The 72,089-nt window shown below is 36.7% G+C and overlaps 4 protein-coding genes and 2 long non-coding RNA genes across 10 annotated transcripts; 3 read left to right on the forward strand and 3 right to left on the reverse strand.

Annotated features, from left to right (window-relative positions):
- Positions 1-18,414: 18,414 nt before the first annotated feature.
- LOC148937052 (uncharacterized) lies at positions 18,415-21,551 on the reverse strand. Its single transcript, XM_089074393.1, has 4 exons — positions 21,378-21,551; positions 21,101-21,215; positions 18,805-20,886; positions 18,415-18,707 (listed from the first exon to the last, which is right to left on the reverse strand). The coding sequence occupies exons 1-4, from the start codon at positions 21,549-21,551 to the stop codon at positions 18,415-18,417; spliced, it is 2,664 nt and encodes an 887-aa protein (XP_088930519.1).
- Positions 21,552-22,153: 602 nt separating this feature from the next.
- Positions 22,154-23,421, reverse strand: LOC105422235 (uncharacterized). The gene has a single exon (XM_011631536.2). It carries the CDS (start codon positions 23,348-23,350, stop codon positions 22,154-22,156), a length of 1,197 nt encoding a protein of 398 aa, XP_011629838.2. The 5' UTR covers positions 23,351-23,421.
- Positions 23,422-48,833: 25,412 nt separating this feature from the next.
- LOC105431050 (uncharacterized) lies at positions 48,834-51,251 on the forward strand. Of its 3 annotated transcripts, none has more exons than XM_011644987.3 (8): positions 48,834-48,955; positions 49,122-49,262; positions 49,322-49,439; positions 49,693-49,854; positions 49,944-50,177; positions 50,237-50,368; positions 50,489-50,661; positions 50,739-51,251. In XM_011644987.3, exons 2-8 carry the CDS (start codon positions 49,126-49,128, stop codon positions 50,818-50,820), a joined length of 1,038 nt encoding a protein of 345 aa, XP_011643289.2. In that variant the 5' UTR covers positions 48,834-48,955; positions 49,122-49,125; the 3' UTR covers positions 50,821-51,251. The 3 variants fall into 3 exon arrangements, with proteins under 3 accessions (XP_011643289.2, XP_011643287.2, XP_011643288.2); XM_011644985.3 differs by having other exon boundaries at positions 48,887-49,041; XM_011644986.3 differs by having other exon boundaries at positions 48,912-49,047.
- LOC105431052 (N-acetyltransferase family 8 member 3) lies at positions 50,816-52,240 on the reverse strand. Of its 3 annotated transcripts, none has more exons than XM_089074305.1 (3): positions 52,129-52,240; positions 51,705-52,009; positions 50,816-51,627 (listed from the first exon to the last, which is right to left on the reverse strand). In XM_089074305.1, the coding sequence occupies exons 2-3, from the start codon at positions 52,001-52,003 to the stop codon at positions 51,120-51,122; spliced, it is 807 nt and encodes a 268-aa protein (XP_088930431.1). In that variant the 5' UTR covers positions 52,004-52,009; positions 52,129-52,240; the 3' UTR covers positions 50,816-51,119. The 3 variants fall into 3 exon arrangements, with proteins under 3 accessions (XP_088930431.1, XP_088930430.1, XP_011643290.1); XM_089074304.1 differs by having other exon boundaries at positions 52,083-52,222; XM_011644988.2 differs by having other exon boundaries at positions 51,705-52,138.
- Positions 52,241-53,381: 1,141 nt separating this feature from the next.
- On the forward strand, positions 53,382-54,082 carry LOC148937053 (uncharacterized). The gene is made up of 2 exons (XR_016138698.1): positions 53,382-53,685; positions 53,779-54,082. It is a non-coding gene; the product is annotated as an uncharacterized LOC148937053 (long non-coding RNA).
- A 466-nt stretch (positions 54,083-54,548) lies between these two features.
- Positions 54,549-56,057, forward strand: LOC148937054 (uncharacterized). The gene is made up of 2 exons (XR_016138721.1): positions 54,549-55,006; positions 55,267-56,057. It is a non-coding gene; the product is annotated as an uncharacterized LOC148937054 (long non-coding RNA).
- Positions 56,058-72,089: the final 16,032 nt, after the last annotated feature.

The raw sequence follows: 72,089 nt of genomic DNA on the forward strand, positions 1-72,089 counted from the left end.
TCGCTGATTTTTCGCTGGTTTCCCATCCCGCTATCGATTCCTCGTACCCCGCTTTTGCGCGCCTATTAAATCGGTGCCATCGCGCCATCGCATGGAAGTTACGCGGCCCATCCGCGAGCGGTTAACGCTCTATCACGTCCGCTTCATTTCGGAAGGTATTTAGGATGCACTCGCGTGCCGCGGCGCGGTGAATCACGCGCCGGTTGTCTGATAGCGTAACGGACATCGCGGCTTCGCTTAAGTTTCGCCACACGCTTCGCGTTCCACGACGGAACTCGACCCTGGTATCTGGCCCGGCGCGTCACACTTCAGCTTTAGTAACGCGACCGACCGCTCTCTCCGGAAGTTGTCCTTGCGTGCACACAGCCCCGACAGACCGCTCGGAAATTAACGGTTCAGTATCCGACAACACGGTGTCTAAGTTGCGGTGCTTTCCGTTCAATGGGAAACGGAGCAACGACCCCTTCTTCGTTACATGGACACGATTGAACGAAATCAATTAACACTTCCTCGGGACTTCCCCGAGACGCCGAGTCTTAAATTCCTCGCGTGATAAAGAGCTCGAGAAATATCGCAATATATATCTTTTCTTTTCTGCTAAGCGCATTTTAAATCCACCACTATCCATCCTCGTCTCTTAACGTTGTTAATGCAACCGTTATTCTGAGAAGTTGTAGTTGCGTACACGCCTTTCATCGTGATGGAACTTCTGCTCGTCGTTCAAAGCTTTAATTTTCACGGACGGGGAAAGAACCTTTATTCCGCGATCAAAAGAAACACTTTTCGTGACCGGCTGATTCAATTATCGTAAACTCGTCCACAAAAGTCTCGACACGATTCGTTCCAATAATAGGCATAAATCTGTACAAGCCTTTTTCTCACTTACGTCATTTTATTTATCGATTGCTACCTTTAATCCTACTCGTTCATATTTTTACTTGTTATCTCGCATTTTAATCCCTAAATTGGCAATTTCTCAATACAACCGTTGAATTATTCACAGAAAAAAATCGTCCTAACTTCAACGACATACTCTAACTGCACTATGACGTGGGTGCTAGAAAAGCACTGCACTCTAGACTAATTGCTTTTCTAGACACTCGGACAATTTGAGTGAACGTTTTAACGAGTAGCATCGTTTTGCAAGTTTAAAAGCTACATTCGCGAACATGTACAAAAAATTAGTACAAACGACACTGTATACGTAACGAGAAAAATTGATGTCATTGTTTAATAGAAAAGAAGATTAAATAAGAAGATTAGTTAAAGATTAATTAAATTCCGCTTTTGATAATTTAATAATTTTTCTATCTTGTAGATGCTTAGAAGATTCACATTTTTCAGCAAAGAAATTAAAATTACGCCGTGCTTAAGAAGTCCCGGATACATTTGCTATAGAAAGAACTGCTTCGAAATAACTGACGTGACTCATCATAGAAATGGTTTCTACATCGCTGATTTCACGATTGTACATCTTAATAGAGGACGACTGTAAAAGGTTTCTTAAAGCGTGATGTATTACTATGCACGTATGAGAAGAATCTGTAAAATGAGATACGTACATACGTTTTCTTGCTATTCTCTCTTGCTATTCTCTCTCTAAAAACGAAGCCATTGCACTTCGCATTTTTTGCGAGTATGCTTAAGGATACCATTCACATCTATTCTTAGTCTTATTTTTATTATAATAAAAAGTTATACATTATTTTACATCGCATTTAATAAAAGTTATACGTAAAAATACGTAAAATTTACGTAAAATTTTGTGGCGGTTTAAAATTAGATAAAAATTATAAAAATATAAAGTAAGAATGTGCTTTAATAATACTATAATTAAAAAGTGATAAAAATTTCAATTTTGTTACATATTCAAGATGATTTATGTAAAATTTTATTGCAATGCGAAGTTAGTTCTTGTGTTCTGATCAGTTCTGTAAATAAAAATTTAATTTTATTTGTACCATCCGTTCCGTTTATACTCTTAATAAAAATTTAATTTTTATTTACAGAACAACTAATTTCTACAATAAAACTTTACATAAATCATCTCAAACATCAAAAATGTTTAAAATAATTATATAAAAAAATTAAAATTATCGTCATTATTTCTTAATTACATTTTCATTAGAGCACATTTTTATTTATTTACTTAAATAGCTTTTTATCTAAATTCTAAACTTGCGTTAAACTTTTTTATATTATTTTTAAATGCGGTTTAGAATAATCTGTATGTTTTTTTATTTTTTATTGTAAATGTAAGAATCACAAAAATAAATATAACATCCTTAATGTGTGAATAACAGTAGCCAATCGTTATTTAAAGAAAAAAAAGGAAAAAACGAAACATTAGCGTTTCCAGGAACTCTTTTGTGGCTGATTTGCACACTTTACGTGACAAACACACTTCCTTGGCGATGCCTACAGCAACCGTGTGTTATTTTTAAAGATAAAAAATATATACAGTATATATATATATATATATATATATATATATATATATATACATACATACAAGAAAAAATAAAAATAAAACCCAACCTATTACATTTACATGAATTAAAAAAGAAAATTCTTGCATCTATTTACTTTTGATGAAACCTATTTACTTTTAATCAAAATGTAATGCAAAAGACGTGTGTAATGCAATAAACGACGGTCGACCCAAGGGGGTTGTCCTATGGACATTAGGGTTGTATTTCACTCGTTGATGTAGCTCGCATTATTCATTCCGCTATATATAACCGTTATCATATATTATCTTATATACGATCTATATTACATCAACTATATCTGCTATCTTTGCATATGGGCAAAACTTTTTTAAACGTAACATTTATAAAATTATGATGCACGTGCAAGTTTTCTAATCAAACAAGATACACCGATTTCTGTAGTAATATGAAATGATTTCGCAATGGTGAAAATAATGAATCACTATCCATCTATGTTTTGCCATTTTTTTCATTCTTATTCTATCTATATAAGAAAATACAGACTGCTCGTAAAAATTAAAGATAAATAGGCGAGTGCTTTTCCAATTTTATTTTGATTTAATTATTATTATAAGTGCATAAAGTATGATAAATATTTATATGGCAAATTTTATCTTAATTTGTTCGGTGAAATTAGCCTCGGATTATTATTTTTTAAGATCAGTATTTTGATTCTTTATTTTTAAAGATAAAAAATATATACAGTATATATATATATATATATATATATATATATACATACATACAAGAAAAAATAAAAATAAAACCCAACCTATTACATTTACATGAATTAAAAAAGAAAATTCTTGCATCTATTTACTTTTGATGAAACCTATTTACTTTTAATCAAAATGTAATGCAAAAGACGTGTGTACAGTGGATTAAATAATAGGACTATTATATATTATTGACAACGGAGAAATCAAATAATACAACAATGAGCCTAATATCCGGCATCACAAGATCCAACTTGATTGCTAGACATTCGTAAGCAAGCGATATAATGGCGACGTCGTAGGACAAATGGCTATTCATTCGAGGACAACAGAGCCGCCTGGGTCAAGGCTTAAGTGATATCGTGTGATAAATCGCATTGCGATTAATCACCGGATATTTTTTGCCGATAATTAATTGACCGAACAGGAGTAATGAACCGGTTAAGAATTTTCAGAGATGATGCGCGATTATTTTTTAATTGCCAAGCCACAATTTGCTAACTCATTTGAATATATGTTTTTTGATTTTTTGTCGAATGAAAGGAGCGAAATAAAGAAATAAAAAACTCCCTTACCGAGTTTACGAAAAGTGAAGAAGCTTATGGATCGATGGAGCCCCTGCCTATACCTCTGACGAGATAGAATCAACACAAATGTAAACTGTAACGTTGTATATAATATACCCTCGTCCTCGGCACCTTTCTGGTATCTTTCATACGCAATCTTCCCTCAATTCGATTATTAAATTCTCGAATCGTCTTTATCAGTCATTTGGCTTCGCAGTTATTTGACTATATTAGGAAAACCGCTCTCTTTAATACAAAACACAATTATATAGATAAATTAATTATTTTGTAATTGCGTATAGAAAGGTAATTTTTAATTATATTATTATTATTATTATTTAAATAAAAAATAATTTCTTACTATAATTTCTTATTTTAAAAGAAATATAACTACGTCATACTACGTCATCACTACGTCGAATGATTCTAAATAATAAAGAACGAAATAAAGTCGCGTTAATCTGTACATGTTTCACCATAAGTTATCATCTCGGACATATACAGCTTCGAGATGAACATGCATTATGATACGACGTTGAAGGACATACCATTACTCCCTGTCTCGATTCCTTGCAACTACGTACGCTCGGCTTCTTATCGTTCGCAGCACGTTCTGTCACTTCGTATGCCCGCACATTTCCAGCAAATTAATTACTTGTTTGTATTATTCAAAATTTACGCAGTTGTAGCAAAAGTAATTTTCCTTTCTCCACAATGGGGACAGTGGATTAAATAATATATATAATAGGGATAAAGAATCGTAAATTACAAGCGTCTCAAGTCACACAAAAATCAACCGTATACTGTAGAATCCTGTTGTAAAAAGAGATCGCAATTGAAGAAATTCGTCGAAAGCTTTCTCTCGTAGCTTTTGACGATTTAACTCAACTCACATCGCTCGTTTGATTGATATCCACATCATTTATAACGCAAAAATCAAATTAATTAATTTGTCAAATGATGAACAAAAATTATAGCATATTCTGTATATAATATTTTTTTGCAAAAACAACAAACATGATACACAGTATCAGGCTGCTTCTCGCCCTGATGAAGTGAATTGCAACGTTCACGAAACATTGGTATTCATCAATGACATGAATAATACCAGTAAAAATATTAACTTTTTTGAAAATAGTAATAGTGAAAGCATTATTAAACACGATAGAATTATTTCAGTTGATTGTTATCATTATGCAAAAGAAATTCTTCAGTTTTTCTTCTTACTTTTACCTTTTTATAACGTGTCTTGTTTCCTCCTCTTTTCTTTGCCGTAAAATGCCTTTTACTGTCTGCCGAGTGTACTCTCACAAACTCATCATCTGTAACATAAGAAATCGGAATATACAATACCGCGTTTATAAATATAAGAAGTCATTATTATGCAAAGAGAGTTATTTAAAGAACTGTAATATTTGCATAAAAAGAAAAAGAGAGAGAGGGAGAAGGAAAGAGAATCTTAAACATTTTTTAATATCACAGTGAAATAAAAATTTTGTATAGTTATCATTATTATTATTCATAGCGCTTGCTACGTGCACAGAAAGTTAATTACTGATCTATTTGACTCAAGGTTGAAGACTGGCATGAAGGCAAGACGGGAAGCGCGGTTAAGATGCGTTCAGTAGTGCAGCAGTATGATTAAGCGGGCGTATCATAATGCTTCGCGAAGTAAATCATTGCCCGTAGATTGAACTTGATATATAGACATACCGTGTACCTGTCTATTTTTAAGCAGCAAGCCCGCAGACCCGCGGCGAAACGAGATCGATTATCGCGTCGGTCGGCAGGCATGCGAGGTAACCATTCGAGCCCTTCCTTCGGCATCAGGACCTTCGTCCCGATCGTGAGACGATAATTTCTAAATTAAGCTGCCATATCGCCACCCTGGCATTCATAGAGCGCACCTTTCGGTATCGTCACGTTATTAACGTTATATCCTGCCCATGTACCGACTATGATACGGCTCAAATTGCGAGCTATATTTGCGCGCCATTTGTCTGGCTTTCATCGATACTTTTTAGGATCGACAAATTGCACTGCATTGTCGTGAACAACAAGAGAACTACATGTCGATAAGAATTTCGCATCAAATATTATAAATCATAATATTTATATAAAGTCATGAAAATATTACAGTTATGCGTAATGGTTTAGTGCATTAGATTAAAATAATTTAAATAATTGGATTATCAATACAAAAGAAATTTTTTTAATAAATAAATTTACATAGATTTTCTTCGAATATACAATTATTTATGATTCATAAGGTAATATTTTATCCAAGAAAACACGAGAGTCATTTGAAGTCATTCGAAGAGAAACACGAGATACGAGACGACGAATTTATAATGGAACATTAATGAAAGTGCGCGCAACTTTCAATGTGCATTAAAATGCAACGACGTGTCGTTAAAAAAAACGTTCGTACAGAGAAACGCTTTCTCGACAAATGGATCGTGCTGAAGTAGAAACCTCGATTGAGAGAGTTAATACATATCGATCAGAGAAGTGATACATTCTTCCTCTCATAAAGTCAGAGAACAAAAGATATACGAAATATTACGTAATATATGTGAAATTCTCGGTAAAATTAATGATTATTACAAAATAAATTCAAGAATTTAACGTAAAATAATTTTGACAAAATTTAATACTAAAAATTTCTGTTTTATAGAAAAAAATCGTTTGTTTTGACGATAATTTTGACGATAATTTCATAATTTTCTAAGCAAAAAGACTTAACGAAAACTTTTAAGGAGAATATTAGAAATAGGAATTATTCACATTTTAATAAATGCAATCGTGCAATAAATTGAATGGCAATATTATTGAATGTTATTTTATTATCGACTTTCGTAATATGTCGCAAAATTAATGAAGCAAAATTTAATTAATGGAAACTAATTAATTGGACGATATTAATATTATTAAACGAAGCAAAATTTACTTAACGTTGGTTTAATGAAAGTTTTTATTGTCAGTCTAATAAAGTTTGATAAAAAAAATATATTTGTAATAAAAAAAGCAATATTTAATAAATGGTTAACTGATTGGTTACTTTAAAATTATTAAATTAATATAAATAAATTATTAACTTCTATAATTATTATATAAAAGATTATGATCTTTTTTTTATTCGAAAACACTTTGATAAAATGTTTTTAATTAAATTATTTTTTGTTTATTTGCCTGTTTTATTTATCTTTGCTATTTGCCTTATTAGATCGAATTTCATCAAACGGGAAATGAACGATGTTAAAGATCATAGTTTGGTGAAAAATGATAAAATGTCATCTATTTCGGTCAACATTATTCTAAGTGTTGATATACTATTTAACCTTTAATGTTCGCGTGCGTATGTTCCTTTAAATATTTAATATATCTCTCTGGCGTACTATATCAAACCTTGCAAGTTAAAAATTACTAACAAATTTGAAAAAGAACTTTAAGATTCATTAATACTTAAAAACATTGCAAATTCTGTCTTCTGGAATGACTGATTGTGCGCGATAATGATATTATCACTTGATGAGAAATTGATGAGACTCTTCTTAGATTTAATCTTTCAGATAATGACACGTCATCTCGACGCGATAAGAGCTGCTTTGGATATTTTCGAAGAAGAAAAAAATGCAAAAATAATCACGTCAGATTATGTTCAAAATATAAAATGAATCAATAATAATTAACATCTTTTTTAAATTTCATGAAAATAAACAAATTTGTATCAAATAAAAAATTGCATAACAATGAAAATGATAATAATCAAGATGCATAATAATAATCAAGATTTATTATTTTCGATTGCTTTCTATCGGGAACCGCTGCGATTAACACCATTGTTTAAATAATTCATATTATGTATTATTGTGTATTTACATTTTTGATTATAAGCTGTCAATTAATTTAAATATATCATACGAAATACATTAATATAAACTTTTTGACGAAAAGTATACATGTATATATATTATCATATGTTTTGATATACGCGGATTATGAGATAAAAATATGTTTGTGTTCTATAAGACCGAAAAAGAATCTTGTCACACACGATTCAATTGAAGTTTCTTACGCTCTTGTGAAATTTTTATCAAATTCTTATAAAATCGTTAATTACAATCTTTCGTCTTTCATTCTAGTTTGCATATGATAATCTACCGTGGCCTTACGAAAAATGATCTTTTTACACTTTACTCTCCCTCCTTCCCTCCCTTCCTCTCTCCCTTCTCTTTTCTCTTTCCCTCCCCCGCTCACCTCTTTTTTCTTTTTTTTCTCTATTTCTCCTTTTCTGCTAAAAATGGTAAATCATCAAAAATAGACGGCGTGCGCAAAGAAAAAAATATGTCGATACCATCTCCTTTTATTATAATCCGGAATATTGTAATCATACGCGACCTTGGCTTACACGATAATAGATCTTATCGTACACACAAAAAAAGAATCTTAATATGATTTAAAGCGAAATTATGTGTAAGCATGTACATATACATTCATATAATGCATACACATATATTATAATGTCAAATGTTGATAAGTAAATTTAAAAGATAAATTATTTATTTTCTTTTACTTTTTTCTATTTTTCTCATTAATTCTTAATTCAGAGAAAAGTTGTAGTATACAATCTTTGTATTTCTCTATTTACGTTAATTGATATAAACTAATAAATATAAAATAATGTAAAATATGTAACGCAATGCAATAAAACCGTTTAAATAAAAATATTTATATACATGTACTTTCAAAAAGTTATATACTATCTTTTTAAATTATTCTAGTTGATCATATATTTCATGATATTAACATAATAATAATTATAATTAAAATTATAAATATTCATATCGTGATTCCAATCTAGTTAATTGTCTCTTTTTCTTTTCTGCTTATATTTTCAAAGAGACCGATAATATTTTTTATTGCAATAATTGGAAATTCCTTTATACGCGTCGCTAAAGTTCAAAGCATCATCGTCGGCTTCATTATTTTTCTCTCTTGACGAAAGAAAATCAGCTGACTCACCACCGTCATACCGGAAGACTGTTGCAAATTTTTATGTCAGCATGTATGTATATACATATGCAACTGTTTCGCTTGTCTAATGATTTACGTCTTAATAATGCTAATTTAAACGATGGCGAAATAGCATTTACTATTTTGTTAATCTTGAATAAAAATGTCAATTGATATGCTATTTCATGTAACAAGAATTGTCGATAAACAAATCATTTTTATGAATCTCTTAACATAAAAAAAAGTATAATTTTCATAGCCATAATAATAAAATATATATAAAACCCTTTATAACTCTCAAAGTAATATTCAAAAAAATGATAAAACTATGTTTGGTAGAAAATTTTAATAACTTTTGAAAAACTTATTTGTGTGTACAAAAATGATTCAATAACCTGTTTGTGTTTTCTATTTTCAAATGTTAATAAAATATTAAATAAAAATATTAAAATATTAAATATTAAATAAAATTATGTGTACATGTTTGTACGTGTGCTTGTTGTGTGCGTATGCATGTGCGTATAAGTATGTAATATTAAATTCAAAAATAAAAGATTTGCTTTTTCTTAAATGTGATAATTTTAAGATAATAAGTGCAAACAAGATTCAATGTAAACAAAAAATCTAAGTCAAATAGTTAGATTCGACACCAGATTTTCCAAGCGAATATAGAATGGAAAGAATTTAAACGCAAATTATTAGGTGTACAAAAAAGTTCTGAGCTTTAGATTTCATACAACCGAAATAACAATTTATATATCTTCCCGCTCTTTTGCGGTTTTAAAGCGTTGACATTTGGCTTCTAAAATGCCATACGGTTTAGGCTGAGGTTTGATGGCATAACCTCAAAAATCAGTAATATTCACGATGGCAATAACAAAAGAGCATATTCGATTTTCCATCCATTTCGCGTTTCATCTGAAGAAAAATACTGCTGAAGCCACAATAATTTGTGCTGCATATGGAGAGAATGCTGTAAGTCATATTACATGTAAAAGATGGTATCAAAAATTTCGCCAAGGAGATTTCAGTCTTGAAGATGAACCGCGTGCTGGACGCAAAAGATTGAAACGGACGAATTGCAAGCACTGCTGGATATAAACTCTGCGCAAACTGAAAAGGAGCTTGCAGAACAGCTTGGCGTTACGCAGCAAACCATTTTCGTACGTTTACATACGATGGGAAAGGTTCAGAAGGAAGGCAGATGGGTTCCGCATGAATTGTCCGAAAACAACAAAAATCGTCGGCGTGACACTGCACTCACTTTGCTTTCAAAGTTCCGGAAAAAAGATTTTCTACACAAAATCATTACAGGCGATGAAAAGTGAATTCTTTATGATAATCCTAAACGTAGAAAATCATGGATTGACCCTGGTCAACCTTCGACATCGACGCCAAAGTCCAATATCCACGTCAAAAAGGTTTTGCTCTGTATCTGATGGGATTGGAAAGGTGTGTTGTATTACGAGTTGTTACAACCGGGTGAAACAATCATGGCAAACTGCTACTAACAACAATTGACCAATTTGAGCGATGCATTAGAAGAAAAGAGAGCCATTTATTGGCTAAGAACGTCGTAAAGTGATCTTGCTTCATGACAATGCTCGACCATATGTTGCGAAAGCGACTCAGGACCATATCTTTGCGTTAGGCTGGGAACTTCTCCCGCACGCGGCGTATAGCCCAGACATGGCGCCTTCTGATTACTACCTATTCCGGTCGCTGCAGCATCATTTAGCTGATACACATTTCGTGAGATTTGAAGAGATACGAAAATGCATTGATGACTTTATCGCTTCGAAGCCGATGAGCTTCTATCGTCAAGGAATTCGCAAGCTACCCGAAAGAGGGCAAAAGGTCGTTGATGCAAACGGGGAATATTTCACTTTATATATTTCGCTTATTAATATTTTTTTGTTTGTTTTTGAATAAAGATTGAATTTTACAAAAAAAAGCTCAGAACTTTTTTGTACACCTAATATATAATAGATAAACGATGTATCTTGCTGACGAAGTAGCTTGTCCAAGCGGAGCAGGACCTCGTCTTTACTTTCATGAAGACTTCCAAGTAGATCCATATACATATCCGCTGCAACGATTCAGTCCGCGAACCATTGCTCGCCTTTCTTTGTCAGCATAATACCCGGAAATTATGTATGGAAATCTAAAGTAAATTCAATATTAGTCAGGACTAATTATACAGAACGAAAAGCATCTTCTTAAAACGTCTCTATCTCCGCGTCGAGCGAGTTTTGCAGGATAGCGTCGGTCGGATATGGTCAGGATTCGGTACGAGAAATAAAATATCGTGTCTCTTTATATAGCTAGGTTTATATTTACAATGCCGACTGGCTGTGGTTTTTGTATGTACAGTATTTACATGTACCTTTCGGTATTTCGCCGTTGGTACGGCGAAAAGACGCGCGGTTTCTAAGTATTATATATAATCGCTTGCTCGCGGTCGGTTCTCTGAATTCGACGCGTTCCTTGATAGGCGCGGCGCGGGCGCGAAGGGGCGCGGGGGGTTCGGCCGTCTTGTTTTGACGGATCAACTGTGTGTAGTGCTATGACGGATCAGCTGTGTGTAGTGTTATGACAGCTCGAATGCAGGAAGCTCCCTGCTTCTCGATCGTCAGAGGAAAATGTGCACAAGGACTTTCTTTGTGGAGCCCAGGTTGAGGAGCTCCTCTGTGAATACTTGTGCGCTGGTGGATTTAGAGGAGCGATCGGCCAGAAGCTCCTGGCATGAGGTAGCACCCTAGATCGCTTTTGGAGATGACTGGAAATCGAGAGCAGTACTGGACTGGTTACTGTCTCGCCGGAGATAGATCTCGATTATCTCCCGGAATCGCCTAATATACCCGAGCCGGCCATCGGTCGGGAGTCGTCGGGTGCGGGTCGGCCGAACTCGGGTCGGGGTAGTTCCGGGGGATGTCTTTGTCGGAATCCTCGCGATAATTCGCCGAATGCGCTCGGGAATTCCGCGAGGATGTTCGGTGGCGCGGTCTGTAGCGGGGCCGGCGGCGGTGGCCTTACCGTGTGCGTGTTGTTCCACGCGGCGCGCACGTGAAGCCGCGTGATCTTCGGTTTGCCGCGTCCGCTGTTCGACGGGCTTTTCGCGACGATGGAATCGCGGAAGAATCGCCGTGTCGGCGCCCCGACGGTTGATCGGTCGGGGACGTATTAACATTGTTAATAATTGAGGGGGGTGAGTCGGATGTCGTTATATCACCCCCTCCTTTACGTGCCCGAATTTTGGGGCATATTCTAACATACTCTGCGCCATGTGCGCAGGCGACCCTCGTGGTCGAATCGCAATACGTATTTTTCGTCACCGCGGCGGGCCCGATATTTACGCCCGATATGTGCCGCGAAGTACGGTACCGTGAATCTGAGGCCTGGCGCTAACTCGACCTCCATGGGTGGTGGTCCGGCTGGTCCGAAAGGGACTCCCAGACCCTGGTCGTCGGCTGTTGCACGTCCGATGGTGGCGTCGATTGTTGGCACCGGGGTGTTATTATTATAATCCGGAACGATCGTTGGCTTGCGGGCCTGGGCGATTAGTCTTTGCGGGGCGGCCGCGTTTCCTGGCCGCCGGCGCACCGGAGGCGGTGGTGGCGGTGTCATCAACGCTAGCATCTTCTTGCACTGCTGGACATCGGATCGTTGGATAAGCGTTCCTACTCGGGGCACTGTCCGTGGGGGTTGACTGGTTCGGCGGAGGCTCGTCGTGCTTGTTGCCGCTAGTTCCGCTGTCCCTGCTGGGTTGTGTGCACGCTTTGTAGGAGCGACTGCTTTTTCGGGGCCTTTCCCGCTTTCGGCCTGTCCGGTCGGTGTTCTCGAGCTGCTGCTTTTCGGCATCAGAAGTCGATTCCAAAACTCGTCGAGTCCTGGTCTGATAGGATCGTATTCGGGCGGATCTGCGCATTCCAAGAGGTGATCGATGTCTTCTAAGATATCTGGTAGGATCGTATCCAGGCGGATCTGCGCATTCCAAGAGGTGATCGATGTCTTCTAAGATATCGTCCATGGTGATTATCGATTTCTCGACTGACTGGTCCTGTCGTCTTAGTCGGTGGTCTCGCCGTCTGGATCCTCCCTCTCCTGGGCTGATTCCCCCGTCGCGCCGGCGCGTTATCGTGATCGGGGATGCCTTCGTTGTCCTCCGGGGTTAGTTCGTCAACGTTCGGCTCGATCGCGGACTCGCGTTCTGCGTGAGATGGCTTTAAGTTCTGCAGGTGCGTATGGCGGTGCCACTTTCCCCGAGGATCTCGGAGATCGAAAATTACCGGGGAAATAGTTCTGCGCATCTCCACGGGACCGATAAATTTCGGCGCTAATTTTGCATTAAATGCAATACTTTTGTTGGAGAGGGGATGGTACCGCTTCCATACTCACTCTCCTACTTTCGGTCGCCAGGCACGGCGGCGCAAATTAAAATATTTTGCTTATTTTTGAAACGCTCGCGCTAGATTTATTCGTACAAGCTCGTATGCGTCTTGCAAGCGGCGGTATACGGCGCTAGGCTTGTCGGGTGCGGTGGAGCGGCGGGTGATGATGGTGCGGGGAGGCTGGATTTCGCGGCCGTATATCAGGAATGCCGGCGTGTAACCCGTCGCTTCATGGACTGCCGAATTATCTGCGAATCGCAGCTCGTTTAAATGTTCGTCCCAGCGTTTATGCTCGCGTCCCACATATTGTGAGATCATCGTTTTGATTGTACGGTTCGTCCGTTCCGTCGGGTTACAGTGCGGTGCGTAGGGGAGTGTGAACCGCTGTCTAACGCCGAGAGCTTGTAAAAGACGCATGACGGGCGCGGAATGGAACTGTGTTCCATTGTCGGACAACTTCCGTTGTCGGAGAGGATTTCGTCGAGGCACCCGTGTCGGTAAAAGATATTTTCGGCTAGGCTTTGCGCGATCGCTTCGCCGGTGGCTTTTCGCAGAGGACACATTTCCACCCATTTTGAAAACCGGTCCTGCATGTTTAATAGCCACGTATATCCGCGATTCGAACGTGGCAGTGGTCCCACCAAGTCTACTGTGATCTGCTGCCATGGTCGATTTATCGCGGTGGCGTGCATCATTCCCGGCGGTTTACTCTGTTCTACTTTGTAGGCTTGACAGTTCTTGCAATTTCGGACGAAGCGCGCGATGTCGCGAAACATTCCGGGCCAGTAGAATTCTCGGGCGGCCCGTGCGATGGTTTTCGCGATTCCAAGATGTCCGGCGGTAGGTTCTTCGTGCACGCGCCTCATTACCCCGGTGCGTTCCTGGGAGGGGACGCATTGTTTCCATTGTTCCTGAGGCGAGGTTTCGTGGAAATTTAAATCGTGGAGTACGTGGTGGAGCTTGATGCTTTCGGTTTCGCCGCATTATCTAGCGGGCCGGCGTGAGGTCTTTCCCCTTACCGAATCGCGGTGGCATAAGCTTTATATATTTGATTTTCCCCACAGATCTACCCCGATGAGCACTTCGCTTTCTAATTCTGGATGTGGAAGCGATGCTTAATAATTTGTCCTTCGATTCGTACTGGAAACTTGACGATGCCTGGTATTTCTACGGGTGAGCCGTCCGCGAGTTTGGCCTGACTCGCGGTGTCGTCGGGTACGAAACGGAGTTCCTGCATACGACATGCAGTATCCCGATTGATGAACGAAATTTCGGATCCGGTATCTACCAACGCGATTACTAATTGATTGCAGATCTTGATTTGGAGGTGCGGTCGTGGCGTGAATGTTACTTGCGGGGCCAAGGTTCGTTCGCGTTTGTCCCGGCCCCGGCGGCTTTTCCCGCCGGAGGGTGACATTCTCGAGTAAAAACTCCGTCCCGTCCGCATTGTGAGCAGAATTTGCGCGGCGGGCGCTGACAATTAAAGCGCGTATGTCCGCGTTGCTTGCACCGCCAGCAGTATTCGGCTCGGTTATATACGGCGGTGGTGATTGGTTTCGTGAGTGCAGGGGTGTTGTGTTTCGCGGTTGTCGTCGTTGTTTTTCGTTGCCGTAAGATATCTTCAAAATCCGCCGCTAATTCTTGGAGTGTCTCGAGATCGGTAGTGTCTTGCCGGCGGATATACATTTTGTACTCGGGATGCATATTTTCGTAAATTTGCTCCGTCTGTGCGGCCGTTGTAAACCCCCCGGCGCGACGCATCATGGTTTCTACTTCACTGCGTACTTATGAAATTTTTCGTCGGGTTTTTGTGCGCGACCGGCGATATCTTTCAATAATTGATTGCGGTAACGGCGTGGACAATATTGTATTCGAAAGGCATCGCAAAATTGTTCCCACGTACTCCACTTGTGTCGCCGATTTCGATACCACGAGAGTGCTTCCCCTCTCAGTAGTTCTGGTAAGCCGAGTATAAGATGCTGACCGTTGTATCCATACGCGAGACTTAATTCCTCGACTCGTTCTAAAAAAAGCCCACGGGTCCTTGCCATCGAAGTGGCAGCCCCACTTTCTAATTTGATTAATGGTTTTCGCGATGGCTTGCCCCGAATCGTTCTCGGTCATTTTGACTACGGACGCGGCGGCTGGTATGTCGAAAGATTTCGCCGTGCTGGCCGCGTTTTCCGCTTTTACTAGCTCTCGTAATCGATGGCGCAAAATTTCTACTGTCCCTTCGGTTTCGGCGTGACGGTGCGTAAGTTCGATCTCTAGCTCTTCTTTTTTAAGACGGTGCACCCAGTCAGTCGTCGGCATTTTCCTCGATATTTTATTTCTCTGTCACGGTCCCTGTTCGGGCGCCATAAAACGTCTCTATCTCCGCGTCGAGCGAGTTTTGCAGGATAGCGTCGGTCGGATATGGTCAGGATTCGGTACGAGAAATAAAATATCGTGTCTCTTTATATAGCTAGGTTTATATTTACAATGCCGACTGGCTGTGGTTTTTGTATGTACAGTATTTACATGTACCTTTCGGTATTTCGCCGTTGGTACGGCGAAAAGACGCGCGGTTTCTAAGTATTATATATAATCGCTTGCTCGCGATCGGTTCTCTGAATTCGACGCGTTCCTTGATAGGCGCGGCGCGGGCGCGAAGGGGCGCGGAGGGTTCGGCCGTCTTGTTTTGACGGATCAACTGTGTGTAGTGCTATGACGGATCGGTTGTGTGTAGTGCTATGATGGCTCGAATGCAGGAAGCTCCCTGCTTCTCGATCGTCAGAGGAAAATGTGCACAAGGGCTTTCTTTGTGGAGCCCAGATTGAGGAGCTCCTCAATCTGTGAATACTTGTGCGCTGGTGGATTTAGAGGAGCGATCGGCCAGAAGCTCCTGGCACGATAGGTAGCACCCTAGATCGCTTTTGGAGATGACTGGGAATATCGAGAGCAGTACTGGACTGGTTACTGTCTCGCCGGAGATAGGTCTCGATTATCTCCCGGAATCGCCTAATATACCCGAGCTGGCCATCAGTCGGGAGTCGTCGGGTGCGGGTCGGCCGAACTCGGGTCGGGGTAGTTCCGGGGGATGTCTTCGTCGGAATCCTCGCGATAATTCGCCGAACGCGCTCGGGAATTCCGCGAGGATGTTCGGTGGCGCGGTCTGTAGCGGGGCTGGCGGCGATGGCCTTACCGTGTGCGTGTTGTTCCACGCGGCGCGCACGTGAAGCCGCGTGATCTTCGGTTTGCCGCGTCCGCTGTTCGACGGGCTTTTCGCGATGATGGGATCGCGGAAGGATCGCCGTGTCGGCGCCCCGGTTGATCGATCGGGGAGTATTAACATTGTTAATAATTGAGGGGGGTGAGTCGGATGTCGTTATATTCTAATGAATGTAAATTGAAGCTAGGTAAATTGAAATTGTTACTTTTTGTCTTCGGAGATGCCTTTGTGACAAAATTAGGATTTTTCTCCATAGTAAAATAATTATTAATTTATTTATACTATAATATATATATATATATATGCACAAATACGCTCACGCTCAATGATAATTATGTTATTAAATATTGATCTTAAATACAAATTGAAGCTTAATTAAATTATTATTTATATTAATTTTAAATATATTCTATAATATTTAGTCGTAACAAAGCAATTTTTTTTTTAATATGTAAAAATTGCAAGAAGAGGTATTCATATTTATGCTATATATTTAATGCCTTTATGACTAAAGTAATAAATATAAATTTATGATTCTCGTGAGAAATAAAACCGACTCCACTAATTGTGAAAATAGTATAAAAAAGATTAGTTAAATACCAATATTTTTCTCTTTTATATCGTAACGGTGCATCTTTTTCGGCGTCGTGGAATAACTCGCTAATGATGCCAGTGACAGGATTCTGGAGAAGGAGGAAATCTGAACTTGCGATACCATTTCTTTGTAACAAATATCATTTGTAATAGATATGTAACACTCAAGAATATTTACAAACTGGAGCGTACAACAATAGTTGATGCAGTATATGGAACGACCATATTTATTTACATTAAGGGACACAGCTCCGATGATCTTGATCTTGATGTATGTTATAAAGGTGAGGGTACTGATCAACTTTTCCTTATAAATTAATCGGCGATCTCATTTAGTTTTCGAGATATACTTACATAAAGTTTAATTTTGAAATGTTATTATTCTGTTTATATAACACCTTATATATGAATGATAGTATACATACATACATATATATGTCATTTCAAGATAGTATTTATATTTTGATGGTATCTTTCAGTTTATTTTAGTTTATTTATTAGGTATTAATCGTGCGTCGTTTGTATCGTCAACATGCGTCTTCACGAGTTTCTCAACGTTATCGATGATAAAGATAAATTGCTAAAATATTTAATTGATCTATGATACAGATTGAGTTAGGTTAGATCTTTTAGTAATAGAGTCCCCCCGTAGGGGGCGGGGGCAGAACTGTTTCCAAGCATACATTTCAATGCGAATCGAGGTTCCACATGAGTTTACTTTCTGCACGAAGTTTAATTCAAATCTATATGTTGATACACTGATAAAAATTAACATATTTTTCAAATTTTTTCAGTATATAACTTTTTAATAAACAATAACTGTCGCGCCCAACAATTCGTTGCAGGCACGTTTGTAGACGGGAGGTTGCCCCGAATACTTTCTGAATATATTATTCTCACATGGTAATGATCGAGGACTCGGCCTCGCTTGATACTGAAATGTCTGAGGACTCGGCCTCACAGACTATCTCTTATCGCACGGATCCGTGTACCACGCTCATCAAATTCGATCTGCCCGTATTCAGATGCGAGCTTATATATATAACAAAATCGGAAACTGCAATCCAGCCAATCACAGCCCGATCCTGTGGCGGCGTTCTGTCTTTGTCGCGAAGTTCCTCGAGCTGCGAAACGTAGTGGTAACGATATAAACAAGGGCAAAAATACAAAGAGAGCCACGACATGTGTATTTTTGAGATACGTCTGCGTCTTGTGATATGATTCTAGCCGCTATTCCGTCGCAACATACTCCCCCGTTGAGAGGATACCGATCAAATACATTCAATCGTGAAACGTTCGTGATTCGCGACAGTCATGATCTTATGATTTGATAGGAAGTGGACACAGACACTTCACTGTTCTCTGCATTGTTTCAGTTGTCGTTTTCACAGTAGCGGCTCGCGTTATTCCGTCTTCGCCGGGGTGGACTTATATGATTCGTCCCAGTGCCCACTGTGTGCACGGGAGGCCTTTGTCTTTGATGAGTACAATCGCTCCGACGTCGATTTTGTTGCCGTCCTTAGTCCATTTGTGACGGATCTGGAATTTGTTGAGATATTCTAAACTCCAACGTGCCCAAAAGTCCTGACGAACCTTGGTGATGTGTTGCCAGGTAGACAAATGATTTGCTGGGACATCAATTAGATCAAGCTCGGGCATACTGATTAACGGTCCACCGATCAAGCAATGAGCGGGTGTCAGGACAAGGAGGTCATTCGGGTCTGAGGATAGAGCGGAAATAGAGCGGTCTCGAATTCAATATTCCTTCTACTTCGATAGCGATCGTGTTTAGTTCTTCAAAGATAAATAGAAGCTCACCAACAACGCGCCTAAAGTGATGCTTAAACGATTTTACAGTGGCTTCCCATAATCCGCCGAAATATGGGACCACAGGAGGAATAAAGTGCCACGTGATGCGATAGTCTGTTGAAAATCGATTTATCATATTTTTGTGTTCGTCTGAATTAAGAAGCATGTATAGTTCTCGGAATTGGTTGTTGGCACTTCTGAAATTGGTTCCGTTGTCGGAGTAAATATGCGACGGAATACCCCGTCTAGCGATAAACGTGAATGATCGAGGACTCGGTCTCGATAGTACGGAAATGGTTGAGGACTCGGCCTCATGTGGTGCGGAAATGTTTGAGGATTCGGCCCCGTGTAATATAAAAATGTTTGAGGACTCGGCCTCGTGTACTCGTTTTATTATCGCACAGAATCGGAAGTAGCGGACACACGAACGCACGACTTTACGAACCTGATTGCGACCGTCAAGTGACCAGAATTTCTGTCTAATGGTATATAAAGTCATTTGACTACCGGCGTGGTAGTATCTTTCATGTGTTTCTCTGATGATAAGATCTGTCAAGAAATGTCGACTCGACAATAGAATGGGATGTTTTTGTGAAAATTTTAATTCTGACATTTTGAGTCGCCCTCCCACGCGGATTAATCTTGCTTCGTCGATAAAAGGATTCAGAGCTGCCATACTATCTCCCTTTACCGATTGCCTCCTTGTGAGCCTCGCTAGCTCATCTGAGAAACAATCCGCTTGTATAATAGTTATTATTTTTGTTTCCGCTTCGTCTATTTCCTTAATACACAGAGGCCCGCGATATGCATTTTTCGGTCTCATCCGTAAGCAAAACGCTATTACTCGTAATAGTTTAGAATATGATGAATATTTTTTAAAGATACTACAATCACGATTCGCCGTTATTAAGCAGATGCCCTTTTTTACTTCCGGTATCTCGTCCAAGACCATGACCCTGTTGGACCACCTGTCCTCGGACATTGCCAACCATGAAGGATCAGACAACCACGATTGGTTTTTTAAGAATGCGTTGGGTAGCTGACCCCTTGATAGCGCGTCGGCCAGATTGTCTTCGGAATTAACGTGTCGCCAAACCTTTAGATTGGTGATCTCTTGAATCTGGGCTACGCGATTTGATACGTACGTTTTTAAAAAATGCGGCGAGGTCTTTAGCCAATGCAACGCGATAGTGGAGTCGCACCATAATACACTCTTAACCGGGGAGAATTCTATTGCTTGACGTACTTTGTGATAGAGTTTGGCCAGCAAAAGCGCTCCGGATAATTCAAGACGAGGTATGGTTATGGATTTCAATGGCGCGACGCGAGATTTCACACATAATAATTTACAACATACGTTATTATATCGATCAGTCGAACGGATATATAGACAGGCGCCGTAATCACTATTACTTGCGTCACAGAATCCGTGGATTTGAACATTGGTGTGGTCTGCGATTAATATTTGACGATCAATAGACAGGGTCCGAATTGAACCCATCTGAGTTGTTAATTCTATCCATGCGGTGTATATGCTAGAAGGAACAGATTCGTTCCACTCTAATTTGCATTGCCACAGGGTTTGCATTAATTTTTTCGCATGTAGAATGATTGGACCGAGGAGACCTAATGGATCGTAGATCCTTGCTATTTCTGAAAGAATGTGACGTTTCGTGACTCCCTTGCTGTGTTCAACGGAACGTACGGAATAACACAGCATGTCATTGGATGCGTACCAGGACAAACCTAAGATATGCAACGGGCCATCTTTATCTAATATAAACCTTGGGTTTATTGCTTTGGGTGGTAAATCTTTGATAACTTGTTTATCGTTCGAAGCCCATTGACGTATATTGAAACCGCCTCGCGCTAATAAGGTAGTTACGTTGCACAACGTGAGAGCCTCAGATATCGTATCAACGCCGGTCAGTAAATCGTCCACGTATAAGTGTTTTTCAAGAACTCTTGCAGCTCGAAGGTACGCATAGCCCTCGTCGATCGCGAGTTTTTTAATTGTTCGTGTGGCAAGATATGGCGCTGAAGAAATGCCGAACGTTAGAGTGTTCAGTTGAAAGGTCTTAATTTGATCGTCTTGACGCCAAAGTATGCGTTGATATATCCGATCTTCCTCATGTAATAAAATTTGTCTGTACATTTTTTCGATATCGGCGGTGAGGACATATCTATACGGAATCGCACTAGATGCGCAAATAACGGTTTCTGAATAGTAGGCCCTATCATTAATATATCATTCAATGACGAGCCAGTACTCATATTAATATATCATTCAATGACGAGCCAGTACTCGTTTTCGACGCGTCGAATACTACGCGGATCTTTGTTGTGTTGCTCGAAGGTTTTACTATTGCGTGATGCGGCATATAAAACCCGTCCTCTAATGGATCATCGACCAAAGACATCTGATTTAAATCTAAATATTCTTGTATAACATGCGAATAAGTAATTTTTAATGTCAGATTTTAATGTCTGATTATTTTCTGCTCGAGAGATTGCAAACATCTGAGAGCCGTGTTTCGCGAATCGCCGAGTCGCTTGCCGCTCTTCCGAAAAGATAACCGTACCACATAGCGACCGTTTTCATCGCGCTCGGTATTCTCTATGAAATGTGCTTCGCATTCAGCATCCTCAGCAGATTTCGACACGTCCGTGTTCATTTCTTCGATTGTCCAGAAATTGGCAATTTGTTGATCTAAGTTAGTCAATCGACATGACGCGCCCCTTAAACCCTTTCGCATTGGCACTCCGCCTGCGACAACCCAACCAAGTCGCGTTTTTTGTAAATAGAGATCATGACCCTCTCGGGACAAACCGATCGAAAACATTGACAACGTTGATCCTGCCCCAATTAATACATCAACCGGACGCGGTAAATGAAATTCTGGGTCTGCTAATTGAACATTAGATGGGATTTTGATGGAATCTCGCGGAAACATTTCCGACGGAATCGAATCTGCGATTGTTGGAATCAATAAACATGTCAAAGGCTTGCTAAACTCGTTGTATACAGATTTGATAATAATTTGAACAAGTACCTTCGATACTGTGCCCATCGAATTAATCGCGTCGATCGATAATGTGCATGATACGATAGGAAGCTCTAAACGTTTTGCAAAGTTTTCAGAAATAAAGTTAATGGTAGCACGAGTATCTAATAATGCTCGACATTTAATTAATTTGCCTTCGCGATTTCTCACAAATATCGTTGTAGTTGTCATTAATTGCGGCTCGTGTATTGGTAACGTCTCTGCGGAGTGTCGCGCGTTGGCACGTCCGTCGCTCTTTAATCATTCGTTTCTCGTTATTCCAGCGTCCCCTGCTTCGGTGACTGTTGACATTGTCAACAAGGACGCTTGTCGAAATGTAAAAGAGTGTTGTGTCTTCTTTGGCAAATAGTGCAATTGCTATAATTACAGATTTTCCCTCGATGGGAATGTAGGCAATTACAACACAATTTCGCACGCTTCACGACCTCCACGCGCTTGGACACGTCTAGTTGTTTGAATTTGTCACATTGGAATAATGGATGTTTTTTATTCTTACATGCTACGCAATTATTTGTCATGTTCACCAACAAAACCTTGTTAAGAATTCGCCCCCTTTTGGCAGGAGGAAAATACTTGTTGTCGTCTCGTTTATGGTCTTCTATTCGCGATCGTTTAGATACTCGGACTGCAGTACGGTATAGAAATTCATATAATTCGTCTATCTTTGGAAACTCGTCGCGATCGAGAGTTTCCTCCCATTTTTCGGCGGTAATTTTCGATAATTTGCCTTCTATCAAATTTACTAATATCTCAGAATTTACGACGACGCCTAACGCGTTCAAGGATGTCACGTGTTGTTGCGCGTCATCAGCTAACTTCGACAAGCTGTTGGTGGTTTCCCTTTCCAATGCAGGTAAATTTATCAACAAGGAAAGATGACGCGATATCAAAATTCGCTTTACTTCGTAAGCACGCTTTAACAGCTCCCAGGCCTTACAATAATTCGATCCTTCAATCGATAGAATTTTTAATTTGTTAGCTGCGTCGTCGATTAATGTCGATTTTAAATATTGAAGTTTTTCTACATCACTTAAGTCTGTACGGATATCTATCATAGCGAGAAATGAATTCTTGAATGACAGCCAGTTCTCGTAACGGCCATCAAAACAAGGCAAAGACGCTATCGGCAGGTTCATCTGCCGCTTCGCAACGACCATCGTCCCGGAATCGCTGGAGATTGTTGCGACGCTCGAAGTACTAGCACTCGCGGCGGGTATATTGGGATTAATTATCTCTTCGACCTTCCCCGCGAGGGAATAAAATTTCTCTTGCACATTATTAAATTCGTCTCTATGATTATCGTCTGGATTTAATACTGTAAGCTCGTCGTTAAATTCCTCGTACGCGTGATAAAGACTCGTGACACGATCCATTCGCATTTTCAATTTGGCTCTATCATATTTACCCCTTTCCACGAGATTCCTTAAATTGGTAATTTGAGCCTTTAAAGAAGTACGTTTCTGGATAAGAAGTTTAACTCTATCCGTCATAATGTATTTGGAGAGGGACTAGGATGAAAGGAATTGTTCGATCGGCCACCAAATATACTCAAAGGTTCTACTTGCCGTTAGTCCTCACTCGTCCCGTCGAGCCAATCCCGCCGTCCGCAATCTCGTCCCGCCGCAAACGTAGTTGTATTACTCGCCGAGCCTGAAGCCGTGATCGTCCAGGCAGATTCTCAATTGTCTCACGTTGACTTGCCGCAGATGCTCGCTCGTGGCAATCGCCGATGGCCGCGTCTTGCACGACCTCACGGGAGGCACTAAAATGTCGCGCCCAACAATTCGTTGCAGGCACGTTTGTAGACGGGAGGTTGCCCCGAATACTATTTCTGAATATATTATTCTCACACGGTAATGATCGAGGACTCGGCCTCGCGTACTACAGAACTGATTGAGGACTGGACTCGGCCTCGCTTGATACTGAAATGTCTGAGGACTCGGCCTCACAGACTATCTCTTATCGCACGGATCCGTACCACGCTTGTCAAATTCGATCTGCCTGTATTCAGATGCGAGCTTATATATATAACAAAATCGGGCTGCAATCCAGCCAATCACAGCCCGATCTTATGGCGGCATTCTGTCCTTGTCGCGAAGTTCCTCGAGCCGCGAAACGTAGTGGCTCGACGATATAAACAAGGGCAAGAATACAAAGAGAGCCGCGACATGTGTATTTTTGAGATACGTCTGCGGCGGCGTCTTGTGATATGATTCTAGTCGCTATTCCGTCGCAACAATAACTACTGATTAAAACCTTTTTATTACTACTCTTTATTACTACTATTTATACACTACTCAGGAGAGTATCCTTGACAATATATGTCCGCGTCAAGATTATCGGAGCTATGTTTCCTAATAATAATAATTTACTAACATTTATATAAGTATATCTCAAAAACTAAGACCGCCAATTAAGTTATAAGGAAATGTTGAATACTCTCACCTCTATAACATATATTAAGGTCAAGGTCATCGGAGTTGTGTTCCCTAATGTAAATAATTATCAAAAAATCAAACAGAAAACGGCGCGAAGTGCATTCACAAGAATATTTACAAGCTGGTGCACTAGCGATGAAAGATCACGTAACGATCGGTGTAAAGCGGATTGTGGAGCAGTATATTCAAAAATATTTACAAACTGAAAACAGTGCGAGAAATCGTAAAGCGAGAAGCAATAGCTCAATGTGTTATACAAACGGCAGGATACAAGCGTTCGAGCACTAATAAAGCTAGACGCAACAGATACCTAAAGCTGGACAGAAACAGATGACTTAAAATTAAACTGCAGATCACTTAAGGCTTCTTCTTCTTCTTAATCCGTCATTTTCTGACAAAAGTTGGCGATCCATATGATTAACATTTCTGGAAACCGCAACTCTGAAAATATCCGTCAATGAGTATTCAAACCATCTTCTCAAATCTTTTAACCAAGAATTCTGTCGTCTTCCATCGATTTCTTTTCCTGTATCTTCCCTTCTATGATCAATCTCAGCATCCCATAGCTTTCTCTCATTATATGTATTCCTATGTATTTTGTCCTTCGTTCCTTAATGATCATCAATAATTCTTTGGATTATGCCCAATAGTGTCGGCCGGGTGGACAAAGTAGTTATACCTCTCCGCATGATTGCACCAACAGTCCTTAGAATTTTTGTTAAAACAAACTGCGGCTTCGGCCGCCGAGGGGAATTGCATTCTGCGATGACAGATTTATCATGGGATTCGTTGATTTTAAAACCAACAAAATCTGAGATTCATTCGGAGCTGAAAGAGGAAGTATGCCACAGCCTTCTGTCGAAATTCGAGGGCGCTCTTTCATCTATCTATGTCTCCCTCAGATTAACAAGAAGATTGTAGCAGTCCTCGCAAAACGCTAAAGCTTCGTCCTCAAGAGGGACGAATATCAAGTACAGACTCAGGCACAAGTGGCGGCTTGTCTTAATGCCTTAGGCTCGGCTATAAGTCTGTAGTGGTTGATGCCTTTATCTTGGTCAGAAACATATCACAAACCAGAACATATCACAAAATATCAATATCAATTCAACGAGATATTACGATAAGTGTATCGATACTTAACACATGTCGTAATATATCGCTGTTGAATTGATATTGATATTTTGTGATATGTTTCGATATTAATTACACGTATATAATATACAAATAGGTGTCGTAAAAAAGCAAAAATAATTTCTCAATAAAAATCGCGCGCGCGTCTCCGCAATCTATCCACACTGCTTGACATACGCTCACGTGCACGGAATTGAGTCTAATCCTTCCCAATTGAACAATTCAACTTTTCTCTTTTTTTCGTATAGCTTTCGTATAGCTTTCGTATAGCTTTTTCTTTCAATTTTTTTACATTCGTGGGCTTTTTCAAAGCTTTTTTCAAAATAGCCGCTTACAATTCAAATGAAATCGTTGATATTATTCTTGATGAAGCTGGACGAAATTATTGTAGACCAGAAAGATTGTATCGTAATAGATATCCATTTAGACGACATCCAAATGCAATGCAGATAAGAAGAATTTTATTACGAGAGCGTAGAAGAATCCGTAAGAGAAACCGCAAGCAAATAAATGCTGAAAACATTAATAACATTAATGATCCGCGTGTATTAGCAATGCTAGCAATGATAAACTTGAATTCTCATATTTCGACTAGAGAACTGCAACGTAATTTAGGAATTCCTTATGTCACTGTGTGAAGGATTTTACAAAGATATAAATTCCATCCCTACCATATGGTAAAGTGATATCACTTTAATCCAAGATGTAAGTGAAAATGATATGAGGCTAAGAAGACAATTTTGTCGTTGGACATTACGAATGATAAGAGAAGATCCTTTTTTCCAGTATGTTCTCTTCAATGACGAAGCCTCATTTCATAACAATGGACAACTCAACAAGCATAATTTTCATTATTGGTCCACATACAACCCTCACTGGACTCAACGTGTTGATAATCAACATCATTGGAGTTTAAACACTTGGTGCGGAATTGTAAATGGATATTTGATTGGTCCATATTTTGTTGATAACCGCTTAAATGGGGAACCTTACTTTTCTTTCTTGCAGAATAAATTGCCTGAGCTTTTAGAAGAGGTTGATTTTGCTACTCGACAAAAAATGTCAGCAAAATGGTGCGCCACCCCAATCTCATTGTATTGTGACGGAATACCTCAATAACATCTTTCATGAAAGATGGATAGGGAGGTATGGATATATTTGATGGCTTCCACGGTCTCTTGATTTAACTTCGTGTGATTTTTTTTATGGAGCTACATAAAAAATATTGTTTACAAAACTCCGCCGACATCTGCAGGAGACATGAAAAATCGAATAACTAATGTTTGTCGTAGCATTCCTCAAAATATTTTAATTTCAACAGTAGAAAATTTTTAAAAACGGTTAAAGCTATGTCTGCAAGAAAATGGAGCTCCATTTGAACATCTTATCAACAGCTAAAGACATATTCGAATTGATTTTGCCTTAGTTGGTCGGATCAGTGATCGGTCTTGCCTTAGTTGGCCGGATCAGTCTTGCTTTAGTTAGCCGGATCAGTGATCGGTCTTGCCTTAGTTGGCCGGATCAATGATCGGTCTTGCCTTAGTTGGCCGGATCAGTCATCGGGCTTGCCTTATAATTTAACAAATACTTAACGAAAAGTAACTTTATTATAGTGTTTTGGAAAGCTCTCGAGATGAGCTCGAGAAGAATATGTAATAAAAAATAGGAGTTTCCATTTAAAAAAACATTAATGACCTTGACCTGATTTTGACAAGGTCACTCAAAGTCTACATTTCCATCATGTGTCCCCCTTCAAACCACGCAACTTTTGTTCGAAAAATTTTTCAATAAAATCATCGATTCGCAAAAAATCGATCATATCACTTAAAATGAAACATCCTGTATATACAGGATGTCCTAAAACTCCCACATTTGGAGTACACTATGTGTTTTATTATGCTAAAAGAAACAACTTTTTCCTTTAGCAAAAATACGTGTGACGAGTAGTTTTTACAGTAAATCAAATTAAAGGTGACGAATGAGCGCGCGTATGTACGTAGCGGTCAGGGCCGGCACCGGCAGTGCGTTTCTCAGGCCGGCGCGGTATCTAATCTTTTACGACTTCACGTACTATATTGTTTAAAATATGATAAAAGTTAACAAAATAAGTGTTGTTTTCATCCTTTAACTTGATTTAATAAAAAATTGTCTGATTTCGTAACATTATCTCTATAATAAAATAAATGTAAATAATATAGTGTGTGAACTGAGCATTCTATTATTTTAATTACTGCTCAAGTGCATATAACAATAAAAAAATACTAAATTTAACGAATTATTTAGACTTCGTTAAATTTTTTGTTAATTTCTTTTTTTCGTTTAATTTATTTTTTAATTATTTTTTATTTTGGAAGATTTGTCATTAAATATATAAATCATGCCGGAAATGCTTACGCAAGATAGTTTTATTCACAGAATCAATGCCTGCATATAAATAAAAGGATTGCACGAACATCTTTTATAAATTTAAACTTTTAATCAGCCCTTTTCAAAATTACAACTATTATTATCAAGAGACACGAATAGTGTCTCGACGCCTAATTCACGCGCAGCGAAGTCATGTAGAACGGCGGCGAGTCCCTCGTGGCGTTTCATTACGCGAGACTCCGAGATGAACTCGGCTTACATTTTCATATCTCAGCAACGGCTAAATCGAATGAGTTCTAACTAGACTTAATCGATAGCGAAGCATCAAATTATATAATAAAAGTATTTTTAGTTTTTTTCTATGTGCCTTATGAATAGAGATATTGCAACGCAAAGTCAAAATATTCAAATTTTAAGAAACGTTCACGTCGTCGTCGTCAGACATCTCTCTGTCCTTTTTTCTCTCACTATCTGTCCTTTTCTCTCTCACTAACCTAACTTAACTTTCCTAATTTCGACACTAGGAGGCAATATTCTTATTTTCGAGGCCAAGTTCACTCGGAGCGAAATTGCGTAGAACGGCAGCAAGATACCCATGAGATGCTAATGAACGTTTCTGTATGACTCTTGCAGCGCTCTTCTTTTTGATTTGATATATCTTTGACAGATGTCCTTCGTGTGAAGTTGTATTGATTAAAATAGAAGATATAACGTGTGTCACATATAATACTAAGTAATACTGTAATATAATATATTAAAGAAATAGTTAAATCGGTCCACCAAAATAAATAATTTTATATTAAATTGTAAGAAAATGTTAACTTTATACCATATATAATATGGTAGTATATGGATAATAATATCATTAATACATTTAAGTAAATATATTTATAATTGAGTACATTTTGACATAAATTAATTTTAAAATAAAGTTAACATTTTTTTACAATTTAATGTAAAATTATTTATTTTGGTGGATCGATTTAACTATTTAATGTATTATATTACAGTATTACTTACTATATACTTACTACATACTTATTATATATGACACACGTTATATCTTCTATTTTATCTTTTATTTTATATATATATATATATATATCATAGTGATATTAATTCGTTATTCCATTTAGTAAAATATGTAATATTGTGAAAATGAATTTTTAAGAATTATTATTTAATATCAGAAAATTTTATAGATAAAATTTAAGATAAAATTCGAACGAAATTATCATATTGTTTCAATATTTTAAAAATCAACAAACTTTACAAACTGCAAAATAAATTTGAAACTGCGAAACAAATTTGAACAACACAGTTAATTTAGAAATATCTAGATGAGTTGCAAAAACAACAGAATCTGCATCTCAAAATGATTCAAAAAATGCAATAGGTATGCAAAACATAGAAGCGAGTAAAGTCATGCAGGACTTTAACGATCTTGGAGCTAAAATTAAAGAAGATGTTTCTGAAATGATAAGAAAATTAAATACGGATCAAAAGATAGTATTGATAGAGTTATTGGCACTATTAAATTAAATAAATTAGTATTACGATTATATGTTAGCGGTGAAGGTGGTACTGGAAAAAGTTTTCTAATTAAAACTATTAAATATTAGATAAAACAAAATCTTAATAAAAAAACTGCTGTAGCAGCACTTACAGATATTGCAGCATTTAATAGACGGTTTGACAATTCATAGATTGTTCCAATCTGTTGAACATGATCATACTCCTAAATATAAACAATTATCTGATCATGTATGTAAACATATTCTTTTATTTGGAGATCTTGTTCAATTATCTTCTGTACACTAAGATTTTATTTTTGTTAATTTATTGAAAGAAAAAATTGATAAATATATTGGCGCATTAGAAATTATTTGTGGACTACATTATTTGAATATGATTGACGATTAATATGCGACAGCAAGGAGAGATGGCTTTTCGTGAATTGTTATTGCGTATTGGTTTATTGACAAATTCAGATTACGAGATTCTTCAAAATAGAAAAATATTTTTTAAAAATATTTCTTTAGAAATATTTCTTTTGATTCAAGATTGGATGAAATATATAATTTTATTATGAATTTATCAGTTGACACTATATGTTTATTTCCTACTTGTCATATGTGTGATATTTTAAACATTGCAATGTTGAATCGTATTGATTCAAAAGAAATATTATCATTGCTAAAGATAGATACGATAGATTGGATTCCATTAAAAAGAATGTATTGAAAGTATTATCGAAAAATGATGAAGATGATACTAGAACAGCTGGACTTTCGAAACAAATTATTATTAAAATTGGAGCAAAAGTAATGATAAGACGTAATATTGATGCTAATTTGGGACTGGTAAATGGTACAATCACGAAAATTGTAACAGAGCGCATCCCTCCGTTCCTCTTCCGATTTTCCCCCGATCGATCATCCATCGGGGATTACCGATCAACAGGCGGAGTGTGGCAGTGGTCGCAAAAGGCGTTTATGCCTATTTTTTAATCTCAATCAATTCGCGAAACTCCGAAGCGTCAGAATATAGCGAAGGAATGCCGCGAAAACACGATTGTTTTCTCGGTATTCCTCCCGCGCCGCACCGACACCGCGCCACGACCGCGTAACTTTTACAAGCGCATAACCGACTCCGCGCCGCGCCGTTACCTCGCCACCGAATTCCTCTTTCTCACACATCCCCATTCCGATTCCTTATCCCAAAAAACCAATTATATCCGATCTTTTTTCTCCGCTCCTGTGGAGAGGGATGTTACCCCCCCTCCCCCCCGAGATCGACCGATCCGACCGAAAAATATTGAGGTCGATCTCGAGTATAAAAAGGCATCACTCTCCACAGAAAATCATCCTGTTCCGCGCTCGCCTTCTGAGACGTCTCAAGGAAAGTATTCGAACCGATTCCGGTAGAAAGCCTGAGATCTGTTGGGGCTTTCCCTAACGCTCCAAGTTCGCTTAGCCTAGTCGAAAATCATCTCCGAAACTTTTCACGGCAAGTCGAGAACTGCTGGGGTCTCCCCAGCACATCGAGTCCGCTCGATCCGACTCCGCCGTCTCCGAATTCTGCCGTGTATCGGGGTCCAACCCCCCCGATACAACCGCACTCCTGTCCGATCGATTCCGAGTACCGGGGTACACTCCGATCGGCCAAGCACACTCGGCAGAATCACCGAGATCTGCTACGGCTGGGACTTTCCCCAGCTGGCCGAGTTCACTATACAGACGAGGGGCACGATCCTCCGCCAGCCGAGTACACTCGGCAGGGAACGGGCATCCCCGTTCTCTGATCTTAGTGATCAGAAATCCTCTCGCGGAAATTCCATCCTCGCGATGAAGACAATGCCCGCGCTCATAACACGCATACGCGATTTAAATCACCCGAAGATTAAAGGTCCACGACACACGTGCGACCACCGCCCACCGCGCGCGCCCCGCGGCACCGAGTTACGCGCAGCGATATCAGTATCGCGCCGACCGGAGCGATACCTCATCCGCGTAAAAACTGTAAACACATGCCGATTACCGTCTCGCCCGTTCACGGCCAATTCTATTCGCGTTCTTTCAGCTATTTGTGCATTTCCATCCGGCACTACACATTGTTATTCCATTCTTTATTTTAATAAACTATTGTTATAATATAATTTCGCTCAGTTCATACACCACATTATTTACATTTATTTTATTATAGAGATAATGTTACGAAATCAGACAATTTTTTATTAAATCAAGTTAAAGGATGAAAACAATACTTATTTTGTTATTAACTTTTATCATATTTTAAACAATATAGTATGTGAAGTCGTCAAAGATTAAGTACCAGGTCGCGCCGGCCTGAGAAATGCGCGCCAGCCCTGACCGCTACGCACATACGCGCGTTCATTCGTCACTTTTAATCTGATCCTGTAAAAATTACTCGTCGCACATAATTTTGCTAAAGGAAAAAGTTATTTCTTTTAGCGTAAAGAATCACGTAATGTACTCCAAATGCGGGAGTTTTGGGACACCTTGTATACATATATGTATACATGTATACATATATATATATGTATACAAGGTGTCCCAAAACTCCCGCATTTGGAGTACATTATGTGATTAGCAGTAGGCCGTACTATAGCGCGGCGTCATCATTCATTGATTCGGATATTTTATTTTATAATTCGATTTTATTTTATAACTCGAAAATTAGAGCGAATATCACAAAATAGTATTAAACTTTTTTGTTCCCCTTGATTTCTTCTACACTTGATTTCTTCTCACTGCGATTCGTTCCCTAATATTCCCGTTCAACAATATAAAAATAGTATAATATTAGTATTATCGGAAAGTTATATAATAATACCAATGACTACTTTTTGTCAATATTGATATAATTAGTTATTTTCAGCATGTAATTTTAAATAAATAAAGATACATACTGTGTTGATACATAATCGCCAGTGAAATTCAATATTCAATCCTTGTTTCATTATGAAATATTGTCCTTTAGTCTTAAATTCAATATCATCGTCAATACTATCTTATATAATGGCGGTTTCGAGATGCAATAAATAACACGACAACGGTGCTTCGCGTAATCATGTAAATACGTAATCGTCGATCCGTGGAACGGATCTGATTACTGCGACTATTTTTTCTCGAAAATATTTGGGAAGTCAAAAAGAAACACGTGAAATTTTTCAAAATTCGTCGACAGTATGACGAAACATGTTGAATTATATAGTACGATTTTGGCGTAGGAAAACAGCTTGCGTTGACATTCCGTTAGCCTCGAATTGCCTGCACATTCGTGTGTTGCATGCTCAGAGGAATGAAGATTAAGGCGTAACTGAACTTGTCTTATATTATCGACAAAACGCAGTAATTTTTGTATTGCTCTCATTGTTTATTAACTTTATAGATCTGAAAATCCTTTTCCACAATTAAAGTTATGCATTAATACATGCTTAGCATGTATACGTAAATTTCGTATTAAGAACGAGAAAAAATGTTTAAATTTTGATATTTTTTATCATTTGGTACCTTAAAATGACGTCCAAAGCTGTCAAGTCGCGTAATTATTTGCTTTATTTAAAACTTTTACAGCCTGTACCTACAAAACTGATATTGCTAGACTAAAAGGTTACATGAAGAAGCAATGTTGAGTTTTTAAAATTAGGCTTAGACACTTATTACGATCAGGGAAGTATCACAAAAACTTGTTCATATGTGTATCATGTGTGTACAGAAATGTATGTATGAGTGTATGTATGTATACATAAATGTATCTATGTGTAGATGTGCATGTGTGTGAACGTTTTCGTTGAAGTTCGCTCATCAATTCAGCATCCCCTAACGGCGTTCATTTTTTCCTTTCTTTTTAATTAAAATACCGGAATGTCGACCCGCTTTTTACAGACTCAATTATCATCTGTACCGATCGGTTGTTCCACCAGCATTGCCGGAATTGTTTCTTTACGAAGTGGCGAGCGATTAAGAAAACTATTGAATTTTGCCAAATGCTTCTGCGCTTTTTAGGTAAACCGAAAAACTTTTCGTAGTGCTGTGATTTTGCAACTGGGAAGAAAATCCCATTCGAATGATTAACTGCCTGCAATGCGATCATGAAATGAACATCATGCATATTAGTCACAATGACGATTTAATTCTATACATACAGAGTGTCCCAGATCTAATGGAACTAATTTCGTGTGTAGATAGAGTGGACTGAGTCGAAAAGTCTTCTACCATTTTTCAATTTTCGCAATAATTAATGAATTACTAATTCTTAAAGATTACCGATTAGCCCGGCCCATCGGCAAATGCAAGCGTGTGGTAGGATACTCCTTTTAAGCAGCAAAAGGAAACTTTTTAAAGAACAAAATATTTAAGATAATCCGAAAAGAATGCTGAAAAGATAAAAAGAAGACGAGAATTAATAAAATATAATATATGTAAATTTTGTTTCTTGATGTAGTAAAAAAAAACTTTTCAATATTATAGCTATTATAGCTTCGAAGAGCGTATTGGCTTATAAAGAGCGCAGTAGCTCTGAAGAGTAAGCTCCAAAAAGCATATTATTTTCTCATATAAAACGTATCAATAATTTAATCTCGAGAAAGTAGAACAGCTCCGAAGAGCGTATCGGCTCACAAAAAGAGCGCACCCAAGCCAACTATTTTCACCAACATTAAATATTTATAGTAGTTATATTTTAGTCACTAACTTTTGAAATAACGGCTTTATTTAATTTAATAAAACAATTAATTACAAATTATATATACGATAATTATATTTACGAAAACTATAATCAGATTGACGTCGTTCGAAAGAATGAAAGAAAAGTATTTTTTAATAAATTTCTACTCAACGGATAAACAGAGACAAGTGCGTTTTCTATTTTCTAAATACATACATTTGTTTTTGGTTTCGCATTACCGATCGATATCACATTGGTATTGATTAAAATAAAAGAGTGTTGTTTTTTTTTTAATAGATTCTTCAACATATATATGTGTATATATATATATATATATATATATATATATATATATATATATAAAACACACACGCGCGCGCGCGCGCGCGCGTGTGTGTGTGTGTGTGTGTGTGTGTGTATCCCTTATACAAATATGGATGTTTCATATCCAACCAATTTTTATTCATACAAGGTTCTCGAAATTGTAGAGGTCCCCCATTCTTTAGTCCCTCCTTTTTTTACATGACCATTTTAACCATTATGATCATCATCTTTTTATTTATTTAAATTTAATAATAAACATAATAAAGGAAAAAATGTATAATAATAACCATATACTATTTAATACTTATTACTTTCTCTCAAACTTAAATTTATTTTATTAATTATTCTAAAACCATGATATACAAATGAAAATAAATATAAAGAATAAACTCTTCTATAAAAGCAAACCATTATCAAAATCAATATTAATAAAATTTCCCAGTTTAATATGGTTAAGAAAATTAAAATGGTTAAGAAAATATCTAAAAACTTATTTTTCCAAGTAAAGTACTAATATTTGTTATAAAAATTAGAAAATATGTTCATAAATTCTTAGAAAATTTTTTAACCATTTTAAATAGATAAAAAAATAGTTGAACTCAAGATATACATTTTTGAGTTCAGAAGTTTGTATAAATAAAGCTTTTCCACATTGTATCATAAGAAATATTCAGATTGTTCGGCATTTATATAAAAACATCAATTAAACATCATTTTGTAGTGGTCATAAGTATCATAATATTAGAAGTTATTTTATATGTAATATATTGCAAAAATTAACTCTCTCTCTCTCTCTCTCTCTCTCTCTCTCTCTCTCTCCCCCTCTCCCTCTCCCTCTCCCTCTCCCTCTCTCTCTTTCTCTCCCGTTAAACGCATTACAAAAAAAGAAAAAATAGATCAGCACAATCTTATATATTCTTTCTGTGCATGATAGATTTTATACTGAAATTATCGTCAGCGGACGATTGAATTCATGATGGCATGCATGCAGATATGCTTAAAAAAAAAACGAATGCAGATTCGATACGTATAAAAAAATGGTACATTGTGATGCGAGAGCCTCTTGTAAAAGAATTTTTGCAAAACGGTCGACCGTGATACTGAACGCACGAGAGCACGTGATACTGAATTTCACTCTGAAGTTCGTTTGATCATACAATTATGCTCTGCATTTCGTCCGAGTAGATAAATGTAGCTATTCAAAGCCCGATTTGTGACTGTAAATGAAATTATTAATAATATATTTATAATTTTGATATAAATTAATTTACCGGGATAATTTTGATGAATTTTATTGCGCTTATGAATTTATAAAACAAACATTTAGTCTTTCTATAACGTATGACAAATTAAAATGATATATGTAATCTCATAAAGTTAAACACAAAATTATACTTTATATTTAATTACGATGATTTAAAATAATCGCTTCCGATATATTTGTTATTGGTAATAACGGTCTGTTATAAAATTTCGCAAACGAAGAGTTCCTAGACCAACCTGCCATTTGCCGAATCTCATCAACTGTAATGCTTCCACGAGCCGCTGCCGAGGAGCTAACATGACGCGTTGAATGAGTTGTGAAGATAGAGGTATCAATTCCTCCTTCAGAACAAAGTTAACTTTATCTATCGACTAATTGTCTGACTAGAAGCTTTTCGTATTGGCTTTTTAAACGTTAGGAATAGTGTAGATGGACTTGCTATTAGATCCTGAGATTTCTCAATATAAAGACGGAGAAGCGACACGATAAAGCAGACTGATCTTCAAAATGACGGAATATCAGCAAAGGCTGAAATCGATCTATCCCTGACGTTTTTAAGCGATCGGGAATCTTAATGATTACCGTCTGCCAGAAACTAAATATTACTGCGTCTTATAAGCGATAATGTTTGCACTCTTTGCATTGAGGCTAATATAATTAGCGTTGCTAATTTTCGCATAATAAACTCCATGCTTAAATCTTGTGGCCATAATGAGGCTAAGTAGGTAATAACGGGCACCAGATCCAATATCAAGGCATATTTTGGTTTTGAGGGTTTCAATATGGATACTCTCTTGAAAAACTTATTTTCTCATCGGCCCCAAGACATTAACATTTGTTATTAATGACAAAGCAGAGCGATATGAGTTGAGCGTATATATCATATATCGTAATATTTTGAAATTGCGTTGATAAGAACTTGTGTTATGTTCGGCAGGAATCAGTCGAGTTTGTGTTCAATACAGAAAAGTCACCATAGTCTCACAGATTTTGTGTATTGCACTAAAGTTGAAACCGCCAAAGATGCCAATGCTGTTTCTATAGATTCCTTCGGAAATCCTTTTCGTCGAAAAGCTTGCTTGATAACCGCCCTGCAACCAGGGAAATCGTTTGCCAGGACGGGTGTTGACTCCTAAAAGGAAAAGTCAGAAGATCAGGGTTCGGTTCAAAATAAATTAAATTCGTAATACATAATTTGGTGAAAAGTGGGAACCACGGTTAAGTTGGCCATCTAGGTACAACTAAGATCCCTTCTGCTTTGTCGTCTATTATTTTTCTTAAAACCTTTGCGATTAATACAAAGAGTGGAAAGGCGTAGAAATAAAACTCACTCCAATTTATGGTATCTTAAAGGCATCTATGTTGAAGGCAAATGGATCGGAAAACCAGGAAACAAATTTTTTGCACTTTGCGTTGATGTGAGTTGCAAAGAGGTCTACATCGAATGGACCAAACCTGGCGCTAATCTGCGAAAAAAAGCTAGAAATGATTTCCTACTCAGTTTCAGTTGAAACAATTCTAGATTCGGCATCTGCAATAATATTGTCAGATGAGTTGATATACGAAGCAAAGAAGTATAGATCTCATGATTCGCACCACTGCCATGCAGATTTGGCAAGGATTGGGGAATCCTCCTTAATATATGCCACTGCTGTAGTATTATCCATAGGCAGCAGTAAATCTTGTGAACGTATGTTGTCCACAAAAGACTTAAGTGCATATTTCACAATCTTCCAGGAAGTTCCAAGAAGTTAATGTGCTCTTTGCTCTCTTGAGATGATTACTAACCGTGTGTCTTTTCTTTTTCCATGGATGCACCCCAACCTGTAGATGACGCATCTAAGAAAATTTCGCAAAAGAATCTCCGCCTTACCAAAGGTCTCGAGATTGGTGGCGATTGTAGCTTATGTAACTACACTGGCTGGAGTGAAGAGCAAAGTTTCATTCGGGCATCATAATCATGATTCGAATTTAGACACGCAAGAGACTTTTGTCTTTCGAAATCTCTCACGTATATCGTTCCATAAGAGATCATCCGACAAATAGAATTTAGTGTTCCTATTAAGCTCGCAAAGTCGCGAAGTTTGCACAATTATTTTCTAGAAAATCTTTCTAATCGTTCTATTATGGCTAATTTCTTATCTTCCGGCAAGACTATAGACATTTTGACGAATTTAATATGAAATCCAGAAATTTTCTTTCCCGATTCGGGCTGAGTGCTTTTCTGGAAATTTATAATGAATTAAGTAGGCGAATAATTTCCTCTACGTTTCTCTCACATTCCTGTAAAGTGTCTCCTATTAGCAAAAAATCATCCAAGTAAATAACTGATAAGAATCCTTTTTTCCCATAAAATTGCAGCTAACGGTTTTAATAACTTTGTAAAAATATATAGGGAAGACAAACCAAATGATAGCACACAAAACTCAAAAAGATTTCCCTGGAAAGAAAAACGTAAATATTTTTGATGTGAGCCATGAATCGGAATTAGTAAATAAGAATTCTTTAAATCAATAGTTGTCATAAAACAATTTGGAGATAGTAGTTTGATGGCCATACCTAAATCCTCCATCTTAAAGTGAGGAAAATGAATCTATTAAGATGCTTTAAGTTTAAAATAAATCTCTTATCATTAGATGCTTTATCTATTAAGGAAGAGAGATATTGATCTGGCATGAACATGGCTCCCCTTGCCAGAAGGCGATCAATTTCTTTTGCGCATAATAAGCGCTCTGCTTCGCTCAACCTTGGTTCCTGTAAATATGGGCGGGAGGGAGGAATACAGAGAAAAGAAATCTTATATCCGGATACTGCCGGATACGATCTGCTGCTACAGCCTCCTTCATTTTGCTCAGGTATTGTTCACCGAACAGATGATTGTCAATAAGTGAAGTATCTAAGGCACTCTTAACCGAAGAAGTCAACATCGGTGTAATCAGAGCTCGCCTAGCCCTCGACATATGATACTGGACATGCGCCATTAAGAGACCTGTATCGCTTGCTGTTTCAAATATGTATTTGAAATTCCATTGCTCTTTCGGTTAGAAGTTCTATCATAGTTGAGCTTGCACCACTATCGCTGCCTCAAATATCCCTTCAGTTATGGCCTAATATTCATCTCTTTTAATCGATGTCAGTGGAATAGTTTGCCGAACCTCCGAATTGAGAATCGGGACGAGAACTTAGCTAGCAATAAATTTTGTGGGATAGAATATTTCTTACGTAGCAACTCTCTGTTTTCTTTCGAAAGTCCCTTTGTAAATATCGGTCACCACGTCTTGGTAATTAATTCGTGTACCTAGGCTAAAGCTCGCGTCGTCGGAATTGGTGCCTATTAAAGACCTTTTGAATGCCACGATGTCATGATCTCCATCACGGTGTCTTCCATAGCGAAAGTCACCGACCGCCTCGCGGAAATCTCTTTTCCGTCAATCGTCTCTAAAATAAAAAATTCGTTGCACAACAATTCGCGTAACGTTTTGTGCAAAAGTTGCTGGTTGGACCTGGCTACACTTTCGATGACTCTAAATCCTATACGTAGGTATAATCGCATATGCAGGCCTGCTCCTACAGACAGCCTCGCAATCATTAAGTGATCGTTAGACAGGATCAAACTCAAAGGTTATGGTTCATAGTCATAACGTGACAGGATCAAACTCAACGATTATGGTTCATAGTCATAATGTAATATTTGTATAGAAAATCCCGGACTCGCCTCTGCGGAGAGCCTCACGGATTGCGAATATCTAACTTTAAAGGTTAAGACGAATTGGACTCGACCATATTCTAGGTAGTGGTTCATGGTCCGAAAGGAAAATAAGCTTATCGATGTTGGGAACCTCTGTCTGCTCTATAGTTGTCGATTCTTCATTTGTCTCGTCGTCTTGATGAGACGAAGCTGACTTCGAAACGGTAACTCTCGTCGTGCTCGGAAGGAGGATTGCCCGAAGGAAACCTCCAATTCTACTTCTGTATTTATCGTAGGCTAATAATCCGAGCAGTCTATCAAGTTTCTCCTCGGGTTATTGATTAGTGTCTCGCCGAGCGAGAATGCTCACTGGAAGATCTTTGTGAGTCGTCATATAAATCCTTTAGGAATTCTCCTGAGTGTTTTCGCTTCGAGTTTCCGTATTCTTGGTATTCGAGGAATGATTCGTACTCGCGCTCGCACGAGTGTCCCCGGGACCGCTTTCGATACTTTCGAAAATGTTTTCCCATTCTTAGGAAATACGTCTGTTATCCAGAAGAACAAGCAATACAATAAAGCTGTGCAGTGGCGCGCGCATCGATGGGACCTTCTTCCACCGATTTCTTTTGGCGGGTGCTTTAAAACGCTTGTTGGAGGGGAGTAACATGCAGCATGACTACATTTATCTACTTGGATGAAATGCAGAGCATAATTTATATATTTTTATTCTCTATAATCAGTTATTACATTAAAACTCAAAACTGCATTCAAAAATAATATAAAAATATGAAATCTTAATAATTTAAAACATTCACGCTCACCTTTTGTTAGAAAACCCTGTTTTTTGAATTATATCATTGTAGCAAATGAGTAATATGTATTGTATTTTGAACATATGTATAAAATTTTACTTTTATATGTATTATTATATATACTCACGTATTTTTATTAAATTTTATAAAATATATTATAATTAAAAATAACAGTAATAGTATTTTATACTACTACTACTACTACTACCACTACCATCACTACCACCACTACCACCACTACCACCGCTATCACCGCTACCACCGCTACCACCGCTACTACTGCTGCTGCTACTACTGCTGCTACTACTGCTGCTACTACTGCTGCTACTACTGCTGCTACTACTGCTGCTACTACTGCTGCTACTACTGCTGCTACTACTGCTGCTACTACTGCTGCTACTACTGCTGCTACTACTGCTGCTACTACTGCTGCTACTACTGCTGCTACTACTGCTGCTACTACTGCTGCTACTACTGCTGCTACTACTGCTGCTACTTCTACTACTACCACTATTACCACCACCATCGCCACTGCCACCGCCACCGCCACCGCCACCGCCACCACCACCACCACCACCACCACCACCACTACCATTAATTATAATAATAATAATAATAATAATAATAATAATAATAATAATAATAATAATACATTTTTAAGCATACACAAAATTTATATGAGAAACTTATCTCTAGTCTCGTTCCTGACCGATCATCACAGATTATGAAAAAAATAATATATTACAAAATGAGAAATAAGAAATGCAAACATCACCGACATGTATCAACTCCAAGTCCTAAATTAAAAATTCTGGATATTAAAAGTTATAAATGTTAGCGAGGAAAGTGCACGCGTAAAATGTTTAACAAGCGAATCTCAAAATAGAACAGAGAAAAATTCTGGTTATTAAATAAACTCCTCAAAATATTGAAGTGATAACGAGTCCATCGTTATAAAATATTGATATATGTGACAAGAGAAAAATACGAAAGAAAAATAATACAAAAGTATCAAATATGTCAAATAATCTGCATTATGTTCCATCTTTTTTATCAATAGACAACTTTTCGGAGTCATTTAAAAAACAGAAAATAATTGCGAAAGATAGCAGAAGTGGGAAGAAATATGTTTCTTTTCGCTTGATTTTAAACAAATTTCAAAACTTATATTTTTATTCAAAGCCACAATATACTTTTTTATATTTTACAATACAAATGATTATAATTATTATCGTTATATTTACATATTAGCAGATATATAATCGTATTACATTATCATATGTTACATATCATCATACGTTATGCTTAAATGTTATCATTATTACATTGATTATACAAAAGTATTATAAAAGCAAGTGCACTGAATCTATAAAAATATAGTGTATATTAAAAAGAAAATGGCATTATATATGCATGTTAATAATAACTAATTTCTATGCAAATTGAACTTGTAAAATAGGACAAATAGAGAGGAAGACAGATTTTTATGCAAATGCATTACCAATAAAGTTCCACCAGATTTCCATTAATCAGTAACTGGTATCACGTAATAACATGTTGTTGAAATAATTTATACCTACAAAATTACCTTTTAAAAAAAGTAAAAAATAACGCCAAGTTCACGCGCCCCTTTTCTTATTTATGTAAAAGAAAAAATTTTATACAAAAGTTTCCATCTACAAGTCTTTTTATTTTTATACGTTTTAAATTTTTAAAAGTAATAATTTTATATTGGTATAAAAGATAAGAAGGGAGGATGTGCGTTATGGCGGGGCCCGCCACGAACCAGTCGTGAAAACTCGTAATTATTTTGCGAAAAAATACCACCTTAGCCAGGAATCGAATCTGGATCTCCTGCTTACCGGGCAGGCATCTTATCTCTTCGACTACTGCATGTGATAATATTTATCGTAAATAACGTGTTTAGAATAACACGTCAACAATACAATGATACACATATATACATATATTACACTATACATATATACATGTATTCTTTCGAATCCCCATGATCGGAAGATGATGGTCCTATTCTCTCGATATCAAGAATTGGCGCCAACTTCTAATAAAATAAAAAGAATTTTATAATAAAATACGATTTATTTTGTAATTCATTTTTATTTGAAAAGTCATTTCATTATTTCTACAAAACACATGATATCCAAAAATGGCGCAAACTTTTAATCCTATAAAGTAAAAAAGAAACGTTGCAAAGGTGAAAAAAGATGTTATTAATCCAAAATTAATGTCAATTTGTAGTTGCCAATAAAATTTTATTGAATTATTGTACTTGTATTTATATAAAAATAAAATATAAAAGAAAATCTGATGTATAAGAAAAAAAAAAACGTACAAAAATTGAATACAGAATGGCGAGACTTCTTGAGACAAATCATATTAATTTAATGAGTCAGCTTTTACAGCTTTTGAAATGTACAGATTGTAGAGTTCAACGGTAGAGAAGATACCGTTTTACACGTTGTTGTACACGTTGAGAAGATACAACAAATGTTCGCTAGGTAGATAGCACGCACTAGCTTGAATGGTTCGTTACGAATTGCGTGATCACGTGATGCGAAAATGTTCGTAGCGTGCTGAAAGAATAGTCGCAAGTTCTTGCACGTTGATCGAACGAATGACTGCTTCGTCAAGCTGAGATATGCGCACTTGTCACTGAGAATTCGCTCTTTGAGAATGTTCGCAGTAAATATTCTTGTCGAGTCCGAAGGCACTTGAATCCCGAGGTGGCGAGAGAGAACGTGAACCAAGAGTTCGATTCAGAATCGGCTTCGCCGAAAAGTCTCTCGCAACGACGATTAAAACGTAACGTTATTAGGAGACAAGTGAAATGACAAGTCTCTTACGACACGAGTTGAACTACGAATACGACAAGAGTGATAGAGAACAAGAGCACTGAATTGACGACAAGAGCACGGTGTACTTTCTATGAGCAAAGATTATGGTCAACTGGCTAAGAATTTTGATAACGAGACCTTTTCGAGAAACTTGCAGGATCATCCGATTGATTTCGTCCTATCAGTGATCGATGAATCATGTGATTTTCGGCCAAATCGATAGCATATACATACGTTCCGTCGATTGCGAAACAACGCTGCCCTCAAAGAGTGGCTAATAAGCATAATTATTTCCGCGTGGTAAATATCGACGGGCTATCTGGTGCTATCGATCGAATTATTTAGGGTAATCGATCGCCGCGGATCGTCATGCGAAATTCGTATGTTCCGCGTCGCACTCAGGCGTGATTTACTTATGGCAATTCCGAATATACCGCCCGCCTCGGATTTTATATGCGAAATTACATCAAGTGCCGCCATGCAGGAATAATGGTAAGACAGTGACATTGATTGATAATGAGTTACAATTGACTTGAGGTATTGCAATTTCAATTTTCGATCGGCAAAAAACTAAGTTTAACAATTGGTCGTTTGAACACTGAACGCACCGTTTTAACGGTGACGACGCGAATTAGTCTGTCTGCGCCAGGATGGCATTCTATGATTCTTCCGAGCTCCTATTGGAGGAACGAATGGATTTCACAGTAATACAATGCGTCCTACTTTGGCAAGATTTTATACAGTTCGTCATTTCGGTCGTTGATGTAGAGTTTGTAAATAGTCGTTAGACTATTTTCGCCAAAAGACGGATTGTAATCGCTGAATCAGTTGCCATTGAGATAGAAGCGTTTTCTTTTCGTCAAGAAACGGAGATGATATGTTTGTCAATGCGGTGCCGATCAGGAAGTGAGCAGGCGTTAAAACAGAATAGTCTTCATAGTTGTTCGAAAACGGAGCAAGAGGACACGAATTTAAGCAGATTTCTATTTTGCAAAGCAACATGATCATTTCTTCGAAAGTGAGCGTGTAATTCCCACAATCCGTCAAATGGAATTTAACGTTACGCACTCCGGCCTCCCACAATCCTCCGAAATGAGAAGCTGACGAGGGAATAAACTTCCATCGTACCGATTGGAAAGCTAACTTGTTAAGCACGCGAGGATCGGATTGAATGACCTTCCACATAGCTCCTGATCGGTTCCTCGGAAGTTTTTCGCATTATCTGAATAGATATGACGGGATGCCTCGGCGAGCCTAGAATCGACTGTATGCAGCTAAGAACGGTAGAATAGTCCCTGACGAGCTCTAAATGAATAGCTCGGACAGTCATACATATAAACAGTGCAATGTACGTTTTTCGTGCTTTATATCCCCATTTCGCGGCGGGACGAACGAGAATGGATCCGGCATAATCTACTCCACAATGCAAGAATGCACGAGCACCCTTCCGAACGCGTATATCGAGCAAATCTCCTATAAATTCATGCGTCTTATCAGTCCTCTCGCACGCACATTTTACGCATCTGTGTATGATTGATTTAACTGTTTGATGAGCGCGGAGAATCCAAAATTCATCGCGAAGTACGCGCAGAGTGACTTGCGTACTTGCATGAAGAGTTCGAAGATGAATGTGCTGAATTAAAAGTGAGAGTAGAAAATGTCATCCGAGAATAATCGGATGTTTCGCTTCATTCGGGAGCTCCGAGTGATGGAGTCCTCTGACTCGAATTAAACCATATTGGTCAAGGAAGGAATTTAGACCTAAGAGCTTACTGTTATTAGCGACCCGACCTTTCGCTTTTAGTTCTTTGAGGAAAAGTACGAGATTGCATGTATCGACACTAAAAACGTTTGGCATTGCTCACTTCGGATTGATCTAATACTTTTGGAGTCGGAGCGTAGAGATCCGGAGAAGAGACTGAATGCTTAAGTATTTTCACCTTAAGTCTATCGACAAAACGAAGAATATATACTGTAACGCGAATTAATTTTGGCCACGATGAAAATCGTTGAAGGAGATCCCATTCATCTTGTGTCAATTACAAGACTAACAAGATGAGACTTGGCTTCGAAAAATTCAGAGAAAGAGTAACATCAATTTGAGGCCATTGAGCACTTGGTAATTTAAACTATTCTGAATCTCCCTAGTCGAACTTATTGAGCAGATCTTATACGGGAATGCCTCGCGACACACAATCAGCTGGATTCTCTTGAGTTGGTATGTAATGCCATTGAGCGGTCGAAAGCTTAGATTGTATTTTGTCGATTCGATTCATTACGAATATTTTCTATTTGACTATTTTATCCAAGCTAGAGCGACGGTGGAATTTGTCCAACAATGGAATGTCGGTTAAGTTCAGAAATTCTCGAATATAAGAAATCATACGGGCCAAGAGAATAGCAGCCATTAATTCCAACCGAGGAATATTTAGATTTTTCAAGGGAGCGACTCAAGATTTCGCCATTAATAAACTTGGCGATCAGAGAAGAGAAGAGTCGACCCTGAAATAAAGCACGACTGCATAAACAGACGTGGATGGTCGGAAAAACCATGCAGTTCACAATATTGTGTGTCGTAATCTTTTTCGGTCCAGCGAGGAATTTCGACAGAATTGAAAAGTACGAGAGAACGATAATATGCAATCCAGTCATGAAAGATATCAGAAGGAATTGCATCATCCCAGAGAACTTTTGCACGCCATAAATGCTGCATCAGAGTGCTGTCCGATGACGCGTATCTCTATACGCGCGTATTCGCGTATCAAAGTTCCGACCAGTCGCTGACGTTCCGCCGTTTTATTATGCCTTTACGCAGCGATTTGTAAGCGGAAAATTTCAGGAGAAATTGATTCACGAACGACAAATTGTCTAATAATTAATGGACCAATTAATTCGAGTAATTTTTTCAATGTAATCGAATCCATTCTGAAATAATTACGAAATTTTGTTCTATCTTTAAACTCCATCTTTTTGACGAGATTTTTCACTAACTCCTTGCAAGAAACGTCGATGCACAGTAAATATAGGTCGTAGCCAAAATTGACATTGTTTGCCTTTTCCTTCGCTTCTTACAACTTTATATAATGCATACAAGAGCAAAATTTTTCGACGCAGTGTTTCTTGTTCAAAAGGACAACTTTGTTTAAATTTTTGTAAAACGAAAATTGCTAATAATATATCCTCATCTAAATTCATTTTGTCTGCTACAAAAAAAATAACATTTTATAACAAAAAATTTTATAACACAATAACAATAATTGATTGACAAATCCATAAACGATAAACAATTGATAACAATTTCCATATGAAATTTTAATTTACCGAATTGATTTTAGATTTGTTTCTTTTCGCCATTTTACGTACGTCAATTTTGTTCTACTAATTACAGAATTGTTTTGCTAGCTCTGTTTGCAAAATAATATTTTATGTTGTCGGTGATTGGTGTTTATGTTGATTGGTGATCCGCTAAGTGGCTTACGCGCGATCCGCTGCATGGGACAGTAGAACAAAATTGATGCGTCCGTAAAATGGCGGACGGTGATTGGTCGGAACTTTAATACGCGAATACGCGCGTATAGAGATACGCGTCATCGGACGGCACCTTTCAGAATTTTTGCTGTGATTATGATGGGAGTGAGCCATCTCATTGGATCAAACAATTTCGAGAGCGGGGAGAACTGTGCGTTTTGTTGATGGCAGTAAGTCAAATAAAGTTACATTAAATTGAAAGACATCCCGCAGTGAATGCCATTTGAGTCCTAAAACTTGGAATTGATCCTCGGACTTCAATGATTTACTTTGAGATAGTCCATGATTACGCGATATCTTGTAGAAGATCAAGACAATTGCTGGATCACTTTCGCGGATTGAATCCAGCGAGATTCAGTAACATCATCAATTGATTGTGCGTTTGTTTGGTCATGGGTTTATCATTTGCTCCGAAGATGCAATCGTCGATATAGACATTATGCTGAAGAACAGATTGAGAGAACGGAAATGAGGCGTCGGTTAAAGCTAATTGTTTAAGAACGCTAGATATGGAGCGCATGCAGTTCCATATGTGACAGTGAGTAACTGATAGGTTTGAACGTTTTGGGAGGAATCTGATCGCCACAAAATTCTTTGGAAATCGACATCTCGTTCGACGAGAATTTGGCGGTACATTTTAACAATGTCTACAGTATAGACATAGCGATACTGACGCCAACGATGAATGATCCCCGTGAATGATAGCCGTTAGATCTGTTTGCAATCTGGGCCCAACTAAGAGATGATCATTTAACAAGAATCCGTTTGACGCGGCTTGATGCATTGAACATCACTTGAAGACGCGTTGTAGTGCTGTTATTGAGAATGACCGCATGGTGAGGAATGTAAATGATCTGTGAGCGAGAGATTTCCGTATCGTTGACGGGAACCATGTGACCTAAACTTTCATATTCGCTCATGAAAGTACGGTATTCCTTTGCCACTTCGGGCTGAGTCTCGAATCGCTGTTCGAATCGAGATAGACATGAAAACAAAGAAGAGTGAGAATCTCCGATATTCAACGGAGGAGGCGTCTTGAAAGGCAATCGAACTATGAATCGACTTTGCTCATTATGAAAGTGAGTTGCGAGAAAGTGATCCTCGCATTGCTTTTCTTCCGAAAAATGGTTTCCGCGGAAGTTCTTCAACTTCCTGGAAGAGACGAAGCTCCTTATCGAGATTTAGGGTAATCGATCGTCACGAAATTCGCGTGTTCCGCGTCGCACTCAGGCATGATTTACTTATGGCAATTCCGAACAATACTTAATATATAATCGATGATGATTATTTCACATGTTTATTATAGGCACTGAAGGAAATTCCACGTGAAGCTTATTACATTGCAACGAAAATTAACAGATATGAACTGGATTATGATAACATGTTTAATTTTACCGTCGAGAAAACGTGAGAGAATATTAAGAAAAGTTTAGAATTGCTGGAGAAGTGAATTATGTCGATGTTATTCAGGTAAAATATTTTTATTTTATAAATCAAAATAGCTGACAAAATTGACAAAAAAATCTATTTTAAAAAATTAAATATCTATGAATTTACAGATTCATTATACAGAATTTGCATCTTCATTAAATAATAATCACGAAAACCTTGCCGGGATTGTCAACGCAAGTGGCCAAGGGCAAAGCCAAATATATAAATATACATATGCATACAATTACATATTAATATATCCATATTGAAAGAATGTATCGAGAAAAGTAACATAAATATAGCCTGAGTTACGCGAGGTTCATTCTCATTGATGACACTTTACTAGAATATGTTCCATTCTTCAAGATTTGTAGATCATTAGCAAGCTTGATAACAAAGTTTCATTAATTCTGAATTTACAGAAACACAAAATAGGTCTAATTAATAATTAGTGCTATCACACTGTCTATAAGATTTCCAACGAATAACGGTCGGTCAAGCTGAAACGCAGCTTCCGATGAAATGAAGAAACAATGCGCGAATGTCGCGCGATACTGCAAGGTTCGTTGACAATAGACATCAATTAAAAAAGATATATTGTTATGTACTGTCAGTCAAGATCCATTTTTAGTTTATAATCTTAATATCATTAATGAAAATTTCGTTTACTTATCATATGTTACAAATTGTTATACATTATTGTTACAAATATTATTATTATTAATCTGATTATACAAAAATATTATTAAAACACTATTTGAATCCATAAAACCATGACATATGTTAGATTCAAAGAAAATAGCATTTTATATATAATAACAATTAATTTTTATGCAAGGTGAATTTGAAAAATAGAGAAAATAGAAAAGAAAACAAATTTTTATGCAAATGTATATATCGATAAAACAGAACTCGAACAGATTTCCGTTTAATCAATAACTGGTATTATGTACATAACGTGATAACGTATTGTTGAGCTAATTTATATCGTAAGATGGCAATCGTCGCAATTTATAAATCGTCATCGATTAGCTGATCAGCAGTATGCAAATGGCTGAATTTTGCGTATGTGTCTTATCTTTTTAGTCATTTAATAAAAAAAAGGATATATGACTGTATATACGATAAGCATTCGATCAGACTCCACTCACGTTAGTGTAATAACAGTTCAAGAATATTAATCTGTCGCGAATATTAATTTTGATCTTGTTTTATATCATTTATTTTTTAGAAATATGTTTCCACCTACTTACGTCGAAGGGTTTCATGACCCTGAAGCAGTAAAAGCTATGGAATACAAAGAGCTTGGGAAAACGGGGCTGCTTGTAAGCAAATTGGCATTTGGTTGTGGTCCACTCGGTTGTCATTATGGGTAAAATTGTTTATTACTCGCGCGAGTGTGATATTTTATTTTAATTAATTATATTGTAGCACGTACGATGAAGCGGATGCTATCGAGGCTGTACGTCGAGCGATAAAGCAAGGCATCAATTATATCGATACAGCACCGTGGTATGGTCAAGGCCGATCGGAAGCGACACTCGGAAAAGTACAAAAATTCACTAAGAAGAGTAAAGGCCATTGCATGTGAAAAAATTTTAATCGTAATCGTAAGATCATAAACAAATTAACCAATCAGAATTAATTATTCTCCTTACAGTCTAAAAATAATCAATTGTAGTTGATCAATTCGCTTACGACCTTGCGATTATCACTAAAATTTTTTCACGTGGCTTTTATACAATTCTTTTTTTGTACCCCAATAACCGGATGTAAACTCGATTTCTTATGTTTATTATTAGGCATTAAAGGGAATCCCGCGTGAGGCTTATTATATTGCAACAAAAATCGGCAGATATGAATTAGATTGTGATAACATGTTCAATTTTACCATCGAGAAAACTCGAGAGAGTTTTACGAAAAGTTTAGAATGGCTGGGAGTAGATTATGTCGATGTTATTCAGGTAAAATATTTCTTATTTCATGAATCAAAATTGATAAATCTAAAAAAATTTAATGATAAAATTTAATGATAAAATTTTAATGATAAAAGGTTCACGATATAGAATTTGCACCTTCATTAGATATAATAGTTACACAAACCTTGCCGGAATTGTCGAGACAAGTGGCCGAGGGTAGAGCCAAACATATAGGTATAACTGGATATCCAGTATCCATATTGAAGGAATGTATCGAGAAAAGTAATATAAATATAGCCTGTATACTGAGTTATGCAAGACTCACTCTCATTGATGACACTTTACTAGAATATGTTCCATTCTTCAAGGTTTGTAGATTGCATTGTCAAGCTTGATAACAAAGTTTCATTAATTTCTAAATTTACAGAAACACAAAATTGGTCTAATTAATGCTGCCACGCTGTCTATGGGTCTTCTAACGAATAATGGCCCGCCAAGTTGGCACCCGGCTTCCGATGAGACGAAAAAACAATGTGTGAACGCTGCACAATACTGCCAGGTTCATTAATAATAGACATTAATTAAAAAAGGCGTATTACTGCATACTATTAATCAAAATCTATCTTTAGTTTATATCGTAATATCACTGATTAAAATAACATCATGAAAAATGACATAGGAACGTAACGTGGAGTTTGCCAAACTAGCAATATGGCACTCTATGCAATATGCAGATGTAGATACAAATCTAGTTGGAATACAAACTACGAAACAATTGCAAATGAATCTAGATGTAATTCGAAATGGCATTACGGAGAAGGAAAAGGCATTGTTAAAGGAAATTCAAGTAACGTAAGTCTTTATAAGTTTCTCTATCATGTACTTTGACATTTTTCAATTTATTTCAATCTGGGAATTGTTTATTCTAGATTTCTATCGGCAGTGAAGAATCAACATTGGGAAGGTAAAGAGATTCGCATATACCAAGAAGCTATCCAGAACAAGATATAAGAAAAATATATTTTATTTTCATTATCTATGTATCATTAATAGAATGTTATAACATGTTTAACAATATATGAAATAATGATTATTTCGTAAAAAATATCTTTTCCATCATTGCTAGCTAATACAAAGGTAGATAATACTAAGCCTATCACGTAAAAATATTTGGTTTGGGTACTTTGCTTAACAAGAACACAGTATTCGATTGGTTGAATCAGTCTCATTAATTTCTCAAGAAATTTGTTATATTAAGTTTTGACTAACATACTATTAAAATTTATAAATTCTACGAAAATCTGTAATTCTTAAAACTCATTCAGATTTTTTTCAAAATGAGGAAAGTAATCGTCCTCATTAGGTTTAATCTGATAAGTTAATTCATACATTAATATTGTTATATATGATCCTAGAATAGACTTGTGATACATTTGCTTTAATTCAAATCCTTTTTTAAGGCACAGTTCTTTACCTCCTTCAGTATATTCAGAAGCTACTATATTGGCACAGCTGTATCCTGCATCAATTGCAAATTGTACAGCAGTATTAAGTAGGCATGCCGCTATACCTTTTCTTTGATATTGCTCATGTACGCATAGTCTTTTTATCCATGCACTCCTATCTAATCTATAACTCTTGCATAAACCAACAGTCCCTACTATTTTTTTGGCTTGTAGAGAAACATCCATTTTGGCTTCATAAAACTGTTCTTCTGTCATTACAGTATAATGAATTTCTTTTGGATCTTGTGTCGTCAGGTAAGGCTCAAATGCCTCAGCAACCCAAAAGCAGGAGAAAGCATTTGACATATAAAGTCTGTGAAAAGTAAAATCAAGTCATATTAAATTATTTCTTGAATAGAATTGTTGTGAAACGCAAGAGTAGTACATCACCTTGGAATATTTGCTACTTCAGCGTTGATTTCCATTAGCTTTGTAGCAAAACTTATATAGGTGCATGCATATGTAAGTACAATAATTATAGGTATAACGAAGAGACAAATAGTTAATGGCATCCCAAAGAAAATAAACGTTATTGCAGATAACAAGATTATCAGCTGAAAAGTTATCTCCTTGAGTAACATTCCACGAAATGTGTAATTCAACGAAGACATCACGCCGTCTCCGATTAATTTTTTGCAGCTCATTTCGTCGCCCGGCTTAAAGGCACGCACAATCACAATATGGCTCATTATCAACTAGATATCAGTAAAAGAAAATACGTTATTTAAAATACGTTATTATAATATATGTCTACTTTTCCAAACACACTTAAACATGTTATTTATTAGAGACAACGTCTCTATTGTTTACCAACTTGCTACTTTGAGATTAAAATGATTTTTGTCAACGCCATCTATATGCAACCAGCAATGTTAGGTCAGGCGGTTTTTCGTGCATGCGCATTTGAGTATAGCATCATTGCTGTACTAAGAATGCGTTCCGTTTCACGTATGATGCACATGAAAAACGCATAAGGTTGTTTCGTTTCACTCCATATGCAGTTCATGCGCGCATGGAAATAGTTTCCCCCACCATGCCACACAGCGCATGAGAACGCATGGACTACATCTCTCAAAACTGATTGTTTTAACAATGTATTCGGACAATGATCTTTTATTACATTATTATTAATAAAACACAATTATTAATAAAACACATAATTATTAATAAAACATAATATAAAATTTGAATAAACGCGAAAGAGGCAAAAATAATTAACGCAACGCGTGTATATTATAAATTTATTTTATATATATTTTTTTATATTTTACATATTTGTTACAGATATATTTTATATTAATTGAAGATTTGAATCGACATTTTCTAGATATAGCATGGAAAAAAACCACAAAATCGTGGACATAACACGGAACAGAACCACAAAATCGTGGACATAGTCGTGTTACCGACCAATTTCGTGGACATGACTATGTAGTTCAACGTCCACGATCGTGGACATTGGCGCTTCAAAATAAGATAACAAGTAAATCGCGACCATGGCCGCTCTCAGACTTCTCCCTGATATATAATAGACATTAAAATTTTGGCGTACTCCATGCTAGGATGAGATAGGTTAAGTAAGGTAAATATTTAAATATTATTAATTGTTATTAAAGGTAAATGTTATTATTTATTATTTGTTATTTGTTATTTGTTATTTGTTAACATAAATATAATATAGATATACATAATCAAAAAGGGACTATTAAAAAGCATGCTCGTAATTTTCAAATAAAATATTTTATTTTAAACACATAAATGTGTTTTATTATATACTTTTTTCCCTTACATTTACAAAAATATAACTTTGTTAAAAAATTAATTTTATTGTAGGTTATTAATATTAATTATATTTAAAATTCTATATAATTAAATAATTTTTATATAATTTTTACAATTTTATATAATTATAAACACTTTAATATAAAAAATTTTATAATATAAAAAATTTCAGTAAAAAACCAAGTAATATCTTTTTCTTCTAAACTTCATTAAACCCGCATCTAAATACGCATGCGCGAAAAAGTGTCCCTGATAACAACACTGCTCTTGAGATGATGCAGTCCATGCGCTTAGGCGAGAAAGATGTCTTTTAAAAAGTTGCAAGTTTATACAATGAATTGTTAACAATGAATTGTTAATGTTCGACACATAGATGTCTATACTAAACTAGATTGCTAACTAGAACTTTGGACTTGCGTCACATGCGGTTTCCAGTTGTATGCGAGGCGGCAGTCCTGTGTATATGATGTGTACTTGTTGAATCTTACAGCATCAGTGTGTGTATGGTCATTAAATTTATGTAAAAATGCCAGTATCTTATTGCATCAAAATTGTCGTAATAAAAAAAAGATGGTGTTAATCTATTTAAGTAAGTTTTATAATAAATATATAAATGTTTCATGAAATGTAAATAGTGGCAATTTTATAGATTATGGTGAAAACAAAATTTTTAATATTTTAGATTTCATTTAAAAGAGAAGATTATTTGAAAAAATGACTTCAAAATATTGGAATTTTTCCTTTTAATAAAACAGCCATATGCAGATTCTAACAAGAAGCATATACAATAAAGTTGTTACTAGAGTAATAAGAAAATTTGTATTAAATACAAATGTATTTACATTAAATATTAGATGTTTCAACGAATTAGTAATTGGAATAAATACTCCACACTGTGTTCAACTAATAACTGCGATGTGTAGGTAATATTTAACAATAAAACAGTAATAAAAATGTTTTCATACTCGAATAAATTGAATAAGGAAATTACTTCAATTAGTCAACATCATTGATTGACCAAACTTATTTTATTTTATAATAATTAACTTTTTAAATTTTTGTAATAATTATTTTTTATATTTTGCTTTTTTTTTATTTTCTTTTTTATTATGTTGAACTACATTTTTTTATGTTCTGCAAACTCTTTTATCTTCTGCACTTTTCATGACAACAATCGTTCATAATTTTTTGTTTTTTTTTTATATTATAAATATAATTTTTTATATTACAATATATTACAATATATATATATATATATATATATATATATATATAATGTTAGCGTAATATATAATTTTAATATATGTTAAGTTTAATGTATGTTTTTCAAATATTATTTATCACAGTTAAATGGGCTTTTTGATTACTCAACAATTACACTAAATATTATTTTTGTAATTTACACAATTTGAGTAAAACAATAAGTATTACAAAACTTTGTTGAATATCATCCGCAATAACTATTTTAAATATGTGGCGGCAGCGGCCATTTTCTCGCATTCACCGGAAATCTTGTCGGCAAGCCACGCTATTTCGATAATGGCATGTAGCAATCTAATTTAATATAGACATTTGTGATAGAGACATAGACCTTATATGTTTGGACTGGTAATACAGATATTATGTCCGCGGGAGGTTGGAAAGAGAAACGTCTCTCTTTTTCTAAAAGTGTTCGGAAATACGTTTTGCGCATGCTTGACATATATTATACATTAATGCATTCTTATTGGTGTATACTTATGCAAGTTAAAGAAAAGTTTGAGGTTATTTGTATGTTATTTACAGAATGTATCGTATTTACAGAATATCGATAGGAATATCACATTATATTTTTAAAAAGAAATAATAGTTCGAAAGTGTGTAATTTGCAGAGTGAGTTATTCTGCAGAAAATAGTGTTTCTTTTCATTCGTAAGTAATAATGGAGCAGGACTTATTGTAAAATAACTTATATTAAGCATACTTTAATAATTGTAGAAGCATTTGTGCAATTTTTTTATTTTACAAATAAATAAATAAATTTTATAAATTTTGAGAGCTTTAAATTATAAATTCAATTCAATTCAATTATCATATTCTTAATATATAATAATTCTTAGAAAAAAAGTTATTTAATTATTTCATTTGAAATTAAAAAAAAATTTATATTCTATTACTCACTTTTTTAACAGATTTTATTACATTAGAACAGAGATCGGCAAAACGCTGAAATTGGGCACGGCCGCCCGCGAGCGCCCGCCTGTTGTGCACATCTCAGGAGGGTCTAATTAATAATATTTATTACTAATATTTTTAGTACCTTGGGATAAAGTTCCACATTTCCAAATGAAACTTAATTTATGGATCAATTAATTTCAATCTTGACAATTATTGCATTTTTCAAATTTATTATCTGTTGCCATGCACATTCAAGATAAGCAATATGAAAAATAAAATATGAAAAATATATAAATTCACTTCAATTATTACTGAATTCGATTATTGGTTTAGGGAAATGCATGTTTTAGAAGAAGATTTATTTATTTTTATGACACCTTTTACTGTTGATATTAATATTGTTCCCAGATATACAATTAGAATTAATAGATTTAAAATGTGACACTGCTCTTAAAAATCATTTTTATACAATGACTGACAATTTTATTCATATATATCTCAAGAACGTTTTCCTCGACTACATGCTTGTGCTGCAAAAATAATAAGTATGTTCGGTTCTACATATTTATGTGAACAATTATTTTCTATTATGAAATTAAATAAATCGCGATTACGCGAATAGTTAACAGATTCACATTTGAATTTTACATAATTCGTTTAAGTGCCAAAACGATAACACCTGATATATCATATATAATATCGGAAAACTGAATCAAATACTAATTAAATATTATAAGAGTTGTTTATTTAATATTATTGTAAAAATTGTTTATTTAAAATATAGGTAGTTATTAATTTATGCTAATTCTGGGTCTGAATTTGTGCAACACAATATTTTTTTACTTCTTGAACAGCACGTTCAATGAACAGACGTTCCTGCTATCTCCTCTCCTCTTTACTTTATTGCGCCTAGCCGCTTAATGCTAGCTCCAGCGCGCTCGACTATTGCCCACAGGCATTGGGCGTCCGCGAGTGTCTACTTGCCGACTGCATTAGAACATTAGGTTCGCGTTGCTTAGAATTTTCAATATTTAAAACAGAATAGATATATTTGTGAGCAATGGAAAAAAAAACAAAAAGCTTAAGTGCAATAAGTATAAACAACACGAACCGCCTATTTATTGAAAATCATTTATTATTAGTCTCAAAACTCTTTATTGTTCAAAATAATTATAACTATCGTATTTTTCCAAAAACTCGCATTTTTAAAAAGAAAATTATTCTTCTATAATTTCATTATTTAAAAAACGAGTGTATTGTATATCATGTATATAAAATAAAACAACATTAGAAATATATAAAACTAAAATTTAAGTATGCAGCAAGTATGCCATGCATGGTTCATTAAATATTGTAATTCTTATTTTACTCTTTTTTTATTATTTTACAAAATTACCATAAAAAATAAAAACTTCGATATGAAATTACATATCGTTTATTTTAAAATTCTTTCTACAAATTAATCTAAAAGTTTTGTCTAATGTTTTTTCATTTTTCTTATATATATATTTTTTTTTATTGCATTTTATATGTTTGACTATGAAATCTTTCATTCTTTACTCTTCATCAACATTTATTGTTTTCGATCATATTATTATATTAATCCGCCATATGCTTCGAACTCATGCGCAATACATATTTCCGGACATTTTAAGAGAAAGAAGTATCAAAAAGTACGTCTCTCTGTCTAACCTCCCGCGGCACTGTTTCTTATGCAGAAACTATAGCAATTGCCAGTCCATATTTATAAGGTCTATGGAGACTTTATTTTGATATTTATACAGTTATTTGAAAAAGTTGAAAAAGATTAAATACGAGCAAAAGAAAATGTCAATTTAATGATAAATACATTTATTTCTTTTTATTTATAATATAAATCATGATATATATTTATAATGATAAGTTTCAATAATAATGCTTTACTGATGTTAATTCACATTGTGAGCTTGTCATTTCCATTATTTACTCTTCTTTTTTTTTTAATGTTGGTCTCTAATAAGAATTAATAATGATAAAGACTGTATATATAAAGACTATATAAGACTATATATATTTTTGGATCTCTAATAAGAATTAATAATGATAAAGACTATATATGTAAAGACTAGAGACTCTATAAGAAGAGACTCGCTAACTTGTCACGTGACGTTAGTATAGTTATAACTCTCCATACAGCAAAAGATAAATAAGCTTTCCACTGCGCATACTCAGTTCGCTGCATTACGTCGGTATGACAGGTTTCGTAACCTCGAAATTGGCTAACTTTAACGATTAATAACTCAGTTCGCAGGGCAGAGCGACGCTTTTTTCTGCGAAGATTCTTTCGTTTTATGCAAAAACGCGTTGAATAAGCCTAAATTCATTAAGATCGGAGCAGAAGCCGCTAAACTGAATAATTACCAACTACATATATTGTTTTCTTTTATAATTGTAAAGATATGATAAATAGATATGATAAATTAACTTACGTATAACGTATAACTATGACACAGTATTGTAATAGTATATAAAATCTGTCAAAATGGGTGAGGTCCAATCGGACACATTGCCGATTGGTCCTCGATTGGTCGATTAAATAAAAAAAATTTTTGATAGGTGACTCAGAAAATTCCTAGGCATCGGCTGATGTGAGTGATGTGTCTGGTTGAAAATGTGCACATCTGGGACGCTCCCCTACTAACGTCATGTGACGAGTTAGCGAATCTTCTTATAGAGTCTTTAGTAAAGACTAGAGATTAGAAACACTATAAGTGTCGGTCCACAATAGGTGATTTTAAGCTTTAAGCTTTAAGCATTTAAGCTTTAAGAAGTAAGAAATTGACCAATTATAATCGAATATGAAAAAAATACTCGACTACAATTGGTCAATTTCTTACGGCTTAAAGATTAAATATTTATTGTGGACCGACACTAATTAGAGACTGGCCACAAAAAAGCAACTTTTGATTAATTCGCCATCTTTTGACTAGTCCCACTTATTTTCAAATACATTAACTATTTTAATCTTAAAATGTAATATTATAATTTAAAAACATAGGCGTTTTAAAGATAATAAAATATATATGTATATTTATAAAATTTTATTTTACATAATTATATTATCAATTTATTAATATATATCCTTTAATTTTAACGATTTTAAATTTATTTTTTTTTTCTTTCTTAAATTTATTTTTTTTTTTTCGTTATTTATCTTTTTCAACACAAGAGCAAAAATTAATATAATACTATTATTAATATAATACTACTGTGACATAATATTTTTAACTTTTTGATACACAATTGTCAAAACGATTTTCTGTGAAATCAATACAATGATAGCCATTCACAAAGTTAGCGCAGTGAGAGAACCCATCGGGGAAAAGCGTCAACAATAAACTTCGAGGAAATTTCGAGAGATGTATCGATGCCTTTTTTTAAAAAGGATTATTATACATATTTATTATTATTATTATAAACAACTTTATTACAATATAAAATAAAATTTCAGTAAAAAAATGAACATCCACCTATTTTTTATATTGATTTATGATAATTAATTAATTTATGACTATATTTTAGTATCTCAATTTTATCTCTATTATTTAATAATATATTATCACACTTTCCACGTGTTTAATACACACAATACACTTAATCAATGTACATGCAAAGTAAAAAATATCACTATTGGTTACAGTGAGATGTTATATATTTCTTTTACTCTAATCGAAACACATTATTGATTAAAGTGAGATAGTGTATATTTCTTTCTTTCTCGTAGGATTTAGCCAAAAAACATGGCGGATCAGAATCGTGGCCAGTCTCTAATTGTAGTGTCTCTAGTAAAAACTATATAAGATTATATATAAAGACTATACATATTTTTCGGGGGCTCGAGTCATGCTTGATGCAATCTCTCCTGTCGTGCTCCAGGAGGATTATTTGTATATTTGCCAATGGCGTATCGCCGCTGCAGTCCGACCTGCATCCATCGAGAGAATAGGACCATCATCTCTCTGGAGTACCGGTCGTGGGGATTCGAAAGAATACATGTATATATGTATATTGTAATATATATATATATATATATATATATATATGTGTGTGTGTGTATCATTGTATTGTTGACGTGTTATTCTAAACACATTATTTGCGATAAATATCATCACATGCCTCGGTAGTCGAAAGGATAAGATGCCTGCCCGGTAAGCAGGAGATCCAGGTTCGATTCCTGGTTGAGATGGTATTTTTTCGCAAAATAATTACGAGTTTTCACGACTGGTTCGTGGTCGAGCCCGCCGTGACGCACACCCTCCCTTCTTATTTGACATTACAGCATTCCGCCAAAACTGTACATGTATGGTACATCAATATCCCTGGATTCTCTCTTTCTAGTGCGCATGCGCGAAAAATCGCTTAACATCACTCTGTGCAATGGCGAATTAGGGTGCTGTCCCATGGACACGGAAAACGGAATCAGAACGGAAAGGTGAAATGATAGGGACAGCCAATCGGCATCGACAAGGCTTGTTCTACAATACGTTGCATGTCGGTGTCGCAGCCGCAAGCCACAAGAATTGACCAATCATAGACGAATGTGGGGAGAATACTTGATTGTGATTGACCTGCTCTTACATCCCATGGCCAATGACACCGACAGACGACGCATTGTAGAACAAATTTTATCCCAAAATATTATTAGTATTAGGGTTTGTACGATAACAGCAAATAATATAAAAATTGATAAAGTAATAATGGTTTACAAAAAAATAAAAATAGATTTAAATTAAAAAAATAACTATATAAATTATATATTATATTTACAAATGTTCAAAATTATATTTGTCGCGAGCGCCGAGAATGCAATCGCGCCCACCGCTGACAAAGCGGATTGCGGCAAGCGATACTTTATTCGATAAATTATTATTTTACCAAGCGATAGCGAATTGTGCTAATCGCGCAAATATGGTGTAATCGTTCGACATGAAGCAACTGTTAACCGGGTTGCGCGGCCCTTACGCGGAAAACCGCCGCGCGACCCAGAAATATACCGCGAACGCTGACGAACATGACACGACAAGGACCGGCCGCCCGGAACAGAATAAAAACGGGAGACCGATATGAGGAGAGGACTCGTCGAGATCCGCGTGCCGTCACGTCTGTCGCGGTTTGAATCAGAAAAGACAAACTGTATTGAGTTTTAATAAAATTTATTAGAATAAATTATAAAGTGGTGAGTGCTTCCTCCCCGCCGACTCCTGGACCGATCCTTCGAAACGACCCGCACAATATATCTGGTGGCAGCGGTGGGGTCGTTTCGCAGCTATACCCAGTCATCTGGAAGGAACAGACGATCGGAATTCAAGGAAAAGGCCGGAAAAGAAGTCGACATCCCCGCAGTGAGAAAGAGTCACGGTAGAGCCACAACGCAGAGCATATCAGTGACACCGGAGAAACCACGACCTACCGCAACAGCCAGCGCCGCGTCACAAACATGCGAATTGCGAGCGTAATGTAAGTCATAGAAAAATAAGCCAAGCGCATTAGATAGCGAGAGAAGCGTGTAGGTAGATGTCGAACGAGGGAGTTAACCAAACTCCTGCCCAAAGAAACACGTCGTGGCTACATAGTGCGTCAGCCAGCCGAGCGCTCAGCCCGAGCCCTCCGAGCCTTGAGCAGACGGAAAATTCACGCGATCCGCGCGATAACGTACGCCGCGATTTAAGTAATTATTATTCTGACGATAGTCTGACGAGTCAACCGGAATTACATCCGAACATTGTAATTGAACGCGTGTTTTCGCTTAGTGACATAGATAATAGCCTACTACCGAGTAGTGAGAGACGCGACGACGCTCTATTGCAACCAACAGACGCAAGATCTGACCATAGCGACGGCACAAACGCAAGTAATCCTAGCCGCGGAGAATTCTCATTGACATCTTACGATAGTAGCGTGTTCGATCCAACCGAATTTTACACCGCTTCACGAAACATAAATCCAGCGGAAATGGCAAATCAACCCTCGGGCACACCGTTAAAATCGATCGCGGAAGAACAAGTAGTAAACAAAGAATTGGACGACGAAGTAAAAAGGATGAGAGCCACTTTAAGCCAGGCGCACTGGAAACCTGACCCGGCGGAATCTTCGCACGACGCGCGAGATGCAATGTTGGTCGAATTGATAGAAGGCATGCGAGCACTACAGGGCCGCATAAGCCAACTAGAAGTCGTTAATTACGATCGGAGTGCAGAAAATGACGAACCGATAAAAATGACATACGGGCGTACACGAGACGATGTCCGAAATTCGCGAGATCCCGCACATACGTTTATGAAATTGAAAGAAGCCCGCGATATGATTCCGGAAATGGACGGATCATCGCGGAACCAAGTTCAAAAATTTTTAAATGCAAGCACGTACGCGATGAGCGAAATAAATCCTGCCGACGAAAAATCATTATTAAAAGCGATCCTGTGCACGAAACTAACAGGGAAAGCCATGCACGATTTCCAAACGAGGGATATACGCACGTTCATGCAACTGAAGCGCGAGATCGAAATGTGCTATTTGGCAAAGCGTAGCACTACGCACATTCAGCGAGAGTTTAATATAACCCGTCAAAAACCCGGGGAAAGCGCGCGAGAATACGGACTCCGCGTTGACAAACTAGCCATGGAACTCTATCAATCTATGGTAGAAGGACGCGAGCACACCGCGGAACAACGAAAGGCAATCCTAGATACGATACAAGAATTAGCCCTAGAAAATTTCCAACTAGGATTACGCGACGAGATACAAACAATAGTACGATCCAGGAACTATACGAATTTAACAGCCGCGATGCTAGGCGCGACAGCCGAAGAAAAATTAAAAGGTAGCCAACCTATAAAAATGTATAATAACGAGAAAGCTAGAAGCAACCAAGAACCGTATAGAAACCGCAATCAAAAACTGGAGTGCCACAAATGCGGTAGGCTAGGACATTTGGCGCGCGACTGTCGTTCAAGCCGATACATAAATAAATATCCGCTACCGCGAGCCGAACGACCGACGAACGTAAATAATATTGAGAAATACTGCTCGTACTGCAAAAAGGCAGGTCATAAACGCGACGAATGCTGGTCACTGAACGGCCGCCCGAGAAAGGGGCAACCGAGACGCACGAGACAAGATAATGAAAAAGGGCGACAAATAAATACCGCTGTAATAATGAAAAAGAATAAGCAGCAAAGGGAGAGCGATGACCTATCGTTCACAAGCAGTGGCGACGACGAAGAAGAAGAGAAACCGAGAACAAAGATAACGCGAACCGTACGCGAGCATCAAGTGACACAGGTGAATACGCCTCACACAAACGCCACGTTAGACTTGATTACCCTGCCGATGCGAGAGACAAGAAAGGGAAAAACAAGTTTCCTCCTCGATACAGGCGCCACTTTGACATTAATAAAAGTGGGAAATCTAAAGGGAAACACACTAATGCGCGAAGAACGTTTAGCCCTAACCGGAGTTACGGGCCACAAGATACACACACTCGGAAAGATAAGAGCAACGATAACGCTAGACCGAGAGATACACTATGTACGTGGTAAGAGATGACTTCCCAATAAATTATGAAGGGATACTGGGACTAGACTTTTTGAATAAACAACAAGCGAAATGCGATCATGGGAAAAAACAAGTCCGTATTGGCAACACAACTTTCAAACTCTATCCGTACAAGAAAACCATGCTAACGCCTCGCAGTGAAACCATAATTCAGGCAATAACCGATAGGAATAGCATTGGAATAATAAATGCAGTCGAAACCAAACCCGGAATCTTCATAGGAAATTGTTTGGTCATACCGGAAGAAAACGTATGTCCAATAAGTGTGATAAACACCACAGGAGAATCAGTGGAGATAACAACGCCGCTAGTCACGGTGGACGAGATAAGGACAAAAGACGCCGCACACATGTATACCATGGAGGTGTCAAGTAACGAAACAAGCGACGAGCCCATTCAAGCTCGTAAAGAAAAATTGCACAGACAAATGCGAACCGAGCATTTAAATAATGAGGAAAAGAAAACCTTGCACCAGATTTGCGAAGATTTCTGTGATATCTTCCACCTAGAAAACGATCGCCTATCGTACACTAATGCAGTAGCACATGAAATAAATACGCGAGCAGATAGCGCGCCGGTGAATGTCCGACCATACAGATTACCAGAGAAGCACAAGGCAGAAGTAAATAAACAGATAGCGAAAATGCTGGACGACGAGATAATCCGTCCCAGCACGAGTCAGTGGAACGCACCCTTACTAGTAGTACCAAAGAAAATAGACGCATCTGGAAAGCAAAAATTACGAATAGTTGTGGACTTTCGGAAATTAAATGACTTAACAATCGGCGATTCTTTCCCGCTCCCGAATATCACTGACATACTAGATCAACTAGAAAACGCGAAATATTTTACAACGTTGGATTTAGCATCGGGATACCATCAAATCCCCATGCATGAGGAACACAAACAAAAAACAGCATTCTCCACACCTTACGGGCACTACGAATTTAATAGAATGCCTTTTGGACTAAAAAATGCGCCTGCAACATTCCAGAGACTTATGAATTCCGTATTAACCGGATTACAAGGCCTCAAATGCCTAGTCTATCTAGATGATATCGTAATATATGGACCAAATTTGAAAGAGCATAACAAAAGACTAATTGAAGTGTTCAAAAAACTGAGAAACTACAATCTGAAACTACAACCGAATAAATGTGAATTCTTAAGAAAGGAAGTGACATACTTAGGACACATTATCTCCGAAAACGGTATAATACCAGATCCTGCGAAAATAACGGCTGTAGCAAACTTTCCAATACCAAAACGGGTAAAAGATGTGCAATCCTTCATAGGATTAGCCGGATATTATAGAAGATTCATTGAGAATTTTTCGAAGATAGCAAAACCCCTGACAAAACTAACAAAAAAGAATGAGAAGTTCGTTTGGACAGCGGAACAACAGAACGCATTCGAAACATTAAAAGAAAAATTAACGACCACACCAGTTCTAGCTTATCCGGACTTCACTAAACAATTTATAGTAACGACAGACGCATCCGGATATGCCATCGGAGCAGTATTGTCGCAAGGGCCAGTAGGCCAAGATCGACCAATTGCATACGCAAGCAGAATTCTGAATAAAGCGGAACAAAACTACAATACAACGGAGAAAGAATTGCTAGCCATAGTATGGGCCGTCAAACATTTTCGACCATACCTCTATGGAACAAAATTTCAAATAATTACAGATCACAAGCCATTGATCTGGCTATTTAGTATAACAGATCCTGGTCCACGATTAATCAGATGGAGGCTCAAATTAGAAGAGTACGACTATGAGGTGATACACAAGGCAGGTAAAGGCAATACAAATGCTGACGCGCTCAGCAGAAACCCGATCGCGCCTGACACACAGATAAACAGCATCGAGCGCGACAAGGAAGAACGCGAATATAACAAAGAAGACAAGGAGCAAATAATGTACGAATATCATAATGCCCCCCTCGGCGGACATCAAGGCGTAACACGTACCGTAAATCGAATACGACTAATGCACAATTGGCACGGACTAATACGAGATGTGGAAGAATACATCGCCAAATGTGAATACTGCCAGAAAAACAAGCTAAGCAAGAAAATCAAAATGCCTCTAGTACTGACCGACACGGCAGAAAGACCGTTTCAAAAATGCGCCCTGGACATCGTAGGACCACTCACGGTCACCATGAAAGGAAATAAATACCTACTAACATTTCAAGACGACTTAACAAAATTTAGTAAGGCAATACCGATATCAGATCAGGAAGCAAACACGATTGCCAAAGAGTTCACCACAAAAATAATATGCGAATTCGGAATACCGGAGACAGTACTGACAGATCAAGGAACGAATTTCGTCAGTGAAATGTTCAAGGATGTATGCACCCTCTTAAAAATAACGAAAATTCAAACAACCGCGTACCATCCTGAAAGCAACGGAGCCCTGGAGAGATCGCACAGGACTCTGATTGAATACTTAAGGCATTATATAAATGAGGATCAAACCAACTGGGATGAATGGATCCCATACGCGATGTTCACGTACAACACAACACCGCATACAGCAACGGGCTATACACCTTTCGAATTGATGTACGGGCACCAAGCAACATTACCTACAGCCCTGGCAGCGCCGCCGAAACCATATTACACATACGATAACTACGCGCAAGAATTAAGAGAACGACTCAGAGCCACACAGAAAGTAGCAAAAGAATATATAAAAGAACATATTCGCGAAGCAAAACAAAAGGCAAAAAACTATACAGATAAAAATACGAATACTAAAATTTTCAAAGTAGGAGATAAGGTCCTCCTGCATGACGAAGCAGTGCGCAGAGGACGATCGAAGAAATTGGAAGCACCATGGATAGGTCCATATCAGATAATCGAGAAAACCTCTGATGTCAATTACAGGATTAAACAGAAACGAAAAATTACGACGGTGCACGCGAACCGACTCAAATTATTCATCGAAGATTAGCAAACAACGTATACGAATAATTACCCGCAACAAGCAAAAAGCAAAAGCAGTAAAATAAAGATAGTAATCACAAAGATAGCATAGATTAGGAAAAAAAAAAAAAAAAAAAAAAAATGCACGACGAGGATTCACGGAAAAGTAACCTGAACCTAAACTTGCAGGATGCTCCTTATGTGGAGAAGAGCAGGACAAGCGACACCTGACTCTCAGCATAATCTTGACTGGGAATTGTTCTCACACCAGCCAGGAATCTACTACGAGGAAATCGGTCAGCTGAGACAGGCTGAATCGGCATGGAAATTAGTGATAAAATTGAGCGCAAAAGAATTAGAGATCAGACATCAGCAATTGCAAGACTATATGGAGGAAACCGAAATACAGTGCCGAAAAGTAATAGGCAACGCACAGTTAGGTTGCCGAAACATTATGAGGATAATAGAAAGAAAAAACACCAAATTGATCACGCTGTTGACACAAGTAGAAACGCTATACAAAACGACTGACAAACGACGAGGACTGCTGGATGCGGTCGGGTCGGTCAGCAAAATATTATTCGGAACGATGGACGCCGACGATCAGAAACTAATAGACGAACAACTGCAAACGTTACGAACAAACGGCAAGGTACTGCAGCACGCAGTAGCAAACCAAATAAAAGTAATCAACGCCACAATAGCGCACTTGGACGAATTAGAAAATACTCTAAATTATAATGAAAATCTGATAATGAGTGCGACAAAACGACTAGAACAACGATTGACCGAGTCAACACTACAGGCAGACGTAGACGAACACTTATTAATCCTGACAACGATAATGAACGATTTAACGAAGGACACGGAAAATGTAATAGACTACCTGACATACGGGAAAAACGGAATGATACCGACACGACTACTACCCATCGAACATATAATAACAGCCCTCAAAGAAGCGGCTACACAATTACAAATGGGATTACACTTTCCTTTTAAAATCCAGATTGAGCACTGGTAGACCATACACACATACATCACTTTTAGCGCATATTCAGATGGTCCATACATATACACAATCTTGCGATTTCCGGTAGTAGCATACATTTAAATTAGTTAAAGCAATACCGCTACCAATACACGATCATGCGAATGTATTCGCCTACATAAAAATAAATCACCCCTTGCTAGCTATAGATAAAGAGAATCACCACTACAAATTACTAGAGGAAGTAGAGTTAGAACGCTGCATACGAGAAACAAACACATACACATGCGAACAGAACTTCGCGACATATTATGCGGAAACAACAGCACCATGCGAGGTGCAAATATATACACATACACCGGGACAGCTCAATTACTGCGAAAAGAATCATATGATATCTAACACACCGTTGTGGATAACATTGACGGAGGAGCAAGCGTGGCTCTACTCCACGGCACACAAGCAAGAAATTAGCATTAAGTGCGAAAAGCAAATAGAAGAGAAAATTATATTAGAAGAAACCGGAAAAATAAAGCTAAAAGATAATTGCAAGCTAATCACACCAAATGTAATATTAAAAACACGAAAAATTGAGGAAATAAAATATATTCAAAACTACCTCCCCGAATACAATATAACATTAGAAATAAAAAATAAGGACACCGATAAGAACAAGCTAGCGAAAACCAACACGTTACGACAAATAATTAAGAACCCCGTAGATTTAACCAAGTTAAGCATAAGTTTAGAAGAAATAAGAGAAACTCTAGAAGATAGCGATTATAATTTACTCAAAAATAAATACACTGTATACTCTATGGGAACAGGCACCTGCGTAGTAATAATAACTATAATAGGATTAATAACATGGCGCATAAACAAAAACAAAAATAAAAAGCAGAAGAAAAGCGAGACCGCACAGAGGCGCCGCGACGATGCTATGTTATATTAGTCATAAGCACACGATTATATTACAGTCACGCGACAACATATGTAAACTAACAAGTAAGATCACCTTCCATCGAAGGGGGGGAGGGATGCCGCGAGCGCCAAGTAAGGGACACATGAAAGCCGAACCCCCATGGTTCCCTTCCATCACAGGGGGAGGGATGTCGCGAGCGCCGAGAATGCAATCGCGCCCACCGCTGACAAAGCGGATTGCGGCAAGCGATACTTTATTCGATAAATTATTATTTTACCAAGCGATAGCGAATTGTGCTAATCGCGCAAATATGGTGTAATCGTTCGACATGAAGCAACTGTTAACCGGGTTGCGCGGCCCTTACGCGGAAAACCGCCGCGCGACCCAGAAATATACCGCGAACGCTGACGAACATGTTGATGACACGACAAGGACCGGCCGCCCGGAACAGAATAAAAACGGGAGACCGATATGAGGAGAGGACTCGTCGAGATCCGCGTGCCGTCACGTCTGTCGCGGTTTGAATCAGAAAAGACAAACTGTATTGAGTTTTAATAAAATTTATTAGAATAAATTATAAAGTGGTGAGTGCTTCCTCCCTGCCGACTCCTGGACCGATCCTTCGAAACGACCCGCACAACATATTAAATAAGAAAGAAACATATAATAATACTAAAATAACATAAATTTAAGAACTCTATATAATTAATAAATTAAAATAAAATTAACAAAGGGATAAAAATGAAATAAAATAAAGAATAATAAAATAAAATAATATGTTCTTGTTCGGAAATAAAGATTTGTTTTATTTAAATTTAATTTGCGCTCTTATTTACTGCGCCGACTCCAATTAGTCCTTTGTTCATTATATTAATTTATAATAATACTATTATTAAAAATAATATAAATAAAAATAATATAAATAAAAATTAGTAAAATAATATAAATAATATAAATAAATAAAATAATATAAATAAAAATTAGTTGAAAACTGATTTTTATATAATATATAAAATATTGTATTATTAATAGGCCTTGGATAATAATACCTTAATTAATTATAATTAATAAATATTCTTTTTTATTTTTTTAATTTTTTATTTTAATACACTTCATGACAAAATTATGAGACTACATCATCTATTATAGCTGCTTCTAATAATTTAATGTGATACTTTTGTACGTTAACTTATATTTTCGTTGAAAATGATTCAAAAATGAACCGAAACATCCAAAAACAATTATCATTATGTGATTTAAGTAATGTTAATCAACAGACATTTTGTTTTAAAATGAAATACGATAAAAATTGATTAAACTTAATAAATATCTGATTTTTGCGGTCAAGTCCAAGTGAGATGATAGAGAAGGACAAGATTCATTCTCAGGTGATGTTGATCCAGGAAAAGATGTTAAAGGACAGCTGTACAAGTCCGTGAAGGAAAAAATTGAAATAATTTGACTGAAAATAAGAACACAAAAAAATTATATCTTCTATTCTATTGGATTGTCGGAAAAGTCATGACGCATTTTTGTAACAGATGACGCTAGTTCATTTTTGGAAGTACTAGAGTCATTCGCATTTATGTTATTGCTATGTCATTTGACAGCTGAGTTCTAGCTACATTCTAAAAAAAAATTGATTTGATTGAGTTTTGGAGATTTCATAACAAGTTGAAGATGAAAGATCAAACTGTGCATTTTTACCATGTATACTGTTTTACTTTCGTAAAGGGAAGAACGCGCATCAAGCTTGTGAAAAGTTGCGTGAAGTTTACGGTGACAATATTCTACAAGAACGTCAGTGCCAACGATGGTTCACGAAATTCCGTGCTGGTGATTTTGATCTCAACGTCAACGACGCTCCTTGGTCAGGGAGGTTGATGACAACAAAATAAAGGCATTGATCGAATCAAACTCACATTACACGAGAGATTACAGAAACATTGAACATCCATCATTCAAGTGTTCACGACCATCTGAAGAAGCTGGGATACGTAAGCAAGCTCGATATTTGGGTTTGAACTCAAAGAAGTTCATTTAACGGCGCGTATAAACATCTGCGATATGCTCATTAATCGTGAGGAAAACGATCCTTTTTTGAAGCGACTGATAATTGGTGATGAGAAGTGGATTGTTTACAACAATGTGGTACGCAAATAGTCTTGGTCCCGACGTGATGATTCGCTTCAAACGACAATATCAAAAGCAAATATTCATTAGAGAAAGGTTATGCTCTCAATGTGATAGGATTTTAAAGGTGTCGTGTTTTTCAAGCTCCTACCAAAGAACCAAACAATCAATTTGAATGTGTACTGTCGGCAATTGGACAGTTTGAATGAATCCATCATCCAAAAACGTCCAGAGCTCGTTAATTATAAAGGAGTTGTGTTCCATCACAACATGAGACCACACACAAGTTTGATCACCCATCAAAAATTATTGGAGCTTGCATGGGATGTGTTGCTACACCCACCATACTCGTCTGACCTTACGCCGTCAGACTTGCACTTGTTTCGCTCTCTTCAAAACTCCTTGCATAAACTATAACATTTAATTCAGATAAGACTGTAAATCAGCCTCCTTGTTCAGTTTTTCGCCGATAAAGATAGGTCCTTCTATAAACGAGGAATTATGAAATTCACTGAAAGATGGCAAAAGATTATCGAACAAAACGGGCAATATATCGTTGATTGATCTTTGTTCTTTATATAAATAAATGACCTTTGAAAAACATAGAAAAAAATGCGTCATGACTTTTCCGACAACCCAATAATTGCTGTTGAAGGGAATATTTAATTTATAGCTCCGAAAAGCGAACTGGCTCCGAAGATCATACTAGCTTCAAAGAGCGTACTAGCTCCGAAGAGCGTAAATAAAAGAGCGTATCTTAATATATCACTATCACCAGTACTAATTAATAATTTTCCATAGAAATTCCGTCTCAATCAAACTTCGTAAAACGATCTTAGATAACGAAGAACAACAAACAATAGAACAACTTTTATTGAATACGTAAAACCAATTGTTATCGATAACATATTTAAAGAACACGTCGAAACTAAACAGAATGAATGTCGAAAAAGAGTAAATAAAATGAAATTGCAAAAAAATATCTACGCAACGCAAAGACAAGCGTGCTTCTCTAATATCTAATTGTTAAATTCGTATTGTCGATGACCGTATTAATTTTGACCAATGCTAAAGGATTGTCCTTTATGATTCTTTAACATATTTATATATAAAAAATTTATTTTTACACGACACAACAGTTTTGACAATCATCGGCCTTAGTTATTATTTTATTATATAATCTTAAGAGCCTTACATTTACTTTTATTTTTTTATAAAATTATTATTGATTTTGAAAATCTTGCCACAATAGAGGGTCGTTTAATTAAACTATGATTCAACATTATTCACAGTTTTGCAAAAAAAATTGCTGTATACAAAGTTTAAAGAAATATGTTCAACAAATATCTGAATCATCATAAGCAGAAAATCACAGATAGGCAAAATTACTTTTAATGCTATGACAAAATTATAAAATCATGTAATAGTTTTGATACTTTTTCACATATTATATTGTGTATTTATCGTTTTCTATTTATAATATGTAGAAGCAAATTTAACGAATATGAAAAATAACAACAAAGAGTAATAGCTAAACAAGAGAATAATAGCTAATTCTAGCTCGGTTATTTCTCTCTCTCTATTGTTATTAACATATACTCGGCCTACATTAACCGAGATAGCAAAACGTGCCAAAAGCACAAATTGTAAAATTATGATACATGTTATGCAAAAATCGAGCAGCAATCCAGCATGAGTTGCTGTAATAGATACTATCAGCAAAAATGCAGCATATATCGAGCAAGCTTTGCATCATAACATGCTGTAAAAATTGAATAAAACTTGTCGTCATAAATATATCAAAATTCAAGTATTTTGTGTTGCCACAATATTCAACAGAAAATACTTTAAAATTTAGCATGATATGCCGTCAAGACATGTTGCAAAAATGTAATAAATATCTGGCATATTTATTCTTTCTGTGACAGCACTGTGACAGCAGAAATGCAGCAATAATGCAACACGATCTGTAACGTCAGATACTAGCAGCAGAAACAGAATACAGTGTGCTATCACATCGTGACGGCAAAATTTCGACAGATATAAAACACAATCTGCCTTATCAGTGTATCGGCAGAAACATAGCAGAAATCGAGCATAATGTGCTGTCATGTCGTGACGGCAAAATTATAATAGAAATCAAATAGGGCCTGCTGGCATAATCTGCCGGCAAATCGGCAACAAAAATTGTACAAAATTCTGCGTCTGTCACTAAATACAATAATTAGAAAACTACCGCTAGGTTGCGTCCGTTTCTCGCA

Source organism: Pogonomyrmex barbatus, unplaced genomic scaffold, assembly GCF_055798465.1.
Source record: "Pogonomyrmex barbatus isolate J1 unplaced genomic scaffold, ASM5579846v1 scaffold17, whole genome shotgun sequence".
NCBI classification, from domain to species: Eukaryota; Metazoa; Arthropoda; class Insecta; order Hymenoptera; family Formicidae; genus Pogonomyrmex; species Pogonomyrmex barbatus.

Bases quoted from the DNA above. Each gene is read 5' to 3' on its own strand.
- LOC148937052 (XM_089074393.1), bottom strand. From the start codon at position 21,551: ATGCGAAAGGGTTTAAGGGGCGCGTCATGTCGATTGACTAACTTAGAT. The intron at 20,887-21,100 runs GTACTGGCTCGT...TTTGGCGTCAAG, and splicing joins ATTCGACGCGTCGAAAACGA to ACGATCAAATTAAGACCTTT. The intron at 18,708-18,804 runs GTGAGCTTCTAT...CTCTATCCTCAG, and splicing joins TCACTTTAGGCGCGTTGTTG to ACCCGAATGACCTCCTTGTC.
- LOC105422235 (XM_011631536.2), bottom strand. From the start codon at position 23,350: ATGACGGATAGAGTTAAACTTCTTATCCAGAAACGTACTTCTTTAAAG.
- LOC105431050 (XM_011644987.3), top strand. From the start codon at position 49,126: ATGTTTCCACCTACTTACGTCGAAGGGTTTCATGACCCTGAAGCAGTA. The intron at 49,440-49,692 runs GTACAAAAATTC...GTTTATTATTAG, and splicing joins CGGAAGCGACACTCGGAAAA to GCATTAAAGGGAATCCCGCG. The intron at 50,662-50,738 runs GTAAGTCTTTAT...TGTTTATTCTAG, and splicing joins TTAAAGGAAATTCAAGTAAC to ATTTCTATCGGCAGTGAAGA.
- LOC105431052 (XM_089074305.1), bottom strand. From the start codon at position 52,003: ATGAGCCATATTGTGATTGTGCGTGCCTTTAAGCCGGGCGACGAAATG. The intron at 51,628-51,704 runs GTGATGTACTAC...TACTTTTCACAG, and splicing joins GAAGTAGCAAATATTCCAAG to ACTTTATATGTCAAATGCTT.